Genomic DNA, 71,475 nt, shown 5'->3' on the forward strand with positions numbered 1-71,475 from the left:
AAGGCCCCTGAAATTCTCGAGTATCAAGCTTGGGACGCCCTTGTAACGTGCTGAAGTGTATAATTATGTTACTCTCGAAGTGTGGAACGTGCCAAAACGACGTTACTCGGACGTTTCTATACAAAAGAAAATTTGCAGACGTCATGTAGTAGTAAGACTAAGTGGAGCGGTGTGGCTCCGTGCATTTACTTGGCCTGCGCTTTCTTGAGGCAGCTGCGGCGATTAGAGAAAAGTGGGACCCGTGTATCGTGACGTTATCATGCATCGTCTTCCTGAGTACTGAAACCAACATTTGTTCGTAGAAACAACTATTATTACAGAGGACGCTCAGTCTTGCCAGCATTTTCTGAATGGTTTAGAGGGTTCGGACATTCGCTTGCCGAAAAGAAAGACTCGTTAAAATTGCATATAAGTACTGCTTTACAAATCATAATAGGCGGATTATCTACAAGGTAATATAAGCAGAATATGATTTATTTATTTATTTACTTACTTACTTATTCATTCCCATACATTCAATAGCCGACGCATTATAGAGGAGAGTGGGAAGTACGAAATCCCCACATTAATAAATGCGCTGCAAACAAGAACATATGTTTCAAAAGAGACATGTTTGCATATTAACATGATAGCATAAAAAATGAAATTGCAATATATATTGTACTTAATCACAGGAATTAATAAAAGAAGCGTGAATCACAGATTCAGAAAACGATAATTAACGCTAATTAGCAAGGCAAGCTTCTTTCACTTTTTTTGTTGCTTTCAAAAAAGAGAAAAAGAGCGACATCGGAGAAATGGCGCAGGTTCACCGGAGGGAGGGAAATATATAATAAATAACGTAATTTTTTTTATACAGCGGCATCGAAAAAAAAATGGAAGCAGTGCTTTCAGGGATAAAGTGCCGTCGGATATGAATGCAGTACTGGTGGGAAGGTGGTTCTGTTAGTTGAACATATATTAAATAAATTATTAAAATAATTATCTGTTTCGCAACGACGCCACCGGAGCTTATCGTAACGATCAATACGGAAAGAGTAATATGTTAGATTTTGAATGAGTTAATTAAGTATAGATTTGATGATAATAAATTGAGTGCTATAACCAAACTGAACACCTTTCTTCGGAGAAATAAGGTAGATAAAGATGAGCTTGCTTTCATAGATGTAGCAATGGTCATAAGGGTTGCAGTCAAAACGAAAAAAAATGCTTGCCGTTGTTCCAAGCTGTTTCGAAAACGTGTAGGTTAGCATAATTATGCTCTCAAATGCAGGCAATGCATTGTAGTTTAGGACGGAGCAACGTTTTATCGACTCGTCTTAGTGACAAGCGAGCATTACTCACATTTCGTCACCAATATCATAGCATACAGTTAGCATTAGGCGGTAATATATTGCCATAATTCCTTCAATTTATTGTCCAGATGAGCTTCATGACAAGTGATGTGAAGACTTCATTTGAGGATAACATTGCTTAGTAAATGTGACGGCACAGAAATGCTTTGACCGGTTGCATTCACGTGTTTGCAATTGTTAAGGTTTAAATTCATTAGGTATCTATTGCATCAAAAAGTTACAATGTTTAGGTGAGATTGATCAGTACATATGTCCAAATTATTGAAAACCTCTGTTTAACCTAAGCACCAAAATTAATTAAGATCTGGGGTTTCAAAGCCACTGCTAAGTCCCGTGACGTCGGACTTATAGCAGTGCAACGCCAAAGCCACTATGGCAGCATGCCGGGTAATTACGTACTCATCAGCATAGAAGTGCATAGCCAGGTCAGCGCACGCGCTTGTGTGTGCGTGTCTGTCTATGTGTGTTTTGCAAAGTGACACCTATTACCATATCGATACACAAAAACTGCCTCTGGATATCTATCTAGCTTTCGCACGAGAAGTTTCTCTGTTGTATAAAGTACTAGTTGCTGAAAAATAGTTAGCTGTATATAGTTAATCCCTAACTATAATCTCGGCAGAAAAATGAGTGCACTGCGTTGTAGCGAGACTGAATGCGAAAAATAAATAAGTGGTTTAACGTGCCAAAACCACCATCTGATTATAAAGCACGCTCTATTGAGAGACTCCGAAAATTTGAACTTGGTTTCATTAACGCACACCTAAATCTAAGTACACGGGTGTTTTCGCATTTCGCCCCCTTCGAAATGCGGCCGTCGTGGCTGGGATTCGATCCCACGACCTCGTGCCCAACGCCGTAGCCACTGAGCAACCACGGGGGGTACTGAATGCGATAAAGATGAGGAAATAGATGAACTCACGTGACGGCCACAGGCGGCTACTTAAATGGTCAGCGCAATAAACCTTTTTGATTTCCTTACGGGTTCTTGTAGCGCGTAATGTGCAGAACGGGCCTTGCAGACCAGTGCCCCGCCCCCTTGATTAATCCTAGTCCGTGCCTAAACAGTTCTGCATATTCCTCCCTAGCGATCATAGCAAGCTCATCAGCAGGTGGCGCATTGCCGTCGTTGACGTACAAGCTAAGGATTGGAGTTTCGGCAAATTGGAATGCTTGATTTCCCTCCAGCATAGGTTTGGTCCGGAGCATCCGCGCACCACCAGCGTCGCCTTGACGGTCTTCCTAACGTAGGGGACAAGAATTATCAACTATCCTTTCCCTGGTAGTTTCCTGAGTAAACAACGTAGCTGCAACGACGACTTTTCGAGCACGGGCCATCTTAGTCTTGCCACTGGCGACCCTCTCTCCACTTGCATAATGAGGGGCCATCCCTTCCACTTTAACGTTACCAGGCCTACCAACGACTCTCACAGGCCACACACCGTGGTTCCTGAGTGGCTTTGGCACTACGCTGATTATCACGAGGATGCGGGGTCAGATCATGGCTACGGAAGCCGCATTTCAATGAGGGTGAAATGCAAAAGCACCAATTTACCGTGCATAGGGTGCACGTTAAAGAACTCCACGTGGTCAAAATTAATCCGTAGTCCCCCATTACTGCGTGCCTCATAATCGAATCCTGGTTTTGGCACGTAAATCTACCAAATATAAGTTTTAACTCTGGCAGCTATAACAAGAACTGTCCGTAGTCTTTGCTCTCCAAGGAGACTCAGACTTCAGGAGTATTCTATCGTTGTGATGTAGAAGTCCTGCCGCTTACATCTGGACGCCGACTGCTTGTGTCGTTATCCCGTTGATTCTCCTGACAATGACGAACGCGATAATGACAGTTGCCTTCTGATCATTTCTTGCCTTCGCGACATCGCTACTGAGCAGCGAAAGGACGACTATCTCTGGTCGAGCGTTGAGCGTTTGACTTCAAGACAATCATATCGTTCAACCAGAATGTTTGTGCTCCATGACGACATTCTTTATCGACGCAACATCAGCACTGATGGACCAGATAAACTGCTAGTTGTCCCTTGTCATCTCCATTCTGCTGTTCTTGCTGAGCTCCACGATGCACCCACTGCCGGACACCTTGGCACGTCCCGCAATTACGACAGAGTTCGACGTCGCTTCTTCTCGCCAGGCCTTTACCGCTGTGTGCCACATTACGTTGCCGCTTGCGAACCCTGCCAGGTTCAAAAGAGGCCACGTACGCAAGCTGCTGGCCACCTTCATCCAATCGATGTTCCCACGGAACCTTTCTTCCGTGTTGGCATGGGCCTTCTTGGCCCCTTCTCCACATCGATAAAAGCGAACAAATGGATAGCCGTTACAACAGACTGTGCTACCCGCTATGCTATTACACGTACCCTGCGCACTAGCTGTGCTACAGAGGTAGCAGACTTTTTACTCCAAGATGTCAAGACAGCTGCTGACAGATCGTGGCCGCTACTTCCTGTCCCAAGTTGTCGAAGACATACTTCGTTCCTGCTCCACCAAACACAAGCTCGCAGCCGCATATCGTCCACAAACGAACGGACTGACTGAATGACTAAATCGCACCCTTACAGCGATGTTGTCTATGCACGTTTCAGCAGACAATCATGCTTGGGACAGCATTTTGCGCTACGTGACATTTGCATACAATTCATCACGTCAGGACACCACCGGTTTCTCGCCTCTCTATGTCTTGTTTGGTCGCCACCCCACTCTGCCTTTTGACACCCTCCTACCTTCGGTGTTGCGACACACCGCGAAATACGTTCATGACGCCCTTGGTAGGGCTCGTATGGCTCACCAGATTGCCAATGACCGACTTACAGGGGCTCAGGCGTCACAAAGACTTGCTACGACAGTCGCCACCGGAACCTTGACTTCTCTCCCCAAAATCTCGTTCTTCTGCTGACTGCAATTCGCCACGTCGGCCTGCGCGAAAAATTGCTGCCACGCTATAGCAGGTCGCACCGGGTATTACGAAGATTGTCACATAAACTACGAAATCGCCCCTGTTTAATACACGCCATCGTCGTCCCAGCTACGAACTGACGTCGTACACGCGTCCCGCTTAATGCCATACTGTTCATTTAGTTCCCTATCATTCTAGCAAGCGCCGGTACGGCGCTCCAACCACCGGGGGTTATACTACGGCGTGTCTGGACAGGACCCTGTGCGCAAGAGGGAGACGAAGAGGAAGTGGTAGGCTGTCAACTAGAGCTGTAACTTTGCCTGTAACAGCCTGCGCGTCTACCACTAACGTTTTTCCTATGTAAATAGTTATACATACGTTTGTGCGTCGGGCTTCCTCTTCATAAAAATATCTTTAAATTCAACTATACTGATAAACGCTTATTCTTAAATGATTCCGAAAATTACATGTTTGGTCTTTTCACCATTTAATTGCATTCGATTTGAGAAACCTAAACATCTATTCTATGGGTTCATGGAATGAAACATTTGACAGAAGTTCTGGGCCCTATGTGCATGCACTGCTACCATGGATGTTTCAGACAGTTTACAATATCATCAATATAGATAAGAAACAAAGTTGACCTTTTGTGAGACCTTGGATGAAAACAAGTCGTGATCTGCTCAACGAGATAAGCATCATCACCGTAAAAGACAAGTTGTTGCCATCAACACGGATAAATTTTATTCGAGACTGACACGTAACTCTATGCGTATACCACGCGAGGTCTGGAACTGCCCAGAAGCCATGGCCTTGAATGGGCCCCTCACCTGGCCTGGCCATTTTGAGCCGACAAGCGCAGAGCATACAATGCGCGGCAACGATCGTGTATGCAAAGAATTACATCGCTACGCCCCGCGGAAAGGTCTAAAATTTCAACCCAAACGCCGTTTTCCCTTCTCCTCGCGGCTGCTGCGCTCCAAGCCGGACGGTGACGTACTCGCGTCCCTGCGCCTACGTACTCGGGTCCGCAGTGTGACGTCACGCGTGGTGACACGTGAATTCGAGAATTATTCAAGGCAACATCTGTTATCTGTGCGATCTGTTCCTTGAATTGGCGAATCGAAGTTTAGAGAAATAATAAAACACAAAAACGGAATGTCTGCGTGTTTTTTTGTTTTGTTTTACTTCGCACCGAAGCAAGAGAGATGTGCTTTCGCTTCGTCTGCTTGTTTGCATGGTCGTGCAGTCACGTGCGCATGTACCGAAACTATGCCTTTTTCTACCGTGTTTCAGCGCGTGGTCATGCTATGCGATGCGCTTGTTCTGCCTCAGTAGTCGTGTCGCACTGAATTATACCGCTAGTCATGTGTCCTTGTGCACAGCGCGCAAAATCATGCACTGCGCGAAACCAGACAATCACAACAGCTCGTGCGCAGTGTCACAAAAAAAAAAGCGAGGCGAAAAGAAATGAAGGCAGGGGCGGTGACGTATGTGTCAAGTGATCCTTGAGGTCCTGTATAGGAGAACGCAGGGAAGGAATTTCGCTTACGGAGGCTAGACGGGGCGAGTGGAGAGAGTGTCTCGCTATGCAGTGGAGCTCGCCTCCTGAAATCATGGGTTCGCGGCACTGGAATATTTTTAATCTCGGTTATTAATGAGCCGATGTGAGTGAGTGAAACAACTTTATTTGGTCCACTATAGACGCAAGCAAACAACGTCACCTGGCTAGGCCCACTGGGGGACCATCAGCTGAAACCTGACGGCCCTCTCGCGAGCCCTCTGTGAAAATTTCTTGCGACAGAACGCTCCCTAGAGGACACGTAACAACTTTGAGCGTATAACCAAAGTTTGCTATGGGCCTTGGTGAGGAGTCCTTTAATAACTATCTTTATTAGCCATATAGTATCATAAATACCCGCCGTGGTTGCTCAGTGGCTATGGTGTTAGGCTGCTGAGCACGAGGTCAAGGGATCGAATCCCGGCCACGGCGGCCGCATTTCGATGGGGGCGAAATGCGAAAACACCTGTGTGCTTACATTTAGGTGTACGTTAAAGAACCCGTGGCCGGGCTGCTGACCTCGTGCTCAGCAGCCCAACACCACAGCCACTGAGCAACCACGGCGGGTTATTTAGGGGAAGATATTAGTATCTAGCGATGGAATGTTTGTACCTTCCGTACTGAAACCAGCGTGGCACAAACACAACCAGTGCAGTTTTCCGTGCGAGTCAGGGAACTGCAGCGAGAACAAGCGCGTGGACAGCACGAACCAGTGTGCCCCAGCGTCATAGTAATGAAACCAGCTTGTCCTCCAGTGTGACCCATTTCTTATCTAGTGTTCCCACTGGTGTCCCAGTGACTCCCAGCGTCCCCAGTGCGACCCAGTGTCAAAAAACGCGCTGGTTTCACACTGGAAGTCACTGGAAGACGCTGGTTTTTGCAACAGGAATAGGACACGTAAAAAGATCGTTGTGATGCTTCGAGGATCGGTAAACAAAATAATATTGCTTTGACGTGAAATAACACATGTAGCAAGGCATAGCTAACACATATCGGAGGCGATATTAGCAAGATGGCAAATGATGGCTTGACTGACGTTACCTAGGATTGGTAGAAACTGTGCGACGCGTGCATCTAACTTTCTGCTGAGCACATGCAAATGAATAAAAGTACCAATTCATATTTTAAGCAATGAAAATTTCGCAGCATCAGTCTCCGCCTTTATTGGAGAATTCTTGTATACGGAGTTCAAATTAGAATTACACTTTTGGCATCAACGACGGCTGCCGATGTTGCAGCCATGCGTGCAGCACTTCAATTCTTTACCCCAGGATGCCCAAACACTTTTCGACATCAACAAAAAGTAAAACAATTTGTTCGCCTTTATTTCTGACCATCAAGAGTACATTTTCAGGAAAATAAGCAATGAAGAAACTGTAACTTATTTAGTATAGCAATTATTTATTAATTTATTGGTCTATACTCAACAATCAAAGACCGATAATATTTTCCGGCATATGAATAACGCTACTGTAGGCTATGCGTCATGTTTCCCGTACTTGAACCATAATTCTGTGGTGTAAAACATCGTGGCATACATAATTCATTGGACATTACAGGGTTATCTTGGAAATGCCCCGGAAATGGTCTATATTCTGCGATTCTATATAAAGCTGCCCTCCATTGGATGCTATCTACATTACGTCGGGGACCCAACGAAGAACTTGTCGCGGAAAGAAGAGATGTTTGCAATAGGGCAGTTCAGAAACGGTATGACATGTTGTTTAAACGGCTGCCAGCTTCAATGCGGTAACATTGGAAGAGGCCAAGCACATGCAGCCGCTTTATGAGCTCATGACAATGGCGATTGCGATGCCATACATACAGGCCCAGATTCAAGGCTGTAAGTGAAGCCCTTCGAACACGAAATATTGATACGGCGAGACAAAACCATGATAACACAGCACTATATTTCACACTGCAGCTTCAGCTGAATCCTTCACTTGGGCCTTTTTATCGTCCTCTCTTGCATTATCCGCAAATGTATGAAACCCGTAACAAAAATCCTACTGTCTGTCCTCCTCTCCACTCGCCACACATCTCTCTTTCTCCCCTTCTCCTTCCCTCTGAGCAGGGTCTAAATGATTACTACGTCAGATTGACCTCTTTGTGTTTTCTCTAATAAATCTCTAATAGATCCTTCTCCCGCTCTCTCATTCTTGGCGGTCCGACCCTGATCACGTGGCAGCTAAAGAAAACCAACATATTCAGTTACGATTTCTAATTTCTAAGTCACTGAGACGCGCCTGGTTTTGCAGTGTTTCACGACAACACACTATCCACCTGTCAAGAGAAACTATACTGCATCAAATAATAATAATAATAATAATAATAATAATAATAATTCAACTGAGTTAGGTAAGACCGCCAGAATAAGCGTCAGATGGAATACCTTCGAAACGAGCCACCTATGCTGTAACCATGCTAGCCACGCATATTTAAGCTTTTACAAAATACTGTAGCTATTACGTGCATCCTGCCATATCTCCTCATGATTACCTTCATTGATGCCGTAGCTCCAGGCATCCGCATTGACTTAGTATAATGCAGAAATCAAAGAGCCCTCTCTTTTGTTTCTTAAACCTTTCTTTATCTTATGATCAATCTTTTGCGAAACAAAGTTAATCCATTATTCGATCAATTATTCAGTCAATCAATGAATATGGTCACCCTTAGCCGATGACGCGCATGACCCATAATGCACATTTACGCAGTTGCAGTGCTCGACGAGAAGGGCGTGTTTTACGAAAAAGAAATGCAGCGCCAATAGGTGCTCTACGCTTGTTGCCAGATATTCCAAATGCTTTGGAGAGCTCAGAAATAAAGTATCTCTAATACTGACGATGTGACAGCCCTGTGGGCTGGGGACACCCTGTCGCAGACATGAAAGAGTCTAGGCCATCTGATGTAGTAGCACTCCAGGCATACCTCTCCCCATTTTCTCTCTCGCCGCTCCACGCGCTCGTTCTATGTGACACCGAGCGAAGAAGGAGAAGCCCACCCACCGTGTCGCTGAATTGAATCGCTCCATTGAGTCCTCAAAAGCCGCCGGCACCACGCGCCACTAATAGCCCTCACCATGCAGCTTTCATGCAGCTCGCCTGTCCCCACCTACTCCGCACCGGCTACAAAAGCCAGAAACAACGAGCACCGGAGCGTAAACTCCTCGCTCTATCTCCCCAAAAGGCCGCGTAGTCACCGAGCTATCCGCCGCACTCTATTAATCGGCTCTTTGCGACAGCGCAGCAGGTGCCCGAAAAATGGCGCAGCCTTTCCGGGCGGGATCCGCGGGGCCCCGGATTCCTCGATATGCCGCAGAGTATGCGTAACTTCAGGGCGGGACCTCGTCGAGGTCCTACGCGTCCTCGACGCAAAGCAATTAAGAAGGGCGCGCGCGTGTGCGCTCGGACCACCGCGACTGCCAGTCGCTCTCGACGTGGGCGTTTTACCCCTGTGCGGGGGCCATTCGAAGCACGCTACGCGAAGCCAGCGCTTCGCTTTGCCGAGGAAACTGCGCACACTCCACTGTCTCTCAGCGCACGTGCTTTTTTTGCTTTCGCTGGCGCCGTCTTAATGCACGCGCAGCGATCACCACCCGCTGGCAATCGCATCGTCCTCCTCGTCATCTGCCAAGACCGCGGACCACCGGGACGCGCCCGCGTCGATGGTGGCCCGCGCGCTGTCTCTCCTGCGGCTGTATGCACGGCCCGAGGTCGATGCGCCGAATCGCATCGCCGTTGATGAGGCTGCGACGCCGTCTGTCCGAATACCGGACGCTGGACACTGCGGTAGGTAAACGCGCGAGCGGTAATCAAGTCTCGCTGTCACTGCTGGACCGCGACTGTGTTATTCGTTGCCACACGCGACGAAATGTCCTGCTATCCATAATAGCAGTGCGCCTGTTCGAAAAGTCTTACAAGCGATGTTTTGCACCTCCAATGGAGGGCATCCTGGAACTGAACAGCGTTAATATGTAACAGAGTATACGTGAAACGACGTTCTTCACATAGTGTGTGTCAGTCGACGATTTCCCTCGGTATTACCGAATGGCTGCAACAAAGCAGGAGCATTTTATTCTTGCGGCAGCTTGAAAATGTTCCAAAACATTTAAAGCTTGGAAGTGGTGTTTTGCTTTGTGCAGCTCTACAAATTCGCACTAAGCGCTCTATAATGTCAGGAGAACATTCGCAACAATAGACGTTTAGACACTGCAAGGCACAATATCGGTCTCAGGAAAGATGGGAGATAAGACGATGTCTCCCTTAGTACACAGATGCATAAGTTTAATTTAATTCCGCCGCTCTATATATGGCCATCCTGGCTACTAGCGCCTACTTTTTTTTTTAATATTCCCGCAACAGGGTAACTTTTCTGGCTTATGATGGGTAGTATCCAGCGCCACAACTCTCAGCTTCTCGTAGTCTCCGATATGCTCCCCTTCCCTACTCACGACTTCCGTGGAAGGCCGTCATCAAATGTCTTGAATTTGCGGTGGATTACAGCTGTTAATGCTGCGCTACGTCACAAAGCAGCTCGGTGGCGTCTTGTACGCAACAAGAAATGATCAACCCCTCGATACGATGAGGAAAAATAAAGTAACGTTAGAGCAAAAGCAGGCATAAGAAGATGCATAAAAGCATGGGCCTTTTCAACCTAAAAAATTTTAACTCCATCCCTCTACTTTTAGGCCATTTGTTTGCCTTTCCTAGATATTCACTACAAAAACTCCATATTGTTTATAATACAGGAACTGCATACACGACTACTAACAGGTCGCCTTGTTCCATGAAGAGTAACAAAGCAGCCCACGAAAAGCACAAACCTTACAAGCACTATTTCTGCACGTCTAGAGTACAGGGGCAATGATCAGCGTGCATTGTAACAAATGTTAGGAATGACACATGTAAATTTGCCTTAAGTACCATGCATTCAGAGCGCGTTAAAGAACCCCGCGCGGTAGAAATTAATCTACAGCCCTCGAATATATCGTCTTCTATAGTACCAGTGTTGCTTAGAGGCATAAAAAATATTGGATCAATCATATGCCAAAAATCAAATAAACAATCGATTATATGCGAGTAAAAGTCAATAGCTAAGTGGTTGATAGTTACTTGCGTGGTTGATATTGTCAGGTAGAAGTGACGGTGAAGGAAGTACTAAAACTGTGTGTGACGAAACTAGCCTTTTATTGGGCGAACCTGTGCCCTCAAAGTAGGCTACACTCAAAGGATAACGATAGCGGCAGACACAGTCATGGATCATCGAAAATCTGATCTGCCCGTCAAGCGCGTCGGCTTTTATACATGAGTCATCCAAGTTTCCATATTAATCACTGGTGCCCGCGTGCCTTCCAGAAAGTACTATACACAATTCGCATGGGGTATAAAACTAGATTACACAAGCTTTGGTTACAATAGACAACACATCGAACGATCGATAACATTCCAGTAGGTTCCTATCATGCAGGCACGTCTTGCCCTGAGCGATAACTTCATGTGGTTAGTGGGTGAAGTGCGGTCCCACAGAAAAGGATATATAAGTAAACTTGTCAATATATTTGAACAGCACAATCATATGGGTGAAATGTATTTTCAGAAAACGATGGTTTCGTCATTATTTCAAGCATACCAGTTTCATATCAGCTGCTTCGCGCTACAAGTTCAGTATTGTCACAAACCTATCGAAATTTAATGAATTCGATTCCGAAACAGTGCAAGGCCTGTCTAGTAATGATTGACATACATACAAACGGAACCTCTAGGAAGTACCAAAACAATGCAAAACAAATAATTCATACTTTCTAAGTAGAAGAAAGCAAAAGAAAAACAATGTCAGCGAAGGCATGACACAGCTGCTGCCACAAACTTACGATGCGTCTCTTGTCTAGGTCTTAGCATGCACCGTTTCTGTATTTTGGAACAAGATCACCGTTTGCCGAACCTAAACCAACCACTGGCTCCAATATATACTACCATTTCGCGGCTTGCGCTACGGCGTATTTACCTACTCCGTGCGGAAATCAAAAGCTCTGCAACAACGTACATATTGCTCTGACAACGCAGAACTACATACACTGTATGGTATGGTATGGTATGAAGAACTTTATTTAGGTCCTGAGGGATCAGTCTGGGACTGATGCGGGCCGCTCCCACGTCGGTACAGAAAGGCCGAGCCCCTCTGCCATCACACGGGCCCTCTGGACAGCCCTGAGTTGGTCCGCCAGCACTTCACTGTGCAGCATTCGCTGCCACCACTGTTCACCTCGAGAACCATCACCGGCCAACGCCAAGCAGCGCCACAGCATGTGTTGTAAACACTCTAGGGGCGGTGATATTATTTAAGTGGTTTTCCTTCAAGCGGCCGTCGGTAAACTATCATCGCTGTCTCCATAAACTTACAATATTGCTTTGTCTATGTCACATACCTGCGTTGCTCATAACGGCACGTTATCGCGTCGGCGAGCCAGCAGATTGCTTGCTGTTGTATTAGGCTGTATAGTTTTGTTGTTGGGCTCTCAGTGTCTTAAGTATACTTGTGCTGCTTATTGGTGATGTGGAAACAAATGCAGGTCCTAAACAACAGAGCATGATTGTGCCAGTACTTGACATGTATATAGTACTGCCAGGGTGGAGATCACACACAGACGAATATTTGCCGAGCTCCAAACGATTAAGGAGGGAAAGAAAAGCTCCAGCTTTTTCGCTAGGGAGAGTTAACGTCTTCGTGGGCGATACGTTGTCTGCCAAAAGGAAAGCTCACTTCTGTTCACTGTTTCCAGATTTCTACCAAGTGAAGCAATCTTTAAGGACTTAAACAAAAGATCACTTGGCAGCCAATTTATTGTGCTAGGCATCGCCGACAAAGCAGCTGGGCCTTCGAGGGTCACCGGAAAGAAAGTAGATTTTTCGTGCATGAGCTATATGAGTACGTTACTTCAGAAAGCATTTAACGATCGCATAGACACCGTGAATATCACGTAAATGAATATTATATCATTATAATCAAATTCAGCAATAATAAAGACAAAGAATGAATTTGTCATGAGCATACAAGCGAACGGCTGTGTAGTTTTGCTGTTGGGCTCTCGGTGTCTTAAGTATACTTGTGTTGCTTGCTGGTGATGTGGAAACAAATGCCGGATCCCACGTGCAAGAAACCACAGGTAGCAGAAGTTAATCCGCAGTCCCCCATTATGGCTTGCCTGATAATCATATCGTGGTTTTGGCACTAAAATCTCAGTATTTATTTTTATTACTCTTCATGAACTGCTGAAATACGGGGTGAATAGTCGGCCTGCCGGCATCTTGGAACCCGCTTCTACGCGCGAGGTTCGAGTGACCGGGCGAGCGAGTGGCCTGTTCTCGTATACGGAGCTGTGGGCCGTCCAGCTATTCCTGCCCGTGCTGCTGCGTCTGCTATTCCACGCGGGTCATCACTAGACGAACAAGCGTTTCACGTCAAGGACTCTACGTGTCACCACACTCCGGACTTAACCGCAACCTCGTGAGACAGCATTTTTTCCTACTTACGAACAACCTTGTATGTGTGGGTCTAGGTTAAGATATTTTTTTCGTGTTCACGTGCCGTCTAATATAATTGTGTGTTTGCTCATCATGCACCGTCTCCTCCATCTTCCTCGCGTCACACGCTTTGCAACGTGACGATCCTAACAACATCACATATCTGGCGTCCTTGTCCCGAGGTCAATAACGTAAACGACGTCATTTTTCCTCTCAAGTACAGTGAATGGCCCTTTCCACGTAAGAATCAATTTGTTGTTGTCCGAAGGCAGCAGTAGCAAAACCTTGTCTCCAACGGCTAAATGACGTGGTCTGGCCTTCCGGTCATAGTGTTTCTTCTGTAAAAGTTTAGCTTTTTGAAGCTCCTCCTTGGCTAAACGACAAGTGTCTTCAAGACGCTCCCGTAGCTCCACTACATACCCGTATGAGGTTTTTGTGTCATCATCAAGATGATCACCTGTCCATAATTCTTTCAATATCGCCATGGGTCCTCTGACATGACGGCCATACAACAAGTCAAAGGGTGAAAAACCCAGGCTTGACTGAGGGACTTCGCGATAAGCAAAAAGCAAGGGTGCCAAGTAACGGTCCCATTTTTTCGGGCTCTCTCGACACATTCGTCTTATCATTTGTTTAAGGCTGCCGTTGAACCTCTCCACAAGGCCATTTGCCATCGGATGATATGGAGTTAACTGCGTAAAAGAGAGAAGACGGCTCAGTTCCTTCATCAGGCGTGACGAGAATGATGTGCCTCTGTCACTGATTATCTCCTGTGGGACTCCCACACGAGAGAACATCTCTAGAAGTGCCTCAGCAATTTTTTCTGTTTCAATGCTTGGCAGTGCCACAGCGTCAGGATACCGCGTTGTCATATCGACCATTGTCAGAACGTACTTATTCCCTTTCTCTGACATGGGAGTTAATGGTCCCACAATGTCAATGGCAACTCTCTTAAACGGGGTATCAATGACGGGAGTATTTCCCAATGGTACTCGACCTATTAGATGTTTGGGAAAAGTCCTCTGGCACGTATCGCACGATTTAACAAATCGCGTGATGTCTGATTGGAATCCAAGCCAGTAGAACTCTTCGCTCACACGGTCTGTGGTTCGCTTTATTCCTTGATGTCCGGCAAGGATCCCTTCGTGAGCCATTTTCATCACAAAATGATGAAGGCTTCTGGTTACGACAAGCTGTTCCATTTGTTTCTTTGACCGCAGTGTGTATCTTCGGTAAAGAATTCCCTCCTTTATAAAGAATTGGACGTTGGCGAACCTAGTCTTCATCTCTTTGTCCACTGCTTCAAAGCATTTACGTAGACTGCTGTCCTCCCTTTGCCTGCTTTTCAAGGCGATTGGGCTAATGTCTAGGGGGTTTATAGCTGGTACTGGTAATGAAGGCGGACTTGATCGTGGCTGTCTGGTTGTCGCCGCCACTTCCGACTTGTCCCTGGTTTCACTAGCAGCCGATGATAAAATGTCAGCAGAGATGGATTCATTAGTAAAACCGTTTCCACCTTCTGATCTAAAGCAATCATCCGCAGCGCTCGGTGTATAAAGATGTCTTTTCCATTCATTGTCAGGATTGGAGGCATTCCGTACGCCTTTCACATTTCCCAGGACAACATCATATAAGGGATTGTCCATGCATAAAACTCTAGTCTTGCCTGTGAAGAACGGTGACGCGATCTCCACGGTTGCTTCAGGTAGCTTCAACAATCTTCTATCCAGGAGACACACCGAGGAAATTTTTCCTGTCAGCTTACTGTCTGGTACAAGGGACCTCTTGACAATAATAGAGTCACATCCCGTATCTCGCAAGACAGTAGCGGGATGTCCTTCAAGCATACCTTCGGCTGTAGGCATAGACTTCTCGTCTCGTTTATGCGTTTGCGTTCTCCCGCATTCCGAACTTCCGGGAACTCGACGCAAGGTCGGTGTCTCTTCGTTTACTGCCTTGGACATGTCTACTTGTTGCATCGAGCACGAAGCCTTCTCAGTACTGTTGGGTTTTTTGGGGCAGTCACCTGTCTTGTGCCCAGTGCGGTGGCACTTTCCACAGAAAGATGTATTTGTATTTGGACCCTTCGTATTGGTCCAGCAATCAGCAGCTCTGTGACCGCGTTTACCACAAAGAAAGCAGCGTGGTCTTTCCTTTTCTTCTTGTCGCTCAGGAGTTCGAGCTTGACCTGGTGGCTTGCTAGTATCCCTCTCGTTTTTACCTTTGCCAAGGTTAACTAACCCTTGCGCCTCCAGGTAATGATCAGCAGCTTCCGCTAGCTTGTCAAGTCCCTGACAGTTCCTCTCTCTCAAAAAGACTGCCAGTTTCTCATGGCAAGTCATCAGAAACTACTCTGAGACAATCTTGTCCCGCAGAGCATCGTATGTCCTGTCCGTATTGGCCATTTCTGGCCAGTGATCAAAGTATCCCAATAGACGACCGGCAAACTGTCTACCAGTTCCGGAATTATCGGGTTTCGCCGACCGAAACTTCCTTCGGTAGCCTTCCTCCGTGAATCTGAAGCGTTGCAAAAGCGTCTGTTTTAATGTCGCATAGTCCATGGCATGATCCGGTGCCATTCTACCGACAACACTTAGAGCTACGCCTGTCAAACAGAGGCTCAGCGATAGGGCCCATTTGTCGTGTGGCCAGCCCTGTCTCGTTGTGACGCCCTCAAATCGTTGAATGTATGCATCCAACTCATCGCGTTCTTCGTTAAATGGTGGGATTAGCTTGTGCGGACTTTGGTAGCTCTCGAAAGCACCTGCGTGCACACACTCTGTAAGCTGCCCAGTACTCATGCTACCCGCTGTCGCGTCTAACTCCCTCAACTTTAACTTGAGCTCGAGCACTTCCCTTTCAGCCTTTAATCTAGCTAGCGCTTCGGCATCAGCTTCTTTTGCAGCATTGCGTTCAGCCAGACCTGCTTCACGCGCTTCCCTTTCGCGTGCGCGCTCTTCGTCTACCCATTGTTTCAGTGCCGGGCCAGTCAACCCCAGTTCTTTTCCAATTGCCGTAAGCTTGTCTGTCTCCAACCTCACCCGTCAGACACGCATATGCAATGTGCTGCTCTTCTCGATAGCGTAAGAGCGGTCCTGTCGCGGACGCCAGATATGTGATGTTGTTAGGATCGTCACGTTGCAAAGCGTGTGACGCGAGGAAGATGGGGGAGACGGTGCATGATGAGCAAACACACAATTATATTAGACGGCACGTGAACACGAAAAAAAAATATCTTAACCTAGACCCACACATACAAGGTTGTTCGTAAGTAGGAAAAAAATGCAGTCTCACGAGGTTGCGGTTAAGTCCGGAGTGTGGTGACACGTAGAGTCCTTGACGTGAAACGCTTCTTCGTCGAGTGATGACCGGCGTGGAATAGCAGACGCAGCAGCACGGGCAGGAAAAGGTGGACGGCCCACAGCTCCGTAGACGAGAACAGGCCACTCGGTCGCCCGGTCACTCGAACCTCGCGCGTAGAAGCGGGTTCCAAGATGCCGGCAGGCCGACCTGGGGCCTCGTGCAAGGCAACGACCCGAGGCGCTCCTCGTCTCGACGACGGACGCTCGCTCTCCCGAACCTCGCGCGTAGATGCGGGTTCGAGGCTGCAGCAGGCCGTTCCGGGGTCTCGTGCCGTGCAACGACCCGAGGCGTTCCCTGTCCCGAAGACGGACGCTCGGTCAGGTGAACCTCACCGGTAGACGTCGGTTCCGTAGGCCCGGTGGCCCTAGTCGCGCCGGCGTTCCAACGATCTCCGTTGCGCGAGACCCTTTTCACGCGCTCCACGAGCCTCCCTCGTCTTTCTTTTTATCTTGTTGAGGACGGCCGCAATGTCGTCTGCTCTTGCGCTCGGTAGTTTGTGCGCACTTCTTCACAGTACCTCGGTCGCTGTTGTGACATTTAATGTAATCCTTGGCAACAAATCCCGACAATTCTAAATAGTTTCCACTTGGCTGTGAAGTGACTGCGAAAGGGTCCTCCTTTTCCTAGCTAGCTACTTTCAATCGTCATTACCAGTATACGTTGGCTGATGCGAATCAGTCCGGTGGAACTTAGATTAAGCAATAGGCTTTTTCTGGCTGTCGCCTCCTTTATTCGTTCACCAGCTTACCGACTTTTCGGAGACTTTGACGAAACAGAAGTCAGGTCAACATGAAAACATGAAACATGAAAAGCCAACATAAAAAGCCAGGTATCGATGGCCAAACTGCGATTTCAACGGCTCTTTTGAATCTTACAGTAGTAGCTTGCGACCGGCATCAATCAGTGACTGAGAGTAGAAGGCAATGTCATGTTATGTATGTCAATGTCAATGTTATATCATGTTTAGAAGTTGCTCACAAACACAGTAAGACAAAGGTCATCCACATAAGTGTACTGAAGCTACACTAAAACTGAAACACAACTCAGAAATACAGCAGCACAAAATCCAGTCACATAAGCGCACTAATGCCAACACAAAGTGTAGTCACGTAAGTGCACTAATGTCAACACAATGTCTGGTAACATTACCACATTAAAGTCAGGGCATGACGACAGAAAATACTGAGTTCGAACGAAGGCACATCAATCCATGCATTGAGTGAGCTAAAGTCGGGCCAAATGAAACACGGAGTGATAAATTATCGACTCGAGAGTTCCTGAGAGCATCGCTCGCGTCTAGCAATCTTTCGAGCGCCATTACCCCTATTTGTCTTTGCAATGAATATGTTGACCATGGATATCAGATATTGTTGAGGCTGAAGGGCCTCTCGAGTACCATTAAAGCACGTGTTAAACGTTGTCTTCGTGTGTCGTGTCGCGGACATTCTGGCAGATGTTCTATATTTGAAATCGTGCAGCCACAAATGGATTGCGGACTATCAACTCTTGAAATTTTATGCAGAAAGAGTTTTTTTATACGCGGTACCGAGCTGCAGACGGTGAATCAGCATTTCATAGTTTCTGGTTGTATTCAATATAGACGGCATTTTAACTTGAAGCGAATTGGGTCCATGTAAAATAAATCTGAATATTCTGAATTCTGATTGAACCATGTTGCTCTGCAACCACGGGCCGAGATCGGTCTTAGCATGGGCTGCGATTCCCCTCGTGTTAGAGGAAGTTCATATATTGCATTATTATCAAGAGCTTGCCCAGCTTGCTCGTCTGCTGGACCATTCCCACGTATATTATAGCGGTCAGGTATTTATTAGGACATTATCATGCGATTCTTCTCACTTGCATTTGTGAGTTTCTTTAGTGTCCAGTAAACCAATGCCATGTATTGCGAATTGCTGTTGTCACCATGAAGTCACGACAAAGCTGCCTGGAAAGCACATATATTGACGAATTGTGTCCCTTTTTAAATTTAATTTATGTATCACAGCAAATACAATATTGCAAAGAAAGCTCTCCTGTAGATGATGTCGTGTGAGACAGTTTAAACACCTGCGTTCGCTTCCATTCAGGAATATCAAAGGGGGCTAAAGAATTTGTTTGCCAAAAAGAAAGAAACCTGTGTGCGCTGGAATATAACCACGGTATCAAAAGTACATCTGGTGTAACGCTAGTTGTTGTGAGAGTAGCATAAAGAAGTCTCGTTTGCGAACAATTCCTTCAACTCAAAGTTCAATTCTCGTGATCACGAGTCACCATAGAGGGCAGGAGGTATCTCAGATCCAAACTTCATGACGCGATAGCAGATTTTGGCCACAGGTCCTCCACGCTAGCGTCTCTAACAGGGTCTCAAGTACTAATTCGCCCCCTCCAATAAAGTTTACTTCTCGCTCTTTCTTGTTCGCCTGAACCACCGTATTGTTGTAGGCCCTGTGTCTCTCAATAACTGCAATTGCTAGTGAATGCCTTTTGTGCTGCAGTGAAAGGGTGAAAGAAGTGCCGACAGGTTTCAACCACCCTCATAATAGCAAATGGAGGACAACGTGCCTCTTAAGTTACTAAGGAACTCGAGGTTGCTCGAGGAACGCCTCAGCATACTTCAAAGGCTCCTAGGTATTAATCGTCGAAGTCACTCTTCAGATTAACGGGAGATCCCATGCTGAACCGGTTCAAATTCAAGTGTTCTTTATATAGCTTTCGCAAATCTGAAATAAGCGATCACAAGCATGTCATTGCGAAGATCTCGCAGGCTTCGTCTAAGTCAGCACACAGCCACCCAAAGAATTGTTTCCACTTCGATATGGGTGACATTGTAATGCATTGTAAGGTGACCTCGAGTCTTATTTACGAAAATTCTATAAAGCTAGTTTTTCGTCTGAGTGTTACAGTTCATTGATGCCTTTTACTTGTATAAATAATATCATTCCGAGTTTTATTTTCTCCACATTTCACAGAAACAATGAAATATCAAACCTTAACAAACTAGAAAACTATTTAGCAAACAAGAAAACACGCATACTAGTTAACTGACGGCATCGGTTTTATGACAGAAGACAGGCAAACAGATTGTCGGAGCAGTGAGCAATCTCGACAAAGAAATTACTAGTTATACTAGTTATACGCATACTAGTTAACTGACGGCATCGGTTTCATGACAGAAGACAGGCAAACAGATTGTCGGAGCAGTGAGCAATCTCGACAAAGAAATTTAGAAAAAGAAGAAACCATCCAATCGTAGCTTCTTTGCAGCAGTAGGATGAATTGTTAGCAACAGAGCCAAAGCATCTTGAAAAATTTGCAAGAAAAGTGGCAAAGACCAGGTCGGTATTCCGAACTTAAAGGGACGTTGAAGCGCTTTTCGAAAAAAATGAGTTCTCTACGGCATTCTACAGTTTTTGTGTCCCCTGAACACGAATATCTGGTTCAAAAAGGGCGGAAACAAACGCAAGCGGCTGTTTTTTCAAGAAAACGCGCACCAGCGCCTCAGGGCATCGCGCGAACGCCGCTGTTGCTCGTGATTGGTCGGGGCCGCTGTGACTTCATTCGCGGCAGTCGCCTGTCGGCGCCGCCGTTTCAGAGCGTAGCACGCTGTTCTGTTCTGGCTTCAAAGCTGAGTTGTAAGCATTATGGAACGTTCTCGCTGTCTCGGACAGCTTGTATTTTCGCCGTACATGTTCGAACCGACAGCCGATACGGAAAACGATGGCGGCAACGGCGGCAACGACGATGTTGAGTGTGCCAACAGCGAGAGCGATGTGTGCACTTTCTCGCGCGTTGGAAATTTTAGCTGGTACGTATGTTTTTTTTTTTTTCATGTAGCTGCACGTTCTAATGACGGAAGAAAAAATGCGCTAAAGTGTCACTGGGAACTTGCTGCTGGAAGAGTGCCGAAGCACTAACTTCTCATTAGATTGTAAACACGGGTGCAATTCCGCGATGTCAAGCACCTTGCCGCTGCTTGTCTAAAGTTCCGTGGTTTTTTTAGTGTTGATACACGATCGCGAACATAAATGCCGCGTTTTAAAGCACGCACATGCAGTGCTGCGAGGTACAGTCATGGAAGTTGCTTATCATACACATCCAGAGATGGCCAGAGGTATTATATGTGCAATATTCACACCAGGGTTCGACGACTTTGCTATTGTGGCTCGATCAAGAATCGGTATGCGTGCTCCATGCTAGTGTTGACATAAAGATATTAGGCAGTTTTAGCACCGCCGTGTGGTAAACACGATAACTGCAACCGCATGTCGAACGTCACTAGGCAAGCCTATACTCCATTTCATACCTCAGGTGCAACGCTGTGGAAGCTACGCGTGAAGTCCGGTCACCAAAATTTATTACTGCGCGCGTTTCCGTCTATGCTTCGCAGCGTGCCAGCGGCGTTTCCTCGCGCGAGCATGCACGTGAAGCTGCCACGACGGGCTGCAATTAGAAAATGCCGAAAAGAAAATTGATTTAAAAGAACGTGTTAGCAGCCGTATAAGTACACGGATTGTTTCTATGGGTAAATTCTTTTTTTTTTAATTCAGAACTGAGCTTATATATGGAAAATGTTCTCAAAAATCGGGTCAAGAAACACCGAACTTTTTCTAAGTGCGAACGCAGCCACTGCAAGAAGTATCTCAAGCCTCCACAGCGTTGCACCTGATGTATGAAACGGAGTATAGGCCTCGTGCACCGCCTATAGAGGCGCCACTGATAGCCACCTAGCGGGCGCTTCCAACAATACGCGCGGGAGCAGTAGCAGACGACAACGCTTTGCAGCAAGGGTGACTGAAGTTCGCGGCTGCGATTTGTCCTTTGTTCGGGCGCCAGACTGCTTCTTCTGCGGTGACAGCTGTAGGGAAGACGCAGACCTCTGTGGGAGCGGGTATGAACAAGATGTTACCGGTGTTTGGGGCAACATGGTCCACATACGCGCCAGGTGCATCCCGCAGACAAACGCCATGAAGACCATTTACATGAAGTGGAGCTCATGTAAACTAGCCGACAAATTTTGTTGACTAATGCGATGTCTCGACCGTGTTTTTTTTTAATTCTACCCTTGCCGTAATGCTTCTTCTGTACCTCAATAATAAGCAACCGTCGTTAGTGCAGACTTATATAACAAATCCGCACGGTGCGAGGTCTGCATATGCCGTTGTGATTTTTCTGCCGATGAATACATGTGACGCCGCCGAATAAGTGTAGTGAAAGTCGCCTGAAGAAGAATAATTGCGAATTTATTGATAGAAACGCGTACACTATAGTCAACGAAGCCACCAAACGCACGGGTTAATAAAAGCGCGTGTTAGCGCTGTACCGCCCATGAACTGCCGTTCGCGCTGCAGTTTTGGCAATTTTAAATTCCCCAAGGGAGCTGCTTGGAAACGTACAAAGCTATAGTCTGACTAACTTTGCAGTACTTTTTTTAAATGTTACTAGAGAGACGTGCCACATGATATATTTAAAGGCAGAGCAGCGCCAGTCAAATTAGATCCAGCGCTGGCGGCAAGGCCGGGTTTACTCCTATGCGGCGTAAGCATAATAAGAAATAAGTCAGTTGAGTACAAAATTCACTTGCAAGAAGCGACTACGTTGTGAAACAAACAAATCGCTCGGCGTGTTAAGTCTGCTCAGACAGCATCAAGGTGTGATGACTTACCAAACTTGACGCGAACTATTCAGCGAAAAATGGATCAGCGAAAAATGGAACAAAAATACCATATGCAGCAACTATTAGCAATTCTCGCCCTGAGCTACCTATGTTCTAAACACATTTCCCAAAAAACCACAATATCTAAGATGCCCTCGGAAGAAATGAATAAAGCTCTTAAAGAAGCACTTGCTTGGTGTCATTCCGATAAGACACAGCGTGATTTATACCCTTTACAAACGAGGCAGGGTCAAAACCTCGCAGCTCAAAAGAATCAAGAGTTATGCATGAAGCAACTAGCAACAGTTAAACATGTGCGAAACCACACATAAAATAGATGTAAAAACATGAAGTGCGCGACATCTGGTGCGAGGATTTACCGGGCCACATAAAACTAACAATTTCAGTTCTTTCAAACTTCTGTAGCTTTAACATACAACACAATGCGCTCATGCAGTCGTGCTGCCTAGCTAGCCCAACGCGGTAAAGAAGCGGAAAACAATATAAGCGGCAAACGGCATTCCGAACTTTAGCGAAATGCCTTTAAACCGCATGTTGCACTGCAGACGAACTTCGTCGCTTACGCGTCTAACTACAATCGAGTAAAAAAATAATAATAAAAAAGAAAAAAACACCGAAACGAACAAGAAATTTCGCGCCGAAGCGACGATCCATTGCCACCGTTGCTCCTGCTGATGAGGCTTTGCGGAGAATAATTAGAACCGTATCGCCGGCACGTTTTCGCCGGTATTTGAGCCCCCCACCCTGCAACAATTTTTCTTCGACATTCTTCGGAAGCTTTGGCCATCCCACACATGCGAAGGGTGTTGCCTGTTTTGCTCTGAAAACACAAATAAGACGGAGAAGCACGATCAGCGACGCAACAAACTACGGCGGGCTACGGCGCGCGGCTCGCTCCTCTCCCGTGCGTTCTGCGCAAGGCCGCCACCAGTGGCGCGGCCATCGGCGTGCACGCCGCGTATAGCAACGCTAGCAACAACGCGTTTCCGCATTTGTCGTAAGGCTATCCGGCTATCACGGAAATGGTCCGAGCACAGCACAGTTGATTTCGTCGGCACGAACTTATCTCTCCTCACAGCACGGACCCACTGCGCTGCAAGCTTCTCGTCCTTCGGGAACCTGTGAAATACCACTTCGTCTCAACCGCCTGTGTTCGCGCAGCCCTTGGGCGCCCTTGGCTATAGGCACTCACGCAGCACAGAAGGAAAGAACAGTTTACGAAAATCGCAAAAGAAAACAAACGTGAGCGGCGGCGCCGGCGGCAGATCTCTCGTAGCGTCGTTCAGTAAGGCCCAGGACGGAAAGAGGCATGACAGCACATGCCAGCACGCCGGTCCGGCAGCTCGGTCCCCGCGAATGACGTCACTCTCGCCGGTTCTCTCCTCTGGCAACCACCTCACCCGGCGCTCCGGGAAGCGATGGGGGCGTGTCCGCGGGGGTGATTTAGAAAGCGATTTCCGCCCCTTATATTAACAAAACAAAGAAAAAAATTTCGGAACCGTAAATTATTAGGTCTGTTCTTCCCAATCCCAGCAATTCAAGGAGAGAGAGAGAGAGAGAGGAAAGGGGAAAGGCAGGGAGGTTAACCAGAGAAAAAGATCCGGTTGGCTACCCTACACTGGGGAGAGAGGGGAGGGGGAGGTAAAGTGGTAACAAAGTAGAGATAAGGAAAGGAAGGAGCGTAGACACACAGTCACAATCGGTCACTGGCACCGAATACTGTCATCGCACAGCACAGTGACACTTGCCACACTATCAACATTTGTTCAGGCTACAGCCGCCTGTCCAATCCTGTCGCCCTCAAAAACCGCAACAGTGCCCTCGTCGCCCTCTGCTGCGATGGCTTGTGATGGCGGTATTTTAAAAAAAGTTCCTCTTTGAGAGGTCTTTGGTCAAAGCGCGCTATCGCGGTTGCGAGTGATTGTCTCTGTAAATTATATCGAGGACAGTCACAAAGAAGGTGTTGAAACGTCTCCTCGTTACCACAGTCCTCACACGTGGCGTCGTCGGCCCATCCAATTCGGTAAGCGAAAGACTTGGTGAAAGCCACCCCTAGCCATAGTCGACAAAGCAGGGTCTTCACGTTCTCCTTGTGGAACGCTGGAAGTTTTCACGACTACCGACTCCACAATCTTGACTACTCTCTACGCCTTTGTATTCCAGCTGGACTCTGCAATTCAAGGAAATTGAAAACCGTTTCAGCTTCCCTTTAATGGACTGTGGCGTAAAAGCAAGGGGAACCTGAAAAATCGCGTCGTTTCAATAGTTCCTTCCTGTGTTGGCATCTCTTCACATTGGCGAACCACTCTGAGACTTGAGTCCATTTGCGAACATGCGCGTTGTGTATATAGTTCTTAGTACAAACGTGCCGGAAAGTGCTTTACGCAATAAATCTGTTGGTGCTTCCCATGACATCCCTGCATGTGTCCTGCAGACGTACTCTAAGGGGGTCGCGCACTACTTCGCATTTATATATTTGTCGCACATGTTAACAATAGTTTGCATACTCTGGGAAAAGTAGCTGACGCATATCGACCCACCTGACGAGGGCCACAAATTTACTCGCGTAGTGAAGGCCGATTTCGCCAACTTTTGGGTTTTACAGGAATTCTAGCGTTGTATTCAGAGCTAATAATGAGACACTTGAATAAAGAAATGCTTTACGGTAACTCGAAATTACCTTAAGTACTGTCATTCTTGTATGACAAAACAAATTTTATGATGATTTCTCTTCTCTGAACCTGAGCGTGCGCACAGACTGTTCTTATATAAAAAAATGTTTCCGTGTATACTGTTCAACTTTCGCTACTGATGGATAAATAATCTTGCCTCACTATTCATTCTTTATCAGCCTGAATGAGTGAACTCCCCATAAACGCCACATGGTCCACCAGCATCAGCTCTACATCAGAGACGATTTAGGAATCTTACCCTAGGCCTCTTGCGCTTCTTATTACCGAAAGGCTATTGTGCATGATATTTAAAGCAAAAGCAAAGCGAGACTGTGCGCAGCTTACTGCGCGGTTTACGTAGTGATCCAGAATGAGCCAGACGTGTAGTATAGCGAAGGTTTCTTTGCGGACCGGACTTTTCTGACCATGGCTGCAAGGTGCTGCAGCTGTCTTGCCGAATATCTGACAAAAAAACATTCAAGAACGTGCCCGATGATGATCTACCTTCGAACCGTAGCCCGATGCTCTATTAAGCCATAACCACCTTCTTTTTTTTATTGCTTGTAAAGCGCGATAATATTTCACAAAGCAAGCGTCCGTGCATGCACTACTTGCATGCAAAAGATAATGTTTACATCAAAACCGCTTGCAGTTACACCGATTCATCCAGCAACGCCTCCCAGTCGGGTGGCCACTACCGCACGTGTGCTTGTATTTTGCCAATGCTAACTAGCTTTGCGAGAAGATCGACGAGTGTGACCACGTCGCGCGGCATGAGTGCGCGACAGCTCAGGACCGCGCGCCCTTTTCCTTTTCGCCAGAGACGCAAGAATGAAATGTTAAAAATTTAGAGCATTTCTATTACCGGCTTCGCGAAAGCTTTGCTTCAAATAGATTCCGGGATGTGCGTTCAATCTCCATAATTTTTTTTGCTTGCCTTTCACATAGCACCCAAAGGTTTTGTGCGAAATGGAATCTGTGCCTGAACGTAGTCCAGTGTTCCTAACATACTTTCTCGTAAGCGGTCTGCAATGAAATCAATTTACAGCTTAATATAATGGACCAGTTATAAATGTCTCTGCGATACTTTGGTCTATATTTCTGAGAGAATCTAATCGGGGTAAGAGATGTCGAGCGCATCGTATCCACTGCTTTTAACAAGCAGAATTGTCTTAAGCGTTATGGTCATAAAGCACCACCAAATGCTAAAACGCTGCTTTGTTTTCTATTTCTTTAAGATTCGTTTCTTGGGTTCCTCAAATCAACCGCCTCTTAAGAATAGGTTAGCGTTCGTGCAGAGCATAAGTTCCTGCTTTCGATCACTGGCACATCTGATAAACTAACTTTTCCTAGTATTCTACTTGGCGCCTACACAAAGATGTTCAAATGTGCAAATTTTCAAAGCTTCAAAACGATATAGAGATATGAACGAGAGATATCCAAATAAGTGTTTTCTAGCGGCACGCACGACGTACGATGTTGGGAAAAATAGCACACGAAAGAAATACTGAAATTAGGACCGTGGCAGTACCCTTGCGGCTTCCCAATCCCCACAGTCGTTGTCAGTAATGCTCTTTCTTTGATCCGCTTTGACCGTGCAAGCCGGTCCGCTGACACACCTCCCTCGGCCTCTGTATCTGTGCGTCTCGACGCCAGTTCAACGGTGCTCGCACCTGCATAGGTAAGACGTATTTGCCATATTCGGCCTTCTTCACAATAAAACAACCTCTTAGGGAAACGACCGCATCAATAACTTGTTCCGTTTTATTTGACCCTTTCCCTGGGTTGGCGTTCTTCGTTTCCTTTTCGGATATATTTATGTATACATAGACACAGGATGTTCTAGCGGCCACTTTCAAAAATCTTTAAAAGTTGCCTGTGGCAGATATTACAATTGTAGTTCATGAACTTATCTACTCGAAGCGGCGGACAACACTTCCACAAAAAATTGAGATCCAAAATCGACTAATTAATAAAAATTCACTAATTAAGTTCTTAACTAACTATATTATGGCCCATATTGCAATTTACAAATTCTAGCCGTAGAGTTCGCAAGGCGGATCCATTTGGAACGAATTTCCAAGATGACACCAGTTTCGAGATATGAATTGCAGAACTTTGCGGAGAAATGCGTTGGCGTTCCGGTTAATTTGTTAACAAAGTGTCGTTTCGTGCACTGAAGCCCACAAGTGCTTCAGTGCATGAAACATGATCCCCAGAACAGTGCCTTTATACCTCGTACTCCTCCTCCTCCTCCTCTTCCGCAAACCGTCATTCCAACCACGATTACATATACCACTGGAGTGTTAGGTCTAGTGCACATACACAAATACCTAAAGAAAGTCTCATTATCGGGCTTTACGTGCCCAAACCATGATCTGGTTATCAGGCACGCCGTAGTGAGGAACCGTGGAATAATCTGGAACTCCTGAGGTCTTTCAACGCGCACTCAAACCATGGGTGCGCGTTTCACATTTTGTCCCCATCGAAATGTGGACGCCGTTGCCGGGATTCGGCCCCGCGACCTCGTGCTTAGCAGCGCAACACCATATAGCCACTAAGCAACCACGGCGGGATCATAAATACCCAGGAAAGTGGTCGGGAATCCGTAATGCGAAGGCGCGGGTTTATTTCCCACCTGCGGCCAGTTGTTTTTGCGTCCACTTTCATCTGATATCACATTAAATTCTGGGTTTTTACGCACGAAAATGAAGGTATAATTAAGAGGCACGCCGTTGTGGGGAACTCCACATTAATTTTGACAACCCGGGATTTTTTAATGTGCACCCAATGCATGGTAGAAAGGCGTCCTTGCATATTCTGTGCCACTGTTCTCGCTTTGATAGCCAACGTGAGACTCTGCAGCGTGCCTTGAATAGACTGGATGACAGGTAATTTACAGAAGCAAAGATCTTGGGAGCCTGGCCTCACAGTTCATTAGCCCAGAAAGCAGTTCGAGCGCATCTTCACTACCTGAAGGCAACAGACTTGAGTGCCAGACTATGGACATCCTACACCTAATTTAGCGCTTGTGAAAGTGCGGTGTAGACTCATGTTTTCTCTCTCTCTCTTTCACTCCCCATTCCCCTCCCCACGTGTAGGGCAGCAAACTGGACTTAGTCTGGTTAACGTCCCTGCCATTCTCTCTCTCTCTCTCTCTCTCTCTCTCTCTCTCTCTCTCTCTCTCTCTCTCTCTCTCTCTCTCTCCCTTGCATTTCCCCCTCATGGAAACGCGGCCGCCGCCACCGGGATTCGATTCCGCACCCCCGGCGCAGCACAACTATACATAGCCACTACGACACCACGGCGGGGTCACATTCGTTTTCAGTTACTTATGATTTCTGCATTTCAATTAAAGAAACAAGTAATTCCCTCTATGCTTTCCTCGTTGTCCTTGCCAGTCGGCTTTATGTGTTTCGCTAAGTAGACATTACTTCACTACTGCTCAACTTTAATTTCGCAATTGGGACATGCGCCCTAAAGTGAATATTGAGAATTCTTAATTAGTACTTTTTCTTAATTAGCCGGACTTCTTGACACTGCGATTTGTGACGAAAATAATCCCGCCTGTTCAGATTATCCAGCTCAACAAGCCGAAATACGGGTTAAGTGCAGGTGATGTTTATTAAAATCATTTCTTTAAAAAATATGGAAGAAAGAAGCCCACAAGGCACCCATCTTCGCGCACTGCAGTCATCTCCTGGTCTGCATTTTCGCTATCGTACAAAACACTCAAGCCAAGACTTCCGAGCTTGGTGCCGTTTATAGGTCAGTGCACATTGGGCGGTCCGTTAAAGGGCGTGTAAAAAAGCGCCCCCTGTCAGCCCCGACGCTCCGTCCAAACTCCTCATTAGCGGCAGCGAAGCGCGAAGTCGGTCAGCAGCTGTTGCCGCACTTTCGCCGTACATGACGGCAACAGCGGGACCATAACTGGGAGCGAACCAGGAGTTGGGGCAGGGGCAGGGGGGGGGGGGGGGAGTAAGGGGAGGCGAAGAAGGGGCTCAGTGTTTGCGTGCACCATTGCTCCACCTGCCGTTTTTCCCACACTTGAGCGTACACCTGCGGGCTAGCGTCATGCCCAGCCAGCCAGCGTAGACGGCCTGCTCATGGACTTTATATGCTTTAACGGTGGCAGATTGGAGGAGCCCTAACGGAGAAGACTGGAGAATTTGTAACGCTGGGGACATCTGTAATAAGAGAAGAGAGAGAGAGAAAAGGATGATGCAGCGTAGGAAGGAATGTAACAAAAAACGCCGCAGATATACTACTGCTTGAAGACTATAGAAAAGCAATTATTGTGGCCCCTAGTAAGTGTGCGGGATAAGCTTTGTCACGTACTGATACCGAATCGATATATGAACACATACATAAGGAACAAGACAGAGAGCATGTCTGCAGTAAGTGCCCACGACATTTTGTTTCTGGTTTTCGTTCTGTGGATTACAACATCTTGCGGTTAGCGAGTGGAGTTTTCTTTTCTTCGATTCCATCTTTTCTATAGATGCATCGTTTAAGATCGTAAGACCAAGAGCTTCACGAGTTTTATTTTAGAAGCGCTAATACATCGCCAAGTAGAGTGGCTTCCTTTCATAGCTTGCGCAAAAGAGCCAATCACGATCGAAAAATGTCTTCCCTATCGGGATAGTGATTGAAAGTGTCCTGTGTGACTGAGGTATAAATAACTTCGCACGGTCTTTCGGAAGTGATATGCAATTGGGATCTCTGCACTTGTTACACAGGCCCTCGAGCAAAACTGTGTCCGCATTTCTCGACTGTGGATGGCCTTGTCGCGCGAGCTGCGGTAGATAGTCGATTGAGATCGGTAAATTGGATTCCGATCATGTTTAGTCGTGATCGAAAATATCCCGTGTGACCGCAGTATAAGCTGACAACTATCATGTACACCGTAATGAGTTTTGACAACAGTGACGTTGAATGGCGAAGATGGGGCGGTAGCTGTGAATGCTGTCAGCGGTCTGTACAGACATCTAACAGTTAGCCGTAATTAAAAATATTGTGTTTTTGTAGAAACAAGTACGGCGCTTCCTTCCCACTCCATTTCTGTTTTCTTCTGTTTTCCGTTTCACACTTTTTTTTTTTGTAGTTTATCCAAAATTTTGCCTTCATCGTATTTTACATCATTCCACAGACAAAATTTTAATAAAAGCACTGTTATGGCATAGTTGACGTTTTTATGCAAGTAACTTTTTACCATTTTGATCTCGCCTTGGGGTATGCATGCTGGCGATTGCGAGCCCGTGGCGCACCACGGCTAACAAACGGCAATTGGTCATCTCCAGGATAAAACCGGCACGGCGTTTTGAAAAATAAAGCGAAACTCTTTGGCACTATTCATGTTTTACAATGAATTAATTTGGGATCCGCGTTTCCGTGTGCGGAGCACACAGCTTCGTCATCAGATTAGGGAAAAGCCGGCAACGAAGGCAGCCTCTGGCAAACGACATCATGTCCCTTCCCGATTTTGACACAGTAGAGAGAGGGCGATATATATATATATATATATATATATATATATATATATATATATATATATATATATATATATATATATATATATACATACAGAGAGAGAGAGAGAAGAAAGGAAGAGGTTAAAGGCAGATACGTTAACCAAGTTAGGTGTCCGGTTGGCTACTCTGCCTAGTCCGATGCGCCAAGGGAAGAAAAGATGAGAAATCAAGAGAAGATACAAAAGAAAAGAACAGGTCAGTTCGCATACACTATAATTTTTCGGTTAGCGCCGTCTCTTCTAAAAAGCATATTAGCGCTTTTCAAGCAGTTTGGGCCGACGTTGAAACCGTAGATTTGTGCATAGCGATTCGCATCAACTTATTCCCTTAAAGCAATGCTGTCTGGCCGTTTCGCACAGCTCATTTGTAATTGCTGATGACCGTTCATATATGAGCACGGTGTTTTCTGCAGGGCATAAAAAACATTGCAAAGCTGTTTTCTGCGGGGCATAACGGGAGAAGGGTGGCAAGTTACGCTTGCTTGCACGGACGTATATGCTGGTAAACTCGCACGCACGTGACCACATACAAGCACGACCCATGATGTCGCACGTGCAAATGCAAGCAAGTCACGCCTTGCGAAACCCCATTAGTGCGAGTTCAACTTCCACACCTTCTAGAATATAGAAATACGTTTTAAGGTAACTCACGCCACAAGTGGCAAAACAAAATCGCGTTTAGAACCGCAAATGTGAAGTTCAACAGGAGCTGTAAACCGCATCTTCCATTTTCGTGTAAAAGGTGACATCGAAAACAAGCTGTGCGATTGAGGTGCGTACTCTCGAATTCATGGAGTGTGCGTACTACATTCGTCCGATACTGCAGAACTTCAGGAACCTGGGAACCAGCGTACTCTTTGAACTTGACAACCGCGCTAATGTGGCCCTACACAGACACAACACCTTCCGCGCTTGCCATTGGGCAGCGCGAAATTGACAAGGACATGGGTTCAAGGAGAGGTGAGCGCTCGATTTGGCATGCTTGCGAACTTCGCCCCGCTTGCTGGGATGAAATCGTACCATGCCACTAGCCCGATCGAACTGGCCATCGTAAAGCTCTCGCCATTCAACGAGAGTCGCACGATCGTGGCGTGGTTCAATACACATACAGGGGCCGCGTTTACATATACGCGACGATAGCGTGTCGCATGTCATGACACGTATCATTAACACTACGCGACAGCGTTTACGCGTTGCGCGTCAGCCTTCGTCCGACACGAGTAGGAACCTCTAGAGCCGTCTCACTTTTCGCTCTCTCTCTCTCGATGGGATATACGCCACCGCTTACGTGCGCCGCGCGTCACTCGACTTACCCCTGTCAATCTAACCTCTGCTGCCAGATTAATGCGACGCGCGTTCCTAGCGCATTGCTGCCATATATAAAGACATACGGCAGTAAATGAGAAGCCACGAGACGCTGCTATTAGCAGATGTCACGCCTATCTTGTTTCTTTATTATTATTTTTTCTTTTTATTGACGGCAACCATTTCGAAACGAATTCTCACTTGTTATCTATCTGCCGCTCGCGCGAAAGAGGCACCGCGCCTGTGCTATATCCGAAAATCTTGAATGTTGTCACGGATCCTACAGCGACTCTAGTCTAATCATATAATGGGCGCGCGACCACAAATGCTGTTACACATTGTCGCACGCAAGAGGACGGGATGCAGTTATTCTGGAATGTGTTCTGATACATGACGCAGCCAAACTTTCTTACAGCGAAGCTGTATATGGCGAGTTTCCAGCGGATCGATATCCTTAGACTAAAAACCGTGGGCCGATCCCGAAGATAGTACAATACCGGGCCTCCCGGCGGCGCAGGTGAAGCAGGCTTCAAGCACTCCGCCAACATGTAAAAATAAGTTCGATATATTTGGTCCAAATACAACCCGTATCCATATTAAGCTGATAGGAACAGATACAACACTTTGACCCGCGTAGACCCGCGTTTAGACCCGCGTTTTTCGCACCGCGACCTCTCTTTGTCGGCGTTCCAAGCGCTTGCGTGTCTCCTTTCCTTTCGCTCTCCCGTGCGGGTGCTGTCGCCGAAACGTCACGCGTGGCTAGTTTCCTCTGGTTTCTCGGGGCGTCGGTCTCTTCATCCATGCTAATGGACAGTAAATGGGTCCGCACCTATGTTCAAAACTCTGTGGCACATCTGTGCCGTGTGCTAAACAGCTTTGCTGGTCATCCGCCACCTTCACAGAGCGCAATGGCTCACGATTATTTGGGCTACAGATACTGCTGTGTTACGCAGCCTTGAAATGATGTACGCATGCATGTATAAACAGCGGAAGGACCTGATCCACGAGTTTTGATTACGAAGACCGACAGCATGTGCTCGCCGCGCTCGACGTGCTCTGAGTTTCACGCCTTGCACGACACTAAGACACTTGCACGGAAAAACGTACGGCGGGTTGCTGCCACGCGCACGGAAGACGCGCTCTCCGGAGGCTACAACGACACTTCAACTTTGCGGGTGCTGAATGCGACAAGTGGCGCATCGCATCTCATTTCTAGAGAATCGCACCCATGTATGCGGCTGCAATGCGCTATAGGAGGAGCAGTTGGCTTCGAGTGGTTGGCTTCACGCTCCAGGAAGAAGGCATAGATTGACACTATAGTGAGTCCACTCACGTGGTGCATGTGAATACTGTCGTATCGTATTGAGGGAGAGGAAGAAAAGGGGAGGGATGTGGCGTATGCTCCCCCTCTACACACCGGCGAAATACACTAGCCAGGCAAAGGCTCGGGCTTTTTAATTTTCGGACCACATGAAAAAAGCGCCGTCGTGTAGTGTATCCGTGATGCAATAGGAAATGCCATATTCTATTGTTGGGTACACGGAAAGGCGCCTCATGCGGCCCCATATAGAATGCAATCTCCCTGGCATTGCTTCTTGTCGGCAGCGGTGGGCAGCGCTTTAGTCTAGGGTGGTTGCCGCTGGCCTGGACTTCCGGAACATGACGTCTCCATAACTGTCACACTTCTGTCACGTTGACACGGCGCTACTCCTGTTGACATGACATTCTGAACCGCTTTTTTAATCATTTAAACCAGAGGTCACCAAAAGACTTCCAGTTTCGTCCTCTGGAAAAAAAGAACTTGTAAAGCTTAGCCGGTAAAGAGACTGCTCTACGTTGCAAGAGCGTGCAGATAGATATCTGGGACCCTCTAGCTGGCACTGCGCAGCGACAAAGCTAGCTTAGATTTGTCGTTGCGTGGCCACACATATTCGCAAGTGTCTGCAAATCTGTTGCATTGTCCGCCAGTAGCACTATGCCGTCCGCACGCATCAGCCCGGAGAAGATCTGTGGCACTATTACGAATGTGTATGATAAATAAAACCCTAATTCACAGTTTTCTAGCCATCTTTCTATGTAATTAACATAAAGCGTGAACAGTAATGAAGACAACGGACATCCTTGCTTCAGTCCTTAGTGAATTTCCACAACTTCGTGACATTTTCACCTTTCCCGTACAATTCGTACTCGGTTGTCTCTATATATCTCCGTCAGCAGCTCCACGAAATCGTCATCTATACCTTCGTGCTTGAGAATATCCCATAACTTTTCCATATCTACGTTGTAGTAGGCTCCCTAAATTATCTAGGAAGGCTATCCATAAAGGTCTATTCTCTAGACCTTAAGTTTAGCACAGAGAAACCGGGAATTGTCATGTTTAATGAAGGGACGAGTAAATATACGGTGTCAATTTAACAGCAACTCACACCCATAGTCAAACCATATAAATACCTCAGCGCATACATAAACTAAGGAAGGACTTACTCAAGCACCCACCAAAATAATCTAAAAATAAAGGGGAAGCGAAATGCAGCAATAATGAAACATATAGACCAATATGGGGCCGCAATAGACATGGGTTTGTGCGTGGAATCTGGAAAGGAATAATGCTACCAGCGCTAACGTTCGCAAATGCCATTCTGTGCTTAAAATCGGATATCTTGTCGGGGTTGGAAGTTAAGCAAAGATTGGTAGGCCGCTTGGCTTTGGCAGCCCGGGGCAAAGCCATGAGGCACTGTATGGGGACCAGGGCTGGGCCTCGTTTGAAGTGAGAGAAGCGCAGAGCAAAATTAGTTTTGAAGGAAGGTTCACGGACATGGATGAAAAGAAATGGCGGGCTAAAGTGCACAAATATCGGTTCCTCAAAATCGTGGACACGGAATGGAGGCAGAGGTATAATAATGTAGGCAACCAAGCAGAGGGTAAGTGAAAGTGTGAATAGACAACCAGGAGTCATCAAAAAGAAAGTGGGAGAAACCGAGACAGTGAAATAGATGGAAAGAATGGCAACAAATCATGCAGATTTACAAGAATGAGAGGAACGAAATTAGAAAGGAGAATCTGTAAGATAACACGAAGGGAAGTGCCTCGCTATTCGAGGCTCGAGCTGGTTGCCTAAGGACAAAATCATACCGTAGCAAATATTCGCAACAAGACGAGGTATGTTCATACACCGCAGCAAAACTCCGGGGACCACTCAGCACATCCTAAAGGAATGCGAAGTGGTTCACCCAGTGAGACCCGTAGGTAACGTACACCTTCCAGGAGCGCTTAGGTTTAAAATGGGTGGAAGCGTCAGCCGATCGGCAGTCGCGATAAGCAAGAAGCAAGACCCGTTTAAAGTATCAGTGGAAAAAAAATCAGGGAAGAAATTGACACGATGACATCCGTTTGAAGCACAGGCAGCGATACGAGATAGATAGAGAAGCTAGAGAGGCAAAAAAGATTAAAGAGATGCATCTAAAAGAAGCTAGAACAGAAAGCATGCGTAGTATGCGTGAGTAACTCAATCAGGCTATAGGGTACTACCTATTTGTCACCGGCCCGTTTTCAAAAGGGATGGCAATAAATCGTGATAATCACACATTCTGGTATACCGACATAAGTTTGTATACGCTGTAACACCTGTCCTCTCTGCTAAGTCCCTACTAACAAAATACAATTAAGTCAGTAAACAGCAGTGCGCGCCATACAAATACGTATGGTGTAGCTGGGCAACCAAGCACTGAGGCACAATCGCTCAACGCAGGTATAAAAAATCTTGACCTCCGGAAAGCAATTGAAAAAAGAAAACATAATTGCCAGCCAGTGCAAAACCAGAGACCAAAGAGGAAGAAACATGGAGAAAAACTAAAACACGCCAGAAGCCAAGAAACAAAAAAATCCCAGCAGTCTCCAGCGTGGAGCATGCGGCAGAGCCGCCTTGACCGTGATCCGTTCCGGACAGAGTCGCATGCCACGGATGCCGACACGCATACTGTCTGTTGCTCGCCGCCGTATCTCTGGTTTCCCCTCAAGCCGCCATCTGCTTTCGCTCCGGGGACAAGACGGCTACACGCCGAGTGAGTAGCGGGAGTCGCATTCTGGCGCCTGAGGTCCGCTTCCCACGGGGTTGCCAGCTGTCGGCCTACCGCAAGCGAGGAAAAAGAAGAACCTCCTCCTCCTCATTTTTGGACTACTAATTCCCCTCTCTTCACCGTCCAGCACCTGCCAGCGGTGCCCACTACTGACCGCTGTGTATCTGATCCGTGGCAGTTCTTATTTAGTAACTACGGCACAGTCGGGCGGCGAGCATTCGAGCCGCCGGCGTAAATCAATCTGCCTGTAAGAAGGCTTTGAGGCGAATGATACAACAACACAAGAGAGGGAGAGAGAGAAAATCAAGACAGAGCGGCGGCTGACGAAGAGCTAAATTAAACTATGAAGTTGAGCATCCCGAGTTGCCGCACTGGCCTTTATGAGGGACGTCTGGCCTTTATGAGGGACGTCACAGTAAAGGTGTTTTCAAATTATTATAGGATCGTCTCGGGTTCTTTGCACCCAAACCACGACACACGAGGGTATTCGCATTTCTGCCCCGTCGGAACCCGACCGCCGTGGCCCGCAATCGAACCTTTGACCTCGTGTTCAGTAATAGAACGACTGAGCCTGCGCGGCCCTTACAGACTCAAACCTGGGTTTTTTCTTTGACGCGCTCTAACTAGAAAGAGAGAGGGACACTTAAATTTAGGAAATATAGCTGTCGTAATACGCACAGACCTAACAAATGATTTATCTCGTTCGCATGACCACACTAGCCATCAAGTGACAGTGCGTCTCGTAGTCAAGAAATACGAGTTGGATCCCGTGTGGTGGAAAGAGCAGTATCCTGCCCTGAAAGCCTGTAGAGCCGCTTTTCCTCATGGCGACAACACGAAGGAGCACTCCACCTCTGATGAACTAAGTATCCGTTGTTTAGTAGTATAGCTGCATAGTATAGTAGCTACTATACAAGGTGTTTTCTTTCAGCTGCACCAAATTTTTAAAAATTGCCTATAGGCACCCTGCAATGCAGTTTGGCTGTACACGTCGCGCCACCTAGCAGCGGCGGTGAGCACCCGTGGGTAGGCCTTCGCCGCCGCGGCACCTTTATTCGTACTACGCTCTAGCACGCCTGACAGCCTCGTTTTCCAATTTTGCAATGGATTTACCGCTGCCTTTCGGCAGCTCCTCCGTGAGAGGTGTGAAGAAGAAGAACAAGCGCAGATACTGCTGCGTTAAGGATTGCCACAACTGCGAAGGTGATGACGGCATCAAATTTTACCGCTTCCCTTCAAGACCGTGGCAAGCAAACCGGCGGCTGAAGTGGATCGTCGCGGTTCGGCGCGTCAAGTAAGTGTCGCTCTTGCGAATTTCCGTTAAACGAACGAAGGTCTAAACGGCCAAGTAAAGTGACAACTGCATAAAGGCGCGTCAACTGATTCCTGCTGTTGTAAATTGGTTAAATAGTCGTTTAGCTCGTCTCGCTCCAAAACAAACGTGCAGTGGTGTTTACGTGTCAAATCTAGCTTCGTAAGCGCTCCGTGCGGGAACTTTGTACGCAGTGTGCTTTTGTTATGCATTCATAAGCCAACGTGCAGCTCGTGTCTGCGCCGGGATCAAGACGTGAGTGCTAGAACCGGACTCAATCATGCCGATATTTTCTCGCGCGTAAAACAGAACCAAGGCTGGAGTGCACTGCACCGCACGTCGAGTGTTCGCAAATTAGCATTTCTCTCGCGCACGCTAACACACATTTGTTCAGTCTTCGCGTTACTTAGTGTCAGATTGCTCTCTGTCATGATTTAGCGGTGATGACCTCTCACATTGGAGCCCGAATAACAATACGAGAATTTGTTCGAGGCACTTCGTCAACGAAGAAAAAAGCAACATCGAGAATCATCCGGGTTACCTGCCAACAATATTCCCACCCGTCTACAAGAAGCGGTCCATGGTTCCTGCTGCACAGATTTCCAGGTTCAGCAGGTACCTGCTTTACTCGTGCCGCGATAAATTATATATGATACGTATCGGACGGCCCCTTGTACACGCGCTTACTTTTGTCGCTTCAGAAGGGTTTGGTGTTGAGCTAGTTGATACATAATGAAAAAAAAAGCTAAAGAATTAGCATGAGGAAGAGTGACCAGTCAACACAACACTGACTTTCAACTGAAGGTTTATATTTGCAGTAATGCAAAATATATTCATGCAACGAATTGGGCACTGGGCTGCATGGGACAAAAAGCAGCCACAACAGAAGAGGGGGGGGGGATTCTCTTGTAGCCACTTCAGCTGCGTTTGATTTGCGATGCTGAGGCGTATAAATTTTTTAATGTTATTGAATTGCTGTTATTCATTCATCCTTATTTGTTGTTATGATATCACTTTTGCTAGGGATATCAAATATACTTCATTTTCCTTCGACAACCGTCAACACATAAGCCTTTCTTTCGATATTGCATCTTGCGTGCCTTCGTCATAAATAAAATATGGCCTGTGGTGTGGTATCGCACTTTATAGCAGACATGATTACTGGCCGAATTACATAGAGGTTGTCACACTTGAGCTTTCCGTGCGTTTGCAGGTGGATGCACAGATCTGCGGCTTCAGCTACTGCAGCGCCTTGTGCGGCAGAAGTAGCAGAATTTGATGCTGAAGACGCCAGCAGCAGTGCCATCTCTGTAGCAGCCGAGGTGACTGGCGATTCTATAGATGCAGCAGCATGGGATGGCCTGAACGTGTTGTGTGCTGCTGCTGAGGTCCACATAGCAGCCAGATCACTGGTGAGCTTTATAAGAAAGTGTGCACTAGCAGAAACACCCCACTACATTTCATCAGCAGAAAATTTTGAACTAAACCTTTCTTTGCCTCTTCCTGCAGTTTGGCATGAGTGTATGGTTTCTTGCCTGACATATTCGTGGATGCATATGTGAAGCTTATATGTGCTCTGAATGGTAGTACCAGCTTACAGGATTATATATACTGTATGTTAACCAACAAGGTGTGCGAGGAAGTGGATGACTGTTCAGTGTAATAAAACATTATTTCATACACAACACATTAGCCCATTTTGTAGGCCTGTAGGCATATCGAAAGGACACCAATTCTTTAATGAAAAGTGCATTGTATTTAATGGCTTCCTTCAGGTACTTTATTTTTTATGATTTAGCCATTCAGTATGTGCGAATTATTGGCTAATTTTCCAGAATGAGTATGTGCCACTGTTACACAAGGAATATAAAAGCCTTAAATGTATTTAGAAGTGAATGCCAACATGGCATAAGAGATATAGAAATTGTTGCGTTTGTGGCACATAAAAATAACTCTTGCATGAGATTACACATTGCATATGGATGAAAATAAACACAATTGGCAAGCAATGTCATTAGTTGTACAGCATTTATTAACCACTCCATTAAAGTTTTGCTTCATTAATACTCCAGCATTTGCATTTTGATCTGCATAATTCTTTCAGAGTCCTTGTTTTAAGGTTCTAATTTCTATCATATCTAAAAGTATGGAGTCGATTATACCGATAGTGATTTTAGTACCTTGCTCACTACTGTAATTGTGAAGCAAATTTCAAAAGAATGAGAGTATCTTTTTAAGTACCTAGTCTTCTGGGTTGTGCTTTTGTGTAAACAGAAGCAATTGGCAGTCTTTGTAGAAGCTGAAAACAAATTGCAGTCATGTCAATAAAATGCGTCTGCTGCACATGAAAGCCATGGCTTTATGAATAGAATGCAGCGATATAGAAATGGTAGATCAGCTGTCGCACTGACAATTTTGTACCCTAGTTATCCTTACAAGATTTGACACATAACAAACCTTTTGAGAACATGTCACAGTCTATACTTTTTAATTGCTATAAAGTGTTAGAATTGTGAAAGCAGCACCTCCCTAATATAACATGACATTTCTCTTAGGAAACTCAAACATCGGAGACGAGCAGCGTGACCACAAGCTTTTCAGCGTTTATTTGCTGCACTGAAGGCAACAACCTGTCAACGCAGATAACCCACCACGAGGCACGCGACTGTGAAGTGCAACACATTCCAAACGTTGCCAGCAAGCACAGTGGTCCAGACCATCGGACAAGCTATTTTGCTGGCCACGAAAGTGTTTCAAGGAGTACAAGTGCTCTTGAAGACTTATGTAATGTAAGTCAGGTGGTGTTCGCCGTGCTCTTGAGCGTGTTTCCGGTCTCGACTGAGCGCAGATGTGACGTATCTAAAGAAGACCGACTGCTGCTGTTCCTGATGAAATTGAAACTTGGCATCAGCTATTCATCCCTGGCTACCCTGTTCAGCATTAGTGAAACATCAGCCTCACGGCATTTCAAGTGTCCTCAAAACCTTGGCATTTGCTACAAAGCAATGGATTTTTCGTCCTCCACTCAGAGTTATTCAGGCTACCATGCCAGACTGTTTTAGGGCACATTATCCGGACTGCACAATGATAATTGACTGCACAGAAATCCGCACTGAGCAGCCACCTACTGTACAGCAGCAGAGGACTCTGTACTCCCAGTACAAAGGCGGGTATACTTTGAAATTTCTTGTTGCGGTTACACCTGGCGGGATGATATGTTTCCACTCAGATGCGTATGGGGGAAGGGTGTCCGACACACACATTACTGTCGATTCTGGTTTCCTTGATGTCATTGAGTCTGGTGATAAAATACTTGCAGACAAGGGATTTCCTGGGATACGTACAGTTATTCGTGAACGAAACGCTGTACTTGTCATGCCCCCATTTTTACAAGGCCCTCAGTTCAGTGCTCAAGAAGTTAGGGACACACATAATATTGCACAAGTGCGAGTTCATGTGGAGAGGATGATCCAGAGAATTAAAGTGCATAACATCTTAAACAACAGGGTGCCAACTGAAATGATAGCACTCATGACAGACGTGTTTCACGTGTGCTGTGTGCTGGCGAACCTTCAGCCTCCAATAATTAAGTTCAGTTAAATCACTGAGAATCAAGTCATCTAGCGCAGCAACTGCCTCATTTAACAGATTCCATTGGCCGATACTGTTGTTGAGCAACTGCTCTAGTCGGACAAAGAGCACCTGTCTTGCTTGAATCCTGTCACCGGTGTTTGCAGATTTAAGACACCAGAAAGATGTACTCACTTTTAATCTGCCAATAAACTTTGACACATGTGGACATTTTACAATCAGTATTTATTGTTCCCACTTCATTTCACAAGCATGAATATGTGGTTGCAGTTTTCTTTGACCATGTAAAAGGAAAAGGTGTTGCCTCAGATCAGAAAATTCAATGCACGAACTTCCCTCAGAAATTTTCTGATGCTTATTAGACGTACATGAGCACTTATAGCTTGCGTAACTAACAAAGCTTGACTAGGAAACACAAGTGAGAAGCAAAAGCTAAGACATCACAGTATGCATGATTACACTTCACAAAACATCATTGTTTGCAAAATAAAAGGTTAGTCTGGTTGGTTGCCTAAAGAATAAATACACCAATTTACCATGCGTGACAAGATGCATACAGAAAATTCAGATGAGAATTCACTCCGGTAATACTAATACCACTGAAGAAAAAAAAAACCACAGCACCACGCATCCCTGACCCTGGTGACTTGTGTCGCAGGAGGCTTACATGAAGTACAGATAATGCTTTGCTATGAAATGAATATGAGGACAGGCAGAAGCAAGTAAACAACGATCACTTCTTGCACAGTGACTAGTCTGTTTGGTTGCCTAAAGAAGAAATACACCAATTTACCATGCGTGACAAGATGCGTACAGAAAATTCAGATGAGCATTTACTCTGGTAATACTAATGCCACTGAAGAAAAATAAAACTGCAGCACCACGCATCCCTGTGTCACGGATCTCCTCCGGAGAACACTCTGGCCGAAAGAATGGACTAGGCGACAGGCGTACCCACACAGACGCACATTTAATACAACCCACGCGGCACGAACAGCAGCACACAAGCCTAACAAAACTAACACACAACATACAAAGACTGTCAGTACACACGACCCAGTAACATTACACTAGCCTTCTACTGATAGTGGTTGGCGTTCGTGCTCACATCTGGTTCGGTGCGTATGTGGCGTGGTGTGGGTCCCGTAGCCGGCGTCGGAGTGGCGTTCGACATTCGAGGACTGGCGTCGCTGGAGGCGTCGTTGGTTGCGTCGTACACGCTCCCGGTCCGAGCGCCCGTGGAGGTCTGGCCGATGATGTTGGCGTTGGGGCACCACCCGGAAGAGTGGTGACAGCGGTAGAGACACCCCTGGCCGTAGCAGGTGGTGGCGTCCTCCGTGGACTCCCCGGAACGGACTCAGGAACGGCAGGAAGTCTGCGGAGCAAAGCCGTAGAACGCGAGCTCACCGGAGCACTAGCCGGCGTCGCTCTCTTCCGGTCGAACCGTCCCTCACCCGCCGAGTCTCCGCTGCTTTCTTCTCCCCCCGTGTCTCGCCCTTCCTCGCCCTTTTATAGCCTTCTTGTTAGTCCACGTAATCCTTCTCTTCGTCTTCTTCCCTTCTATATGTGACACCCTGACCCTGGTGACTTGTATCACAGGAGGCTTACATGAAGTACAGATAATGCTTTGCTATGAAATGAATATGAGGACAGGCAGAAGCAAGTAAACAACGATCACTTTTTGCACAATGACTAGTCTGTTTGGTTGCCTAAAGAATAAATACACCAATTTACCATGCGTGACAAGATGCATACAGAAAATTCAGATGAGCATTCACTCCGGTAATACTAATACCACTGAAGAAAAAAAAACCACAGCACCACGCATCCCTGACCCTGGCGACTGGTATCGCAGGAGGCTTACATGAAGTACAGATAATGCTTTGCTATGAAATGAATATGAGGACAGGCAGAAGCAAGTAAACAACGATCACTTTTTGCACAATGACTAGTCTGTTTGGTTGCCTAAAGAAGAAATACACCAATTTACCATGCGTGACAAGATGCGTACAGAAAATTCAGATGAGCATTTACTCTGGTAATGCTAATGCCACTGAAGAAAAAAAAACTGCAGCACCACGCATCCCTGACCCTGGTGACTTGTATCGCAGGAGGCTTACATGAAGTACAGATAATGCTTTGCTATGAAATGAATATGAGGACAGGCAGAAGCAAGTAAACAACGATCACTTTTTGCACAATGACTAGTCTGTTTGGTTGCCTAAAGAATAAATACACCAATTCACCATGCGTGACAAGATGTGTACAGAAAATTCAGATGAGCATTTACTCTGGTAATACTAATGCCACTGAAGAAAAAAAAAACTGCAGCACCACGCATCCCTGACCCTGGTGACTTGTATCACAGGAGGCTTACATGAAGTACAGATAATGCTTTGCTGTGAAATGAATACGAGGACAGGCAGAAGCAAGTAAACAAACATCACTTTTTGCACAATATGACTAGTCTGGTTGGTTGCCTAAACAATAAGTACACCAATTTACCATGCGTGACAAGATGCGTACAGAGAATTCAGATATATATATCTCTACCGGTGGCGTTTTGCTGGAGTATGTCCTTAAGCTGCCCACAAATTGCAGTAACACAGTGGTTATGGTGTGTTGCTGCTAAGCACAAAGTCATGCGTCTGATCCACTGATAGTACCAAAACGCTTATGCCATACGGTGTACTATATTTACACGTAAATAACATGAGGGAGGACTTTCTGTCTCTCGGAAAAAAGAAAAAATTGCACATATAATAGCAAGTGTTTCAACGCTTGTATACCAAGCGTTGAAAAACCCTATTCAGTAAATAGAAGTACCACTCTAGAGCGAGGCAACATTCATTCTACTAACTTTGTTGCCTTACAAGTTCACACAAAATCCACTGAAAATAAAATTGTTCAAGAGTTGGAATGGCCTCTTGAAGGAAAGCATCATCCCTACCGACAACCATGGTCACGCTCTGCTTCTTTGAATATACAAAGAAGAAACACTGCTTTGCATTAAGCAGGTACATCAAAATCTGGACCTGTGTATAGTACCTGTGCGACTTCCTTAGTATGGGGTTTCCATCAACATGATGCACATAGTCAAGGATGCTGTGCCCTGAATCGTCAAAAATCCCTCTGTCAATGCATTTGTGTGGGCACTTTATCTCCAGCAAGCATGTCTCGCCAGAGAGAGAAAAAATTCCATCAGGGCTTCCACAAAGCCATGGCTGTTGCGGGTGAAGTAACAGGCCCACCTGAAATGTCATTTTTTGCTCATTTGTGTTACGCAGTCAAAAATTGTTGCACAGATTATTTCTTTCCCCATTACTTATTTCAATATTGTCAACATTTCCTCGAGCTTCCTAACAGTCAAAATGTATATTTAGGCTAGTTGGTTCATATCCGTAATAAAACAGTGCCAGAGAACCGACGGGACCAGACGAAGAAAAATATGTACATGTACACATGGTGACAAAATAATGGGTTAATAAAACATGTTTTACAACATTAGTACAATTTGACTAAGATGTATAAAAGAAGCACAGTGCGAGACTGGGATAGTTGGTAATCCATGACGAGGTGCACAGCGCAACAATGGACAGAAGGGCACAACAAAGGCAAGCACTTGCCTCCCTCGTGCCTTTCAGGTCCACTGTCATGCTGTGCACATCAGCATAAAAGAGGATAATGTACTTTGACATGTTGTCAGTTCACCTATAGGCTGCCTGCGACAACATGCAGCACGATAGGAGACGACGTGTACTGTAACATTAAACATTGCATAGTTGAAAATGATTCCAACTATTATGTTTTTTATTTATCACAAAATAGGCTGTACTTAGCTCTCCAGATAACGCAAGTGACATGCTCACCTCTGTCACCTTGACACCACGCTGCTGCTCAAAGTCCTTCCTGGCCACTGGCTCCATACGTATTCCTAATATAGAACACACACATGTAATTTATATTGCTTAATTAGATCCAACAATCTTAACGTACCATATGTTGTAGCCTCGGACGAAAAAAAATTGGATTTGAAAAGGCTGTGAACAATCTCTTTAGGGCCTCTGCGGGTACGCAAAATTGTGTGAGCTGCTGTGCTGCTGATGCGCACTTTGCGTCCCTTGTGCCACCTGCATAGACGTATATATACACAACATAAACATAACGAAACGAACATGTCAGAAATATACCTATGCAATGCTTTCTGAACCATTGTTACCTCGGACAACTTGACTGCCCAGCAGTCAGCACGCATAGCTCATTAACCGACTCGCATACAACGAAATTGTTGTAAAAAGCCCTCTCCTCTGGTGTCAGCCCTTGCAGATGGTTCCTTGGGGCTATGGTTACTTTTGGAAAGTCACCTAGCACGCCCAGCATGTGAAGGGGTCTATGGGGTGACTTCAACAGTATGTTAAGCTTTTGATGCAGCAATGCTCTTCGATCTTTTTCGAAAATTTGATGAAGAATTTCGCCACGCCTAATCTCCGCTTCACTTTTTTCCATCTCCTTAAGTACAGTTGTAAAAGGGGATTCAATGCCCCCGAAATGTTGGGTGATGTAGGTAGGTGGCAGCTCTGCAGGCTGCTTGTTTGCCACAAAGGGACTGTTGTTATCTGCAAACAGGAGGACATGAAAGAGGATAGGGCATTAAAATAATACACAGAAAGACGGATTTGACTTCGTACAGGAGTAGATTTCGAGCGAAGAAGCGGGAAGGAAAACACTGCTTACTTGGTTATGTCAGGTTGCACAGTAGAAAGGATACACTTTCCCTCATAAGTGACCCATATTTGGTTCAAGCAAGAAAATTCTAAAGGCATGCTTTAATTGCACTTCGTGAAATAAAAAATAGCAATTATGTGCGTGTATATAGTAATGAACACTGCATGAGTAATTAAGAGTTCTTTTTCGTAAATTTGTATTGCTATGATGCTTTAGCGAAAAACTCGGCTGTTTCTATTCACGTGTAGACTCCACAGAAAAAATTCGGAGCGCGTACATAACACAAGCTAGAATAAAAAGGCCAAATAATATAGCGAAAGCACATAGAACAGAAAGCAAGAGCATCCTACCTCCAAACAGCTTTCTCAGTGGCACTTTGTCGTCATGGTCGGGCTTCGACGATGGTTTCCCCCATGACTGCGGGCCGCTCGTACACGACACGTCCTCGTGCAGCTTGATGTAAAATACCACCGCTGCGCAGTGTTTACAGTCGCCGAGGGCGCCGTAACGGCACGTGCACGTCCCCTTCAGTACAGTTCGAGGCGCGATCGACAGCTGTAAACGAAGACGGCGAACGAAAAAAAGAGGTGAGCGTTAGGCATGACGCGCGGTGGCACACGCATACGCAGTACATCGCGAGCGAACTGTCGACGGCAACGAAAGCGTGAGCGTGCGACACGGAAGCGAGGTGCAAGTACACTTCTGATACGTAGCGCACGATAAACGAGAACAAAAAAGAAAGAGAGACGGACGGGGACACAAGCCTTCCCTTTTGTTCTTGCCTATCGTTCACAACTCACCAAAACTTCTAGAAGTAAGATATGCAAGGCACGTTCGTAGTAATTAGGCTACAAATGACAGTTGGAAAAGCTCTACAGCCGTATGTGCACACTCAAGTGCAATAAAATAATTATTTGTCAACTTACTTGGAGTTCGACGTCGTAAGCCTGCTTGCTTTGTTGTGACAAGCACTTCGCCGAGATATCCGTGCCGTTCACCTCTCTGACACGATACACATGATTGTTGTCGTAAAGCTGGCGTCCTTTTTCAAGCGTCGATGGTCGGAAATGTGCCTCGACGTTTTCAATTGCCTTAAAACCGCAATGCAGCACGACCGACATGATTCAAGCGAGTGCCGCAAAAGCATGCCGTCGTAGAAGCGGACGCCTCAGTGTTTCGCAGAAGGCGTAAGCTGCTGACACGCACGTGGTAGTAGTGAAATGCCATACTTAAACGCTGCTGCCACGCACGGAAGTGACGTCAGAGTTATGATGACGTTGTTTAAACAAGTATGACGTGTTCCGGTTTATAGTTTTGCGCGCGCTGCTGGAGCTGCTTCAGCTTTTCAACTTAGCTAAGACACAATTTTACGGTTTCTTACTGTATTGTGTGCTAGAATGTTGTTCTAGTTGCGCTGGAAGAATCGGATGGTGTTCGAACTTGCGATCACGAGCGACACTTGGACGCAACGCTGGAGCAGCTCGTTTCCTTATGCCTTGCAGCGCGTTTATGGTTGGTAGTGTGGTCTTATGTAGCTCCTGTTACGTTTTTCAGTGCTCTTGTTTGTTGAATTTGCTGTTGTGAATGGGGCACATGTTGGCTTTCAGTATGGCAGAACTTTTTTCTCTTATGGTAAAAACGTTTAAACGCGTTCTAAACTCTTGTCGCTGCAGCCAGAGTGCGGGAAGCCTCGAGCTCGCTTCTTCCCGGCGCCGCCCCGGCTTCGAGGGCCGCCGGGGACCTTCTCCATCGGCGTTGCCGCCGCTGGGAGACGACTCTCAAAAGTTCAGAGTTGGCAGACCGCAGCTCTGGGCCATCCGGCAAGCCGAAGGTGCCGCTCGAGTTCAAGGACTTCGAGCCGCCACCTGACAAAAACTGCCGGACCATTCTCTATTAAAGTTTCTTCTTCATCCTTCTTAGGATTGCTCTTGCATATATTGCCCGAGTAAGTGCTGTTGCAATTTTTTTACGGCAATGTCGCATTTACCTCTACTGTTTCTTGTCTTGCATCTTCATGCTGTTTCCCTGTTTACCTCGGATTTTGGTGGCTAGCGAATCGCGACTTGCTTGTGCACCTGCTCGTTACAGTTCAAAAGGCACATGTTGAGCAACCTGAATATAAACTATGAAGACAAATATTGCAAAAGGTGGCCCAGCCACTCATAGCTCTACTTTGGTTCAATTTTGTTGTAAAGTTTGGCTGTCTTGAAGACCGAGAAATTTTCTTAAATTTCTTCCAGCTAGTTTGCTAAGCTGCTATTTAGTATTGCTTCTTATGATGGCGCTGTGCGAGGTACGAGGTTTGCGCAAATGTTCCTCGCAACTTGTTTGTAGACGTGACGTAGCTTCATTGCAGGAACCTGCATTTTGTTATACATGTGAAATGCATGCTAATATGACCAGTGTGGGCTTGCAGGTCCATGCATGCCACTCTCAAGCAAATGCCGTTTTCATTGTATGAATCTTCCTTGACCTTGCTGCACTTCACAGGGCTTGTTTGGTTAATCCTTTTGTCTGTGCAATAGAATGCTCATAGGTCTTGAGCTTTACCCTGATCCTTTTGTCCAACAAAAAAAAAACTCTTTAGGCATTGCGTTAGGGAACATATCTGGGTGATAATGTGACAATCTTTGCCTCTATAACCTTTCTTTTCTCCTATCTTCAGTGAAGTTGTCAACCACCTGTCTCTTTGTTCGAACAGAGTGCCATGCATTGACAGAAATTCTCATCACAACAAGAAAATCTCTGAAGGAAATTTTGAAACTGACTAGGACTTCGTCTTGGGCAAGTTGGTGAAATCTGCGACGCATTTTTTTTTTGTGCGCAAAAAGATATTTATAGAAGAAGGACGCATGAAAGTGCGAACTACCAACTGACTTAATGATTCAAAGGATGGAAGATAGGGTACAAGTTTTGTGCACATGCAAGAGGCGAATGTTGTGACAGTGCTAGTTTGTCTAGTAATGCTACAAATCGGCATTAAACAAGTGCACTTCTGGGGAATTAAGGCAATTGAAGTGCTACTGACATGTGCACCATCTCTCTGATAAAATATTCCTTCGCGAGTTCATGTGCTGTTTTGTTGCTACTTCTGCCCAGGATCACAATGTTGGAAAGCACGGCTCACATGAGCAGGCCTTGCAATGTGCGCTGCACCATCCGGTTTATTTAAATTGTTTGAATGCTCCCTCAAATAGTCATTTAGGCATTGGGCCGTTTGGTCTACATAGAACTTGCCACAGCCGAGAGGTATCTCATAGACCAACCCACAGCACAATGCAAAATGGTTGGCATGATTTTTCATACACCCTTGTCTCGTGGTATGAGAGCCACTAGCAAAATTATTTGCTTTCACGTCGATAAATGTTGTACACTGTTGCACACATTTTTGGCGTGACAGAATGGGTCTTTTTTTTTTGCATGAGTGCGAACATTCATAGCGATGGAAACACAAAAATTGTTTCAAGTGAGGCACTAGATCACCCAGAGCAACAATCTAAAGAAAACATGTATTTTATGTTAATCTTGATTTATTAAACAATTTTCTCGCCCTAATGTGGCAAAGAGGACATCTTAACCTCTACACGGACAGGCAGAAGAATGACAATTCCATGAGAAATGTCAACATATGAGCATGGAAAGCGCAGTTGCCAGTGATGTGAGGACTGACGACGTAACAAGTACCACAACGCGGAATGGAAAGCGTATGCGTCAGCTCCCGCCTTTTAAAAGGTTGATGCTCTTATTGAACACGCCAATGCCATGCTGTGCCCCGACCAGCTTCAAAGCCGCAAACTGCACTGTTTTGCAGTACGCTGCGACTGCAGCCCACTTGTTGCCTGATGTAGATTCCGGATTCCGGAAATGGGCTGAGAAGGTCTAAGCCGACACGATGGAAGGTCTTGGTAGGGATGTCGAGCGGCTGCAGGTAACCGGTGGGGAGCTGGGAAGGCTTCTTACGTCGTTGGCAAAGTTCACAAGTGGGGACACAACATCGTACGGAACGGGCAAGGCCCGTCCAAAAAATACGGCGACGTACACGGTCATAGGTTCGAGATACGGCAAGGTGTGCTGCCGTTGGTGCGTCGTGAAGCTCTTCTAGAACAGTGGAGCGGAGGTGTTTAGGTATTACAAGTAGAAACTCAGAGCCGTCCAGATGAAGGTTACGGAGGACGAAGAGGCGTAGAGCAGCATCGGCTGGAGAATGTTCAAAATGGTCTATGAGTGCTCTGATGTAGCCGTCATGATGTTGCTCGTCGGCGAAATGAAGCAGCTGTGATACAGAGAATACACAAGAAGCATTGGCAATATTGGAGGAGTCAAAGTTGTCAACAGGTAACGCGACAAGCAGTCAGCGTCTTGGTGCAGGCGGCCAGACTTGTACACCATGGAATATGAAAATTCTTGTAGCCTCAAAGCCCATCGACCAAGCTGGCCTGTAGGGTCTTTTAGTGATGAAAGCTAGCAGAGAGCATGATGGTCAGTGACTACGGAAAAAGGGCGACTGTAAAGGTAAGGACAGATATTCGCAACTGCCCAGACGACAGCAAGGCATTCTCATTCCGTAATAGAATAGTTGTGCTCCGATTGTGCTAGGAGGTGGCTCGCATAAGTAATAACGCGATCCTGTCCACGCTGACGCTGGGCTAAGATGGTACCTACGCCATGACCGCTGGCATCTGTACGCAATTCTGTAGGGGCATCAGGGTCGAAGTGGGCGAGAATGGGTGGTGAGGTTAGAAGAGTGACGAGACGAGAGAAGGCGGCGGCTTCTGAAGTACCCCGCACCTCCACCAGAATGTTACGTGTGAAAAGACAGACGAAAGGGGCTATTTACAGGTTATTTACACTGGAGCCAGGCAGCCAGGCCGACCCTCGCTCGCACTAAGAGCTGCGACGTCATCTTCGTTCTCGTGGCGGCCCGTCTTTTGAGCATTGCTCGATGATATTGTAATAATATTACTGCGAATAGAGCTTTTGTAATTGAGAAACTGAAGTAAATGCAGGACACAATTAGACACTCCCTTAGACATTCAAGTACTAGCCAGATGATGAAGGCACTCCTCATTAAAATTCTGTCACTGGAACTCATCTACTAGTAATAAAAATATCGCTGCATTGCATTATAACATGAAAGAAAATGCTTCTTGTCTAGTTCTACTTGATTTTTAGAAAAAAGAACCTATTGAGGTTACCCTTGAAAGCATCGCCCACGCTTTTGTGTTTCAGTAGTTATTATGTAGTGCTGAGCTGGCTTTTCTGGCTCGCGAAACTTGCACAAACTTCAAGTCGCAGAGAATTTTATGTTCATGTGATGTCGTGGTATGTCTGAACAGTCCATGCCACTTGACCAAGAGCAGCTGCAGTGGTGAATCCAATGTTCTGTCTTGGGTCGGTTGCTCCATGGCCGCACGTACGCATTTTTCGTAGAAAACTGTAGCACCATCTGTAGGGCGCTGTTTTACTCGCCGATGAAAGCAAAGGGCAGTCGTGGCGTATGCAACGTCGCCACTCCCTGCTCAGGAGCAGGTGATTTGAATTCCTCTCTAGGTGTGCGGACCCTTCAGACGCAATTTCCTCGTAAACTAAGTCTTGTTGGCACGAAACAAGCACTGTGAGGTTTATGGAATGCTACTTTAATAGGCCGCATCTATTTATTTATTTCATACATACTGCTAGCCTCCATTTCGAGGCTGTTGCAGGACATGGGAAAATACATTGCATCAAAATATGAATGGCAAACTTATACACTTGTTAATATTGTAGTTTACGAGAAGATGTAGTTGAGCAATACAATAAGAGGGTGTGACCTTCCTGAGTCAGCCCTTAAAGGTTAATGAACAAAAATGCAGAAGCATAAGGCAAACAACAAAAAAAGTGCACCAAACCAATTACAAACATATTGCAGTGTCTGTAGGCGATACTTATAAGTTAAGATGCGTACTCAGACCTATTTTTCCAGCATAGGAAGGAAATCGTCAGGTGAACAAATTATATCACTAGGCAATGAATTCTAATCACTGATTGTCTGAGGAAAGAAAAAATACCTGAATGTGTCTGTGTGGAACCTGTATTCAATTAAATGTTTAAGGTGTTTAGTTCTAGTGTTTCGCTGTTCAGAGAAAGATACATATGCACCACTGTGTAATTTGTAGCCCCCATTAAGGAGGTGGAACAGAAACTTGAGGCGTAAGAATTTAGCACGCTTGCAAATAGTACTATAGTCCACTACTACTTAGTAGTCTGCTTTGTATTTTCCTTTAATGTCCCATGAAATGACCATATTGGGGAGCACTCAAACAATTCAAATAAATTTCAAGGTGTGCATCTTGGCATGCTTTGCAAGGCCTGCTAACGTGAACTGTGCTTTTCGTGTGTTATGATCTTGGGCAGTGCATGAGTTCATGGAAGCATACGGTGTTAGGACGATCCTGCATGTGTTAGTAAATGTAAATTATTTTAATTGCATGTAACCTTAGAAGCAGGCTAGTAGCCAATAAACTCTTGTTTGCTAACCCAAGGCATCGAGGCGGTCAAAGTCAGGGTCGTTGACCATTTGCCTGCTCCTAACCCCAATTATTGGCAAATCAGTTCTGTAGAAACCCGCAAGATCAAGGAGGGTGCACGAAAAGGAAAATTCTTGAGACCCATATGGGTTTTTAAAAAAAGGCGGTGACTGGTGACACGCGTAGTAGAGGCGAAATGCCATACCAAAACGCTACTGCCATGCACGGAAGTGATGTCACATTTTTGACCACGTGATTGTGACGTTTAAACAAGTATGGCGTGTTCCAGTTAACAATTTTGCTACAGTTTGCGCGCGCTGCTTCCACTTTTGATCTTAGTTAAAACATAAATTTATGGTTCCTTACTGTATTGTGTAGCAAAATATGCTAGTTAGTTGTGCTGGGACAACCGAAATGTGCCTGAGCTTGCGATCATGAGCGACACTTGGGCCCACGCCTAAAGCAACTCATTTCCTTATACCTTGCAGTGCCTGTTATGGTTCATAACGTGGTTTTGTGCAGCTTACTGTTCAGTTTTTCAGTGCTGTTGCTCTTGTTTGCTGAATTTGTTGTAAATGGAGCTCGTGAGTGTCTTCAGCTTGGCGGCACTTTCTTCTCTTATGACAGAAAGGTTTAAAATATTTCTAAACGTTTGTTGCTGTCGCTTACTTGAGTACGTTGATCGTGAAGACTTTTCCTTTTTTTTTCCATCTTTCGTGGGGCTTTGCATAATGTGCGAGTAAGTGAGCTGTCGCAAATTTTTATGGCACTCAATGCAGCGTTTACCTCTACTCTTCGTCTACTGTACGGTTTCCCTAATCACGGATTTCTCGGCTCGATTGTGAATCACGACTTGCTTGAGAACCTGCTAGAAAGCCCAAAGAAGGCTACAGCATCTACATTCTGCGCCTGCTCGCAACACTTCAAAATGCACATGTTGAGAAACCCTAATCAAAACTATGAAAACCAGTACATAGGAACGTGTTCTACTCAGGCTCAATCTTGCTCTCAAATTAAGTTTGTCTTGGAGCCAGAATGCGGTGCAGCTTGTTTCCTAAACTGATATGTATACTAGCATTGTTGTTTCTTACGCTGTTATCTGAGGCACCATGCTTGCACGAACATTCTTCGCAACTTGTATGGAAATACGACGTAGATTCATTGTAGGAATCAAGCTTTGTGTCCTGTCCTTCTCTTGGATTTTATTTTCGCGCTATTCTTGAGCTCGAATCAGGAATTTGTCATTGTAGAACCTGCACTACGTAGATGTGAAATGTAAAGACACTATACTGGTAGGTGGGTGTACGCAAATGTGTAAGTTTCTAGGCTCATGCCAATCAAGAAAATGCCAATTTTTCATCCCGTGAGTCTTTCTTCACCTTGTGGAATTTCGCAAGCCTTGTTTCAGTCATCCCTTGGTATCCGTTGCAGCAGCTCAGTGTCTATAGTGCCCTGCTGAGCACAAGCTCAGTGGTTTGATTCCCGGCTCTAACAGCCACAGTTTGATGGGGGTGAAACGTAAAAACACTTGCATTTGAGCTTTGGGCGCACTTTAAGGAATCTCTGGTGGTCAAAATAAACTAGAACCTACGATGTAAACCACAGTGAAGTTACATGTCAAAACCTCACAGTTAAAGTAATCTCTTGATCTGTATAACAAAATTCTGATAAGTTTTATCCCTTAGCATGATCCTCTTGTCTAATAAAAACTTTTTAAAGCATTGTGTAAAAATATGTTTTGGATGACTACTGAGTATTTTTTCTCAAATCTTTTTCAGCACCAAACCGAAGAAGTTGTCGATCACTTTGGACTTTTCTCAAACAGGGTGTTGTCCGGTGATTGAATTTCTCTTCACACAAGGACAGATTGTGAAGGAGATTTTGTAAACTATCAGCAGCAGTAGAGAACGAGGCACAAAGAATAAAGGAAATTGATGGACCCAATTTTCTGTTATTTACTATGTTGTGAAGGAAGCAGACAGTGAAGCTGGACAATATGTAGGGGAAATCATAATGTAGAAATAATAAGTAAAGAGGAAGTGAAAGTTGATAGAAAGACAACTTGCTGAAGGTGGGAGCCGAACCCCCATACTGTGCATTAAGCATGCCGTGCATTGCCAATTAAGCTACTGATGTGGTCGTCCTCCCATTTACTTGGCTATCTGTGTATGTGTAAGGGGTAGTCCTGGGAGGGTTGGCCAGCACTGCTTCTCTCGGCCATGTCAGGGGATGTGGAACATCTCTAACTGATGATGTCAAATTGTATGACTTCAGGATGAGGCAACTGGACAACAAGCCCTTAAATGCTCCCTCATGGCATCAAGGCAGCCAAAGAAAATACCTTTGACCAGTTGCTTGCTGCAAAGCTGATTTACTATGTGACTCCTGTTCTTAAAAAGGGATGTTCCACATGTGCTGTTGTTGGCTACGAGTGGTCCTGGCTAGCACTACTAGTGCTCTTTTTGTATGTGTACACAAATACCTAAGAAAGTGAACAAGGGAGGGCCCTCATGACAGCTTAACTGGTATAGCACAGTACGTATAATGTGGTTCAGCTCCCACCTTTTCATCCACTTTCATTTCCTTTATTTCTACATTTCAATGAAACACAATTTCCCCTGTGCTTTCTCTGGCTTTGTAGTCTGTTTTTTCATATAGTAAAAAGAAGGCTGCCTCAAGTTCATACAGGCCGCTTCAGTATTTTTGTACAATCCCATAAGAAAAGGCATTTGTTCCCCTCGGCTAAAGAAATACAGAATCCAGGTTTGTGCAATTTATCTGATATGTCCACATTTTGGGACAAAGTCTTCATGGACTATCTGGAAGCAGTGGCGAAGCCAGTGGGTAACAAACTGGGCACAAGCCCTCACTCCCCCCCCGTGCACACACACACACATTCAAAATTTCTATCTATATGGGATCTGCCCAGCCCCCTTTCCGTCCGCAGTCATGTTGGTGCAGCCCGTCCACCTGCTCTCTCTATAAAAAAAATTTTGGCTATGCCACTGTGTTGAAATATGTGCCACAGTAGTCATCAATGTTTTAAGAAATTGAGGAAGAAGCTAAACAAGTGAAATGTCGAAGAAAGTTCTCAGGTGTGTTGCTCATGCATGGCAACATGCCAGACTGCATGGCGAAATTTGGTTTGCGATGCACTCTGGCATGTTTGAAACATGCGTGCCAACTGCACGCTAGCCTAGCCTGATCACTACTGCTGTGCACAATTAAAGTCATGCTTTTGACATCAATTAAACAGTAATCTGATTTAGAGAAAAGCATGCTTCTGCATACTTTTGCCCTTTCACTTGCTGGCTCTGCTGGTTGTTGCCAAGCTGGATGATCGTGTAGCTGGTGGATCGGCATTCCTGACCCCTTCAACTTGAGCACAAGCCTCAGGTATCTCCTTTTCTTTTGCACAACCTATACCTTGCAGCAGTTGTTGCAGTTCATAGTGTACGTCTGTGCAACTTGCACTCTACATTCCAGTTTTGTACTTTATGTTTTGTTCGGTTTGCTGTTGGTTAGCCCTCATTAGTCCTATCACACATCTACTGTTCTGAACCATGTTCACGATATTTAACTATATAAGGAACTTCCTTGTTACTTGATTTGTCTTTTACATATGAGAATTGGATCAGAACTACCCTACTTTGTTCATACATGGTCAATCACACTCGTGTCTTGTTGGTTAGCAGCTCCACAGTGAAGCATGTCCAATAGTGTACCTTATGTGATTTGGATGTGTGGACAAAAGCACAGGTGCACACCTCGCATTTAGCCAGATATTTTATCAGGTGCTGTATTTTCCAACCACTTATTTAATTTACTAGTTTTACCTTTCATCTAAGTGCGGATGCTACTGAACTGCTATCACTGGGGCTGGCAATATTATATATAATATATGCTACCTTTGCAACTTGGTCCGTGTTAAAGCTTGAAGAAAAATAATCCTATAATACAAGCAGTCACATAATGTACCCCTGGAAAAAGATGGTTCATTTGCAAAACCTACTCGACATAATTTATTAATAAAAAGAAATGGGGTGAGACAGATGGAATGCCCTTCCTGAAATTATAAAAGGCAAAGTAGACTGGTCTCATTTTTTTCTACACCACCACAGCTGTGGTGCATGCTGGTAATTGCACTACAGCTGAGTTGCGAACAGAGAGCATATAAAATGGGTAATCCACCGAGTCTTTTTGATCATAGGCAACAGTTTTTTTCGTTGAAGCATTGTGACATTATAGTAAAGGAATAAACTGTTGCGTCCCTGTATGCTGCAATGAAATGCAAAGGAACAAAATTCTCTAAGTCTTTATTTCTTTCAAAAAGACAACAGCTTGCCACAGGAACACATGTTTAAGGACTATAGCAAATTAGCCTGACAGAAAAGCAAGTAAAATTTTCTTGTTGGTTTGATTTCGTGAAAAACTGCTGTGGCTGCTAGTGCAGCTTGTAAAACTTAGGCAAATGGAACGTGGCAATCGTGCATTTTCACCACAATGGACACGACGATGCTGTGAAAGGCACAAAGATGTGAACAAATGAAAGGATCAGTCATGTGCAGTGAAGTCTTAGAAGTAAGAGAGGCTTTGAAGACATGCAGCAATACCAGATAAATATAACGGACAAATGAGCATTCAGTATGAAGTGCTGCTCACACGGCCAGGCTTGGCCATTGTAAACAAGAACAAACATGCATTGCTCGGTCTGTATACCTGCGCTGATCTGCTATACAATAGTCCTAGCCACATCCCTGACCATCAAAAATCTACCCATTCATTTAGATGGTTAGATAACATTGCTTTCTTGAACTCCTGGCATTGTTGATAGACAGCACTTTAACTGCAGGGCTACAGTTGCGTATTAGTGAATGCGTCTTGTGACATAAGCAAATTGTAACCACTCGGGCTCAACAAAGAATTAACCTCACGCTCATATATTCAAGAAAAAAAACAGTTCACCCAAGCATTTCTATACTTTCTGCAGGAAAAGAAAAATGCAATAGAAAGCATAACCAACGCTTCACAACCTTGCATTCAACTGGTCACTTTTAAGCATTATTGCTCATCTTTAAGGTCCTTTAATGAATCAAGAAAACGTGCCAACAAGCACCTTGTAACAAAAATCGTGCAACCCAACTTTGTTGCTTCGTACAACTATTAGAGTGCTTGAAAACAGCAAGTCAAATAAGCCATAAAGCTTACCATTTAAGAAAATCCTTTGCTGGGCCAGTTGGTTCATTATCAGTCTAATAGCGGAAAGTGCAAACTTCAAACGGGACAGAAAGAGAGTCCTGTGTCTGTCTCTCTATCCATCTCGTTTGAAGTTTCTGCTTTCCTTATTCCATTCAAAGCTTACTGCTTCCAAGTTCCTCATAGTGTATGTGATATTACCCATTGCAAAAGCATTTTCTTCAAGCAAATAAACATCATTAAGTAAATTTCAATGCATGTCCTTATATTTAAACATGCATGCAGATTATATCCTTGGTCGAGTCACTGCTGAAATGTAAACACATGACCACCACCATTTATATGCAAGGTGTCGTAATTTGGGATTGTCAAGCTTGGATATTAATGCAAAACGTCATTGGAGAGCAACTTTTTTTTCTTCCTTTATATACTTCCTTGAGTATTTTCTGCCGCAAACAGAAAAGAATCTGCTTCACATAGCTGGTGCATGTTAACAGATGCAAGCTTTGAAACACATGCCATTCACATTGAGATAATGAACTTTCACGTCTCCAGCCCCTCAACTTGGCCAGAAGTGTAGTCGCTGAATATGCACTCTGACCACCACCACTGCTTCCACAAAACTCATGTTGGTGAATATGCAAACTCTATAACTATTACGCAGTGCCTTCCCACCGTGTTCCAAATTCTCCTAAGAACTACAAGTAACATGGCAGGAAAAAAGCATGCATCTGCGTGCTAGGCATGGTGAGATTGGTCTATTAGGTGCTAAATTGCAGCAAATCCATTGCCTTTGTTGCAATACACTATAAGCAAAGCTTTCCTGAATCATTACATTTACATACTATGCAAAGAGATACATGATCTCTGCACTTGTTTTTTATTTCTATACCATCTGCTTTAAATGCAAATGAAAGGTCTCATATGGCGTTATGGTATGCAACGACGACTTGCAGCTGAATGCATCATTTTGCAACTGGTGACAAAAGCATTGTGAGCAGTGGTATATGTACGTAGAAGTATGGCTTTTAGAAAATTTAGCAACGTTGAGTCGGGTATTGCTAAAAAAAAGTTTGTGAAACTGTTTTGAAGGTGTTAAGACACAGCAGTGCATGTCACAAAGATGCATGCATGTCTATGGCATTTGCACTGCCTTGCAGCATTGTTAGACATCATATACTACAAGGATAGCCTCCCATACACTTTTGTCAGGATTATATTGGTTATGCTGGGCACCTCGTAAATTTTTCACAGTCATGCTAAGAAATTTACTACTGCACCCAAGACCCAAACAGAGTTTCCTTTGTCTGTATCTGACCATAACCTTCGAAATCTTGTAGTGAAAGGACACCAGGATGGCAGATGCTTAGAGGAAGTTTATTCAACGGAGTTCCTGAAGGAGGCAAAATTGTCAACCTTAACACTGCTCAAAGAAATCACTGGTGTAAAAAGTTTTGCATTGCTGTTCCATGTTTCCTATTATTTGTATGTGGTACCTGAAGGTAAAATATTAATAAAGCTCTTGAAGGGAACAGTGCTAAAAACAGGACAATGAGAGGAGATCCAACACTGTGCTGACTAGAACCAATATTTATTGCATGTTGATATCAATATATACTGGATGTACAATTGGGTGCAGAAAAAAACAGATGATGACGTACAATATGATTGTTAAGAGAACGAAATCACAGGCTGAATAGATGCATGAGTTTAAAGCTGTGTAGCCATAGTGGAGGCATGCCGACACAATTTTCAGAATATTTATGGATGGCAATAATGTCTTCAAAATTTTCCATAAGCTTTGTTCAGGGTGCTTGCCTAAACCTATGCACTGAGAAAGCGTGACTTTACGCTACTGCAATAAGGCATACATGTATGCTTCTACTTCTTTGCAATGCCTCCATGACCACTATTGTCTCTTGAACCAAATATGTACTTTTCAAAGGTCATACAGAGAGGTTGGCTACGGTCTCAAATGTCTTATTGGATGAGATCCATCATGGAATATTGTGGTCAAGTGTATCCCTTATTCTATTTGATAGTGAATATCTTGTACAATACTGAGACTAAAGAAATGGGTCTGTAGTTCTTCCAATTCTTAAACACCTCCATTCTTGTAATTATGCTCGCATTCTTTAAAGTCTGGTATGCTTAGCGTTGTTAGGCATTGTGAATAAAGGACTGCAAGATTCCAGTGCAATATCTCCTCCATGTTTTATCAAATCAACTGTTATTTCATCTTCTCCTGCCACATTTTCCTTGGACTTATCTTGCGAAGCCCTTCAAACCTGATCAATAGTTACACATTGAACGTCAATTTCCTGTTCGCTACTACATCCAATCATGGTTACATGGCTGTTATGGGTACGGTACCCCTTTCAGTCACGGTGTCTCCATATGAAGATACGACTTTCTATGTTGCGTTTTTCATCAAAAAGCGAAGGAGTGACACTGCACACTGGTGGGGATAATATGGGAAGCATACATAAATGCAATGAACGCCATCTGATGAAGCGCCGAAACACTACTAGAGAAAAAGATGTTTGAAGACGGACGACTCCATGTTTTACGGAAGCTCTGGTTTGTCGCTGCTCAAATTTCTCTTTTGCAGCAGCCTCAAACATTCAGAACGGTTAAAAACCCTGTTTTATGTGAAGAAAGAGCTACTTTTAAAGAAAAACAGTTGCACAATACTCATAGTTCTATTACTGAATAGTTTTGATCCTGTTTTCATCCGAGTCTCCATTCGGAGACACTGTGACTCACTCAATCTTTTTTACCACGCCGGCGAACCATAGCCACTGTGCGAAAACTTAAAACCACCGACACTTTTTGGACTTCTTGGGCAATCTAGTTCACCGTCGAAGAATTAAACTGTGTTTTTGAGTGTTCCTTTTAGTTTTAAGTGGTGGCATTTTTTAAATGCACAAATCGTCGTACGCACTGTTTCGTCATGAAGGTGGTAAATGCTCACATTTCCGGACCATGAAACGAACAACGTCAGTCTGGCAATTATGTCGCTTCCTCGAATGGTTGTCCAGATACGAGAGATTCCTAGTTTGGTCCCAGAACAACAGAATTTTGTTTGGGCGAAGTTGACCTGCAGAAGCAGTACAGACTGTTTTCTGTTTTTGTATTTGAGAATTTAGTCTGTGCTGCAATTTAGCATTTTCTTTTAATGTCCAACCTGAATAGCTCATTTTGAGTCACCATCCTTGCTCTAAACATGATGCGATTGTGTGAGGTAGGATGCAAAGGACCACTGGCCCCAGCAAGTCCAGTTGCCGTTTCCTTAGCAAAGCAAGTATGAGAAGTGTGTGGTAGAAACCGGGGCCACTGCCGGAAATGCGATGTTTTTCTGTGCATCGCAGCTCAGGATCATTTCTTCAAATATCACAACCTGTCAACCAGTCGATGCACCACTCGCACAACCCTGAATAGATAATGCCCCTTCTTCCTTTAAAGTGGCATAGTGAACTTGCGATAGAAAGTATTGAGTCACGATGTCTCCATATGAGGACGCGATTGACTTTGCAAAATAATATTCCTAGAGAGGGGAATTTTTTTTTCGAACTCTGGACACCTGAAACATTCATACCTGCAAGCTCGAAAAATGTCCTGGCAGAATACCATCATTCGTGACTGAAGGGGGTACAGTTCAGTATAGTAGCCATGAAAATGGCTACAAATGCTAAGTTTGTGTTAACAATGACATTTTGTAAATACCAAATAAGGTTATCTCCTCAAAATAAGTCAACATAACGCAAATAATTTCCATCTTATTTCATGCCTGGAACTTCTTGTAAACTTTCATTATATATATACTCACAAAAGTGACCTGTTCATCTGTAGCAGTTGCTGGCCTTATGAAGACAAGTCCCTTTGTCAAAACGATGGCTTCAGCGAGAATCCTTGTTCAATTACCATGTATCTATTCTTGTCTAGGTAGCACTTTAGAGACAGAACAATTGCTATGGCCACGTCCCCACCCCATTCACAAGTTGTTACCATGTAAATCTACTAAACCTTGTGTTGAACTCAAACATTTTTTCAATAAACAGATTTAAGTTCTGCACTCCCTCTTACCAGGTAAAATTTTTAATTAACATGCAGCACCATCCATAAATAGGTTTCAGCCTATTTTTTAATAGTACCACATTTAAAATGTGTAGCACACCTGCAAACACCAATGGCCAATGACAAAGTTGGGTAAAATATTGCATACTAAAAATAATGAAATTATTGTGGGAATTATCACACTTCCAAGTTCTTTGTGCACACAAAAGAAGCTATCTGTTGTCAAGTTACACAGTATCGTAGTACTATGCATGCAAAGTGCAGCAAAACTGGGTAGTTTCCATTTCTTCATAAGGTAACCTTAAAATACATCACAGTTGCTCATACTGAGCTTTGTGGCCACAGAGGTGATGCACTCAGACTCGCAAAGCTGGTGCACAGTAGCATAGAAACAGAAAACATACATGGGTGTTCTGACAGCACCTACAAAGATGGAGAAGTTGCTTGGGCTGCATGACCAAATGGCATTGTCTGACTTCACAAAAAGTGATGTAACAGCCCCTCCTATTTTTTTTATCTCCCTCCCTCAATGGAGATTAAAATAATTTAATAGTGTCATTTCAGAAAAGAAGTAGGGGTGCTCAAATAATGAAATTTTCTTACTGCATCTACATATGTTTGAGGAAAGCAACCTCCAAATACTGAATCAAATTTAGAATTTCTAAAGTTGCTGAAATATAAAGTAAGTGTAGAGTGCTAGTTGTAAAAAATGAAGTGTGTTGGCATTATTTACTTCGCTTGTTTACAGGCACATATAAATGCATATTATGCTGTTTGCAAAATAGATGTCCAGTCAACTGAGGAGCGCATAAATGAGAAACAACTACTTTTAGTTATCGTGGTATGCCATGGCAATGACAGTAATGAAAAAAAGAAATTTGGAATAGCACATCTGGAGCCATGGAAAATGTTGAGTTTGTTCAAGGAGAAAAGTGTAATACTAAAGCACTGCACATTGTTTTAAAATGATTGATACATCATGCAAGTGGCCAAATAATAAATTGTTTTGCCAAAATCAAACACCTCTGACCCCTGTGTTTGCTCAAGAACTAGCGCTCATGTATAGCAACCACAGCTTCCCTTCAGCAGACTTATTCAGAATAGTCCTCAGTTCCTACCCCTTCTCTTCTTTGAGGCCACAATAAATGTTATTCTTTACATAATCAAAATAAATTATTATTCCATAATTTTTAATAATCAATTCATAAATCAAATACAAATCAAACAGCAAATACTATTCAATTCAATATTTGTGATCTGAAACATCCACACACCACTAAAAACAAGGGGACACTGCTTCTGCAAAAGTGTGCTCCAACTCATCTTAATTCTTTTACACTCGAAGAAAATGTCTCCTTACGGATTGCATAAGCATGAAGCAATTCAGATGTTCACTCACAGAGATTCATTCAAAATATTTTTCTGACATTTGGAATAACATTCCAACTGAAAGGTTTTGCTTGCCTGCTACATTAAATTTTTTTCACTCATTTCGCTTTACTTCTGAAGACCACAAACACAGAAGTGGCAAGATAACCTCTGGTAGTTCTAACAAAATTAAGAAAAGTAATGAGAACTACCATCCAAGTGCTTAGTATGTGGATAGTCTATTCAATCTATAAATGTCTGAACTCATGACCGTTTCTAAAAAGCTGCATATATTAACCAACAACACATTTCAGTTCTACAAAAGTTCAGTGACTGCAACCTTTATCACTGCCTCCCATAAGTGGCCAGCTGTGTAAAAACAATGACCACAAACCTTTCCCCAAGAAATCCTTTACTGAAAACAATGTAATAGTCAATTTATGCAAACTACTGTTGCTTATTCAATTAGTTATGCACAACAATCTAGGAGAGAAGGGCAGAGTTCTTAAATTAAAAGAAGCATTGCTTTTCATCATGACAATGCCAGATCCCACAATATCTGAGGGAAGATAGCTTGTGCTTGAGTGGGATGTGTTGCTTGACAGTCCCTCCCTCCTCACATACGGTACCCTTAGACCACTTCGTCAACATGAAAAATTTCTCAACATCTGAGGACATTTAAGTGGATTTATATGTTTCTTCCAGTAAACTTCTCCAAGATTTATCAAAAAAGGAATTGTGCAGTTGCTAAGCAAGTGGCAAAGAATGCAAGAAATGAATATCACCATACATTTGAATAATCTGTGAAGTGTGGTTTTATGCATCGCAATTTCCAAGGTTATGCTATATTTTGTTTTAAAATATAACCATTAATATTATATATAGTATAATATTAATATTAGTTATATAACTATCAAAAGATAAGCAGGGTATCATCAAATATCATCAAAAATCTCGAAGATATAGTAAAAGCAGCGGAAGAATTCGATACTGACCTGTACAATACCCAGAGGAGTCAGGATACCTCAATTAGAAACAGTAATGAACAGGATACAGGAACTCCTCCTATAACTAGCGATGAGGTCAGAAGGGCCTTGCAAGACATGAAACGAGGAAGAGTGGCAGGAGAAGATGGAATAACAGTCTATTTAATCAAACATGGAGGAGACGTAATGCTTGAAAAACTGGCGGCTCTTTATACGAAGTGTCTATCGATCGCAAGGGTCCCAGAAAACTGGAAGAATGCAAGCATTATACTAATCAACAAAAAGGGAGACATTAAAATCCTGAAAAATTATAGGCCCATTAGCTTACTCCCAGTATTATATAAAATATTCACCAAAATTATCTCCAATAGAATAAGGGAAACACTGGACTTCATTCAACTAAGGTAACAGCTGGCTTCAGGAAGGAATACTCTACAATGAATCACATCCGTGTCATTAATCAGGTAATCGAGAAATCCACAGAGTACAGTAAGCCTCTCTATATGGCTTTCATAGATTACGAAAAGGCATTTGATTCACTAGAGATACCAGCAGTCATAGATGCACTACGCAATCAAGGAGTACAGACCGCTTATGTACCTGGGAAAATTCAGAGATTCCAGAGCTACCTTAATTCTACACATGTAGGAAGATACCTATAAAGAACGGGGTCAGACAGGGAGACACAATCTCTCCAATGCTATTCACTGCATGCTTAGAAGAAGTATTCAAGCTATTAAACTGGGAAGGCTTAGGAGTAAAGAACGATGACGAATATCTCAGCTACCTTCGGTTTGCCGATGACATTGCTCTATTCAGCAACAATGCAGACGAGTTACAACAAATGATTGAGGACCTTAACAGAGAGTGTAAGAGTGGGGTTGAAGATTAATGTGCAGAAGACAAAGATAATGATAAACAGCCGGGCAAAGGAACAAGAGTTCAGGATCGCCATTTGTCCTCTACAGTCTGTGAAGGAGTACGTTTACCTAGGTCAATTAATCACAGGGAACCCTGACCATGAAAAGGAAATTCATAGAAGAATAAAAATGAGTTGGATCACATACGGCAGACATCGTGAGCTCCTGACTGGGAGCTTACCATTGTCATTGAAAAGAAAGGTGTACAATCAGCGCATTTTACCGGTGCTGACATGTGGGGCAGAAACTTGGACACTGACAAAGAAGCTTGATTGGGAAAAAAGTTAAGGACCATGCAAAGAGTGATAGAACGAAGAATGTTAGGCGTAACGTTAAAGGGGAGAAAGAAAGAGAGCGGTTTGGATCAGAGAGCAAACGGCTGATATTCTAATCGACATTAAGAGAAAGAAATGGAGCTGGGCAGGCCATGCAATGCATAGGTTAGATAACCGGTGGACCATTAGGGTTACAAAATGGGTACTAAGAGAAGAAAAACACAATCGAGGACAACAAAAGACTAGGTGAAGCGATGAAATTAGGAAATTTGCGGGCGCTAGTTGAAATCGGTTGGCGCAGGACAGGGGTAATTGGAGATCACAGGGAGAGGCCTTCGTCCTGCAGTGGACATAAAACAGGTTGATGATGACGATGTTGATTTTAAAGATGCAGTATTTAAGGCAGATACACGTCTCTAAATGTATCTTTAAATTATTCTCCTGGTCTTTTAACTAATTTGCTAATTTGAGAGGCCCAATATTCTTACTTCTATTTTTCCTATGCTCAAACAGTGGTACATTCACACATGCGTTGACAACCCTCACTGCAGCATATTTGCCACATTAAGGTACACACAAAAATATTGCACAAAAGTATTGGTGAAGCAGGCTTCAAGCACTCCGGCATCTTGCAAAAATATGTTTAATAGCTTGGGTCCAAATAGAACCCATATCAGATATTAAGCTGATAAGAACAGACACTGCACTTTGACCCTTGCTGGCCATGTCTACGTTTGCACCACCCTCTCTTTGTGGGCATTCCAAATCTACAAAATGTAACCAGTGAGTTTGAAAGGCATATCTGCTTGGGAACAAATTCTGAGGATGGCACCAGTTTCGAGATATGTGGCATCAAACTTGCCGTAAAAATTCACTTTTGTTCCACTTACTTATAAAAACTGTTCTATGCATTGACGCACGAAGGTAACTGGAACATCAATGCATTTCATTGGACATTTGAAAATTCATATCTCGAAACTGGGCTAGTCCTGATAATGTGTTCCAAGTGGATACGCATTGCAATCTCACCAGCTACAATTTGTCAATTGAAATGGGTGCCATAAAGTAACAAACAAGAAGTTAATTAGAATAAAGTTAATTATTCAGTCAGGCATTCTTATTTCTTGTAGAAGTAATGCCCACTTTATCAAGTAGTTTAGATCAAGGGTTAGAATTGTGCTATCTACCACATGAAATTTAAAAAAAAATTGGTGCAGCTAAAAAAGAACACCCTGTATACGTAGTGTTAAGTTTTCTATAATATGCACACGTTGACACACACACTCATCTTGTGTGCTTCTGCTATGTCTGTTTCACGTTATGAGAAATAGGAGATTTGAGTCAAATTATAATTTTTGCAGGCCAAGCTACATAGCAGCAGTGGACGTCAGAATTTGTGGAATAATTGCCAATAGGTTAAATAATTATCAAAGTTTTGCAAAGTCTTCCAGTTAATATGTTTATGTGCTGACAGAAAATGGTGTAATGAAAACTGCTCATTGGAAGAGCAATGTATTTTGTTTCAAATTTTGAGCTTATTTCAAGAAAGTAGTGTGTTTAATAAGGCACAGAAGTTCCAGCAATGGTTATTCCTCAACTACCGAACATATTCAAATCTACACTTTCATGTTAACATGCCTCCTAACATAACTGCTTAAATTTAGTTATTAATGACTTAATTTAGTTAGGTAGCACAACTTCTGATGTCTGCCACTCCTATAAAGGTTGGTTAGCAAAAATTAGTTTGTCTGTAATCTCCCAATTTTAATAGTAATCAAAGAGACTTGTAACAACCACAAAGTACAGACGCATGCATGCAAGTACACGCATACACACACATTAATAACAAGAAATGCATAGTGCATTTGTTCACAATGTTACTAACGGCCCAAATTTAATGAGATAGCATTATTATTGTAGTGAAGGTCTACACATTGAAGTAAATGAAACAGCACAAAAGACTGGACTTATAGTGTAAACAATAGGCACAGTGCTGTCATATGCAAATATGTCTCGTCTATTGCACTGTTCAATTCCCTTCAGCATGCACTAACTAGCCCAGCTCAGCATACTGCTAAAGTGTGCACTGATTTCTAGCCACAATTTTTGACCTTGCATTGCATGCAAAGCATTCCATGACTTAATCTGTGAATTGTAAGAAGTGCTGCCTCAATAATTCACTGATGCATTACCCAAGAGGCATGTTCTGGACATCATTTATACTTCATTGCTAAATGGACAATGTTACCATCCAAAGCCTACACTTTCATTTTTATCTCATTAACAGAGTAGAACTTAACTAGTGTATCAGAATATTGTAAGAGAGGCTTCAAAGCAGGTGATGAGACATCCTCCAACTGACAAACAGTACTATCAGCACAAGTGCTTTCGAGTGGAGAAGAACAATAACAAACTTTTGAGAGCACAGTACACAAATGTATGGGACACCATTAGGGCTGATAAAATTTTAAAATTATTTTTTTTGTGCATTTTGTCGAAGCTATACCCCAGGCACAGTACTAAACTCCAAGTCAAAAGGTGTCAGATAATTTTCTGTTGAAATTATATTTCTAGTGGGAGCACTAAAATGACAGTAGGGATTGAGGCATATAGAGATGCCTATAGTCGAAAACCTGTTGTTGTAATGGGATGAACAGGTGTACATATCAAGAAGGAAGTTATTTTTTCATTAAAAACAGTCGTGGGACATAGGCAGAGCCCATTTGTGGCTCAAATTTATAATACACACATTCTTTACCTCTTTCACTGACTTTGCAATCAGAAGGTGACGGGCTGCTTTGCATAGTGTGCTAGGTGCTTACTTGCACCAACGACAGTGGCCAGCGCAGCAATGTAACGCTAAGCTAGGGTTCATGAAAATTTGTTGCCCTCCGCGTATCTCGGAACATCTCTACTACACCGTTTTCCTTGCATGAGTGCTTCCGCGTCGCCAACGGAGTGGGCGTTTGCTGCGCATAACGTTCTAGACGCAAAAAAAAACGATTTGTCGTGCCCGTCAACAAAGCCAAGGAAGCGATGTGTCACCCATGATTATGATCTCTAATGGCATCCCCTTGGAAACAAAGCGGTGATACATAGTCCGCAAGGGCCTTATATATGAGTCCCGTAATGACCAATGTGCTTTAGTAAGTTTCACCTCAGTACATAAATGTATTACAGTGAAGTTGGCGTGAGCGAAATATAAATACCGGCAAACGGAGACCTCAGGAGAGCATCTATTAAAATAAAGTGGGCGGCGAAGGATCTTTATACCAAGCACGGAAGGGCCAGCGGAAAGATCAAAGGTGGAACGGTAGGTTGGCATTTCGGCGAGCCCTGAACCCACAGACCAACCCAGGTTCCAGCTGTGGCGTCACCGTTGCCCTTTTGGTGTCCTGGAGGCGCAGCCCGAACGTACTAAATATACACGCTGTTAACGCTTAGTACTTGCGCAAATTCTCGCCTACCTTCACCGCAATGCACTCTGTATGCTTCTCTGTATTACAGGACTGTTTTACAGTAAAGCCTACTAAAGCCTATTTGCTCATTATGGAACGCATATAGGACCCTCGCCGAGACGCGAGGCAGGGGGCATATGCACAGTTCACTAACATGATACAGAATCCAGAAAACGGATCGCAGGGCTAGACACAGCTAGAGTTCGAAAAGTCAGGAAAGAAATTGGGCTGAACATAGCCAAGAATTTTGAACATCGCCCCTGCGACCATCTCTTGAACTCCACCGCAATGGACTAGCGTAACTCAGTTGGCTGCAATATTAAAAATGGTATCTCGAAAGAACGCCAGAATTTCAACAAGTACTTTAATCATAATCAAAACACTGCTATAATGCAGCAAAGATGTTAGGACCAAGTGCCATAAATGCGCATGTTAATAAAACGGCGCGTGCCATCTCGATGTTGCTAATGGAAAGTTGGAATTTGGGCCGCCTTCTGAATTTCTTTTCATATGCTGCCCATTTAGTTACACTGGTACACAGCGGTGAAGTTGGAAAGATGGTCGCACGGGGAATGTCTAAAATTCCAGGACATGGGACAACTTATTACTTTCAGCAAGTCGTCATTGAGGCAGGACAGATATGGTAGGATAAAAACACAAACCGGTGAAAAAGAAGCGGCAAATCTGATCATTGCCACTCGCCTGCGCACTGTACAGTGCAAATAAAGATTATTATTATATGATTTATTCAACGAACACAAATCAATACATCAAAAACAACGTCTGAGTCAGCTGTTGCAGCCACAACAGCTCCATCTAAAGGGGCAATACAAGTAGGACATGGTCATGCACTCATGGAAGAAAACCCAAGAATAAAACAAACTTGACAGGACAAGTTATTCGCTTGGTTTAATTAATAATTAAGTATTCGGTGGCGGCGGAAACATCCATGTGGCTGAACCCGAGGTTTGAAGCTCCAAATGAAGGGAAAACGGAAAGTTTGCGACAGGAAATTCTACGGCGGCATGACTCCTTCCTTTGTGTGCACTGTACGTGAATTCCTGATGTTCATTCTTTAATATTTTTCCAGCAGCCCAATTAAACGTTCGGCGCTTCAGTGTCATCGCGAAATTTGCTTGGCCGCCTGCACCATCATATGCTCATGGTAATTCTTCGTGGTATTGATCATCGAATCACCACGATACAACAGGGCGAGGGTGAAGACGAACTACCGCCAAAACGCGAGTTTCTATGCAGAAGGCATGAAGGGAGCGCGAAAAGAAAAAAAAGGACACGTAACATAAGACATATAACATGATGAAAAACATTTAATAACAGAGAAAAAGTGAGAACAATAAACGCAGTTCGAAACGTATACTTGTACATAGAATCTGGTTAGTCGTTCGCACACCGTCGATTTTGCATGGCGGGGAATTCGCAAATTTAGTTATTTGTGGTCATGAGTTTCATTTTCTAAGCTGCAACAGTGCTGACAGGTACGCGCTTTATGACGCGCGCGCTCGGCGCTAACGCGACACGCGCGCGCGCAATGTTGTTGGGTTGCGCTGCGACACTGTTGCGCACGAGAACGGTAGAGTGATGCATTCTCATACATAAATTCATAATTAAGATAAATGTATTTGCGTCGCATGCGGTGACGTTGAAAATATTTTTGACAGCTTACGCGTTCATATTGCAAGTGATTATTGACGTCAAGGTCGCGTGACCCTAGCGCATTGCTCTACTTTCGCTATGCCATGATGTTACCCTAAAGTTGCGTTTTCACGTATAGTGCAGTGATCGTTGAGCGAGCTAGGCTGTTGGTCATCCTGTCCTCCTCGACGACGTCAACGCAATCGTGAAACATCTCGTTTTCTTCTGTTGAACCACTATTATACGGTTCTTTTTGTAATTCTTAGTGTAGTTTTGTGCAACCTCCTTTCAGTATTTAAGTCATATTTGCTGTGTTTTTCTGTTGTCAGATTTTCAGTGTAGCAGCGGTTTTTTGATGCGAAACGTTCTAGTTTGAGATTTAACGCACTTCTGGCCGCATTTCTTTCAGGTTTTTATTGATCTTAGATAATTTTTGCTTAGTGAGTAGCATTCAGTGTTGACTGATAAGTCTTGAATAGCTTGCTTGTGCTCTCCTGGTCACCATGACTCGAGCTTTGTTGGTTGGCGATTCGATGGTGAAATACGTCGGTCAGTATTTCCCGTCACGTCGTGACCTGGCTGTTGAGGTCAGCGCGCACAGGGGAGCAAAGATTGAGCACTTGCTTCCAATGATTGTCAACAAGCTAGGAAGCTTTGACGTTGTCATTGTGCACGTCGGCACTAACAACACTGTTGAACCTGTGGACGTGTACATAGACAAGTACCGTCGCTTAGCTCGTGACATAATTGCAAGCAATCCCAGGGCGCAGGTTGCGTTTTCTGCCATTCTCCCTCGCGGGCAGAATGAGTACCGCATGCGCGAAGCACAGTCGCCTAAGTTGCGCCGCATGAACGAAAGGTACAAAGAGGTGAACGCTGCGCTGCAGGAGCTGTGTCAGGAGCAGGACATCCACTTCATGGGTGGCTTGGTTGAAGATTGGGCAAGCTGCCTTGCCAGGGATGGTGTGCACCCGAGCCGCCACGGAAACCGGCTGTTGGCAGACTACTTCTACAGGGAGGCCCGCATCCTGGCTGCCACTGTGGAGCGGGGCCGAATCCTGCACAACTACAAGGACAGGCAGGCGCCATCTTCCTGGAGTGGCTGGGCAGAACCACCTGCAGCACCTGCCTTCAGCAGTGCCGAGTTTCCTCCCCTTGAAGCTAACTTTATTTCTCCTGCAGCAAGCAAGCCATCTTGGGTGAAGCCAAGAACACCGGCGCAGGTGACCAGCCGTGCTTCCTTGCAGGCGTGCAACACCGACCAGCTTCCTTGTGCCCTTCAGGGTCCTGGCTTTGCTCTCGTTGGCGGTGTTCGCGTTCGCCGCAAGGGCAGCAAGACCTGGTGCACCTGGGACAGCCTGCCTTCACCCATGACCCATGGTTCAAGGGTACCGAGAAGGGGAAAGGCTGAGGTGAGGCTTCAAGGCCATGTTCTTTC

The 71,475-nt window shown here is 44.7% G+C and overlaps 3 protein-coding genes, 1 non-coding gene and 2 pseudogenes across 4 annotated transcripts; 2 read left to right on the plus strand and 4 right to left on the minus strand.

Moving 5' to 3' along the window:
• Positions 1-32,357: 32,357 nt before the first annotated feature.
• On the minus strand, positions 32,358-32,540 carry LOC142558703 (U2 spliceosomal RNA). The gene has a single exon (XR_012823095.1). It is a non-coding gene; the product is annotated as a U2 spliceosomal RNA (small nuclear RNA).
• Positions 32,541-36,934: 4,394 nt separating this feature from the next.
• On the plus strand, positions 36,935-41,013 carry LOC142592790 (uncharacterized; annotated as a pseudogene).
• Positions 41,014-41,079: 66 nt separating this feature from the next.
• LOC142592792 (uncharacterized) lies at positions 41,080-44,806 on the minus strand. Its single transcript, XM_075704466.1, has 3 exons — positions 44,743-44,806; positions 43,922-44,124; positions 41,080-42,248 (listed from the first exon to the last, which is right to left on the minus strand). The coding sequence occupies exons 1-3, from the start codon at positions 44,797-44,799 to the stop codon at positions 41,978-41,980; spliced, it is 531 nt and encodes a 176-aa protein (XP_075560581.1). The 5' UTR covers positions 44,800-44,806; the 3' UTR covers positions 41,080-41,977.
• A 187-nt stretch (positions 44,807-44,993) lies between these two features.
• On the minus strand, positions 44,994-46,752 carry LOC142592791 (uncharacterized). The gene is made up of 3 exons (XM_075704465.1): positions 46,525-46,752; positions 45,949-46,153; positions 44,994-45,489 (listed from the first exon to the last, which is right to left on the minus strand). The coding sequence occupies exons 1-3, from the start codon at positions 46,717-46,719 to the stop codon at positions 45,089-45,091; spliced, it is 801 nt and encodes a 266-aa protein (XP_075560580.1). The 5' UTR covers positions 46,720-46,752; the 3' UTR covers positions 44,994-45,088.
• Positions 46,753-46,928: 176 nt separating this feature from the next.
• On the plus strand, positions 46,929-54,043 carry LOC142592793 (uncharacterized). Its single transcript, XM_075704467.1, has 3 exons — positions 46,929-47,110; positions 47,272-47,543; positions 53,883-54,043. Exons 1-3 carry the CDS (start codon positions 47,090-47,092, stop codon positions 53,989-53,991), a joined length of 402 nt encoding a protein of 133 aa, XP_075560582.1. The 5' UTR covers positions 46,929-47,089; the 3' UTR covers positions 53,992-54,043.
• Positions 54,044-65,470: 11,427 nt separating this feature from the next.
• LOC142558701 (U2 spliceosomal RNA) lies at positions 65,471-65,652 on the minus strand (annotated as a pseudogene).
• Between the last annotated feature and the right edge of the window lie 5,823 nt (positions 65,653-71,475).

The sequence above is a fragment of the Dermacentor variabilis genome, chromosome 9 (genome assembly GCF_050947875.1).
Source record: "Dermacentor variabilis isolate Ectoservices chromosome 9, ASM5094787v1, whole genome shotgun sequence".
NCBI lineage: Eukaryota > Metazoa > Arthropoda > Arachnida > Ixodida > Ixodidae > Dermacentor > Dermacentor variabilis.

Excerpts from the sequence above, each read along its gene's own strand:
- LOC142592791 (XM_075704465.1), bottom strand. The coding sequence starts at position 46,719 with ATGTCGGTCGTGCTGCATTGCGGTTTTAAGGCAATTGAAAACGTCGAG. Across the intron at positions 46,154-46,524 it reads CTTACGACGTCGAACTCCAA|CTGTCGATCGCGCCTCGAAC; the intron begins GTAAGTTGACAA and ends CTTCGTTTACAG. Across the intron at positions 45,490-45,948 it reads ACTGAGAAAGCTGTTTGGAG|ATAACAACAGTCCCTTTGTG; the intron begins GTAGGATGCTCT and ends TCCTGTTTGCAG.
- LOC142592793 (XM_075704467.1), top strand. The coding sequence starts at position 47,090 with ATGCCTTGCAGCGCGTTTATG. Across the intron at positions 47,111-47,271 it reads TGCCTTGCAGCGCGTTTATG|CCAGAGTGCGGGAAGCCTCG; the intron begins GTTGGTAGTGTG and ends TTGTCGCTGCAG. Across the intron at positions 47,544-53,882 it reads CTCTTGCATATATTGCCCGA|CACCAAACCGAAGAAGTTGT; the intron begins GTAAGTGCTGTT and ends AATCTTTTTCAG.
- LOC142592792 (XM_075704466.1), bottom strand. The coding sequence starts at position 44,799 with ATGGAGCCAGTGGCCAGGAAGGACTTTGAGCAGCAGCGTGGTGTCAAG. Across the intron at positions 44,125-44,742 it reads GTGGTGTCAAGGTGACAGAG|GTGGGCCTGTTACTTCACCC; the intron begins GTGAGCATGTCA and ends ATGACATTTCAG. Across the intron at positions 42,249-43,921 it reads ATACTAAGGAAGTCGCACAG|ACTTCCTGCCGTTCCTGAGT; the intron begins GTACTATACACA and ends TTTGCTCCGCAG.